General features: G+C 48.4%; 1 protein-coding gene and 1 pseudogene across 1 annotated transcript; both read left to right on the top strand.

The window, feature by feature from the left end:
* Positions 1–20,509: 20,509 nt before the first annotated feature.
* LOC144134119 (glucoside xylosyltransferase 1-like) lies at positions 20,510–42,050 on the top strand (annotated as a pseudogene).
* A 7,903-nt stretch (positions 42,051–49,953) lies between these two features.
* On the top strand, positions 49,954–61,366 carry LOC144134926 (uncharacterized). Its single transcript, XM_077667728.1, has 5 exons — positions 49,954–50,029; positions 52,929–53,033; positions 53,517–53,609; positions 55,314–55,535; positions 61,173–61,366. The coding sequence occupies exons 2-5, from the start codon at positions 53,016–53,018 to the stop codon at positions 61,335–61,337; spliced, it is 498 nt and encodes a 165-aa protein (XP_077523854.1). The 5' UTR covers positions 49,954–50,029; positions 52,929–53,015; the 3' UTR covers positions 61,338–61,366.
* The last annotated feature ends 10,723 nt before the right edge of the window (positions 61,367–72,089 follow it).

Here is a 72,089-nt window from a genome sequence, read left to right as displayed (position 1 = left end):
TACCAAAAGGAGCGGTGCAGGATGACACGAATGAACGCTGAAAACTCGCAGGCTGAGCTATATATTCATATATGTTATGGTTGGCACCTGGCCCCACATGCAGAAAGGAATTCCTGCTGCCTTCTCCCGCACCTGACACCACCTGCTGAGTGAGTGAGTGAAAACATTTATTGATTTCCAAAGGGATTCGTGGATCGAAGGCTCCGTCGTCTTCGTGCTTGCGCCGGCGACTAGTCTTCTTTCAGCAAGGGTGGGCCCCTATTCCAAGGCTCCACTGAGTCGTGCTGCACCGGTCGCGTGCTCTATAAAGGCCCTCTGGGCCGTGAGCTCGCTGCTGGTGAGACGGCTCTCCCATTGCTCCGCACTCGGGTGTTTGTGTTTGTGAAATGCCTCGTTACGTTCGCATTCCCATGTGATGTGGTAGATTGTGGGTATGGCTCCGCACCACGGACAGGTGTCCCTGTATTGCGATGGGTACATTTTGCTTAGTATATATAAATTGGGGAAGGAGTTCGTTTGCAATCTGCGCCAAGCAGTGGCCTCCTCCTTTGTCAGAGCTTTGTGTGGCGGCGGGTATCTAATCCTGACGCCTCTGCATAGGTTTAAAAGTTTTGTGTATCCCCCCTCGCAGGCTTGAAGGTGAAGACCCGGGGCGTGTGACTGCCCTGCTCGGATTGCTTCCCCTCGAGCTAAGCTGTCTGCCCTTTCGTTCCCTTCTATTCCCGCGTGGCCTGGGATCCAAATTAAATTATGTCTGAGTTTTTCCAACCCTGCAGGGGCTACCCCGCCGACTATCCTAAGGGCCGTTTTGCTGACTCTGCCCTTTGTAAAGTTTTTGCACGTTTCTTTCGAATCTGTTAGTATGTTGAGTGGGCGACCGGTTCTGTAGCCTTTTTCTGCCGCCAGCGCGACGGCAATTTCCTCGGCCTCCGCTGCGCCCGCGACTTTTGCTGCGGCGCTCGTTAGCATTCTTCCTTTGCTGTCTACGACTATCTACGACTACCAGTGCGGCTGCGTGTTCTGACCCGCACGGGTAGACGGCAGCGTCCATGTATACTGTGTTTTCTTCCGAGGCTAGCGTTTTCTCTACGTACTCCGCCCTAGCCTTGCGTCGGTTTGCGTGAAGGTTAGGGTCCATATTTCTCGGTATGGGCTTAACGTTAAAGGTTTCTCTAAGGTGGTCTGGCATCTCCGCGTATCTGTCTGTCAGTCCGCGAGTGTCCCGACCCAGCCTTTACAGGAGCGCCCGTCCCGCAGGAGTGCCTCTTAGTCTGACATTTTGTGCTCCCAGCAGCGCTTCCGCGAGTTCGTCGAAGGTGTTGCTGATGCCTAATTGTAGCAGTTTCTCGGTTGACGTGTTTCTGGGTAAGTGGCGAGCCGTCTTGTAAGCCTTCCTCAGGATGGTGTCGGCTTGTTCTCTTTCCGCCTTGGTGGTTGCGTGGTACGGCAGGGAGTACGTAACTCGGCTGACTATGAGGCTGTTTACTAGCTTGAGGGTGTCTTCCTCTCTCATGCCGTATCTCTTTTGAGAGACGCGGTTGATCATGCGGCCCACCTGCTCTGCCGCTTTGCTTAGCAGGCTAATGGTGTGACTGCATTTGCGGCTGCCTTGTAGCCACATGCCCAAGATTCTTATCATGTTCTTTTCGGGTATGAGTTGACCCTCGAGGGTGACTTCCAGGGTTGCTTGGGTGGAATGTCTGCCGATTCTGAGGAGCTCCGATTTCTCTGTCGAGCACCGCAGTCCTCTTTCCTTTGTGTAATTTTCCACGCAGGTGGCAGCTTCTTGGAGCCTTTCTTGTTTTTCGCCTAGGGATCCCCGGGTGGTCCAGACCGTGATGTCGTCGGCGTACATCGCGTGCTGAATTCCCTCGATCTTCTTTAGTTTGTTTGCTAGTCCAATCATTGCCACGTTGAAGAGGACGTGCGAGACGACCGAGCCTTGAGGTGTGCCTTTACACGGGGTGTGGAAGACGTCGCTTCTTAGCTCGCCGAGCCCTACCGTTGCCGTTCTGTTGCTGAGAAAGTCCCTGACGCAGTCGTGGGTTCTCTTTCCGCAGTTGGCGTTGTTCAGGGCCTCCATGATGGCCACGTGGCTCACGTTGTCAAAGGCCCCCTTTATGTCGATGGCCATGACCACATTTTCGCCCGCTTTCGGCATCGTTTCGAGCACTTCTTCCTTGAGTTGGAGTAGCACGTCTTGCGTGGATAGGTTGGCTCTGAACCCAAACATGCTGTCCGGGTACAGTTGCTCCTTTTCTAGATGACTTTGGATTCTTCTGGTTATTTTCTCATAGAGCTTCCCCAGGCACGACGTGAGTGATATAGGCCTGAGGTTCTCTATATGTAGTTTCTTACCTGGTTTCGGGATCAGCACGACGACGGCGTGTTTCCATTCCGCCGGGACTCTTCCTTCCTGCCATAGCGTGTTTAGATATTTGGTCAGTTGGTCTATTGCCTCGTCATTGAGGTTGCAAATTAAGGAGTTTCGGATCTTGTCTGCTCCTGCCGCTGTGTTTTTAGTTGCCGACGCGACCGCTTCCATCACTTCTCTCATGATGGGTCTGTCCATTGTGGGGTTCTCTTCTCCGCGGTAATCTTCTTTATAACTTTCGACTTGGTCTTTGCCGTAGCATTTGACCTTGACTTCCTCTAGTAGTTGCTCGTCTGTTCCTTGGTATTGATGGGTTAGCCGCTGTATCGCTTTGCTGCTTTCCGATTTGTTTTTGCTCGGATCCAAGAGGGCCTTGAGGATCTGCCACGTCCAGCCGTGCTGAGGGTGCCGTTCAGCGAGTTGCTAAACTGTTGCCATCCCTGTCTTGCCAGCTGGTTCGCGTACTCCTCCGCCTGTCTGGTAATGTCCGCAATTTTCTTTTTGAGTTTTCTATTGAGTTTGTCTCTTCCACCGCTTGGTGAGTCCGCGTCTTGCCTCCCATAGCCTTAGTAGCCGCTTGTCCACCTCGGGGGTCTGTTCTGTTCTAACTACCTCTTTGGTGTAGAGGTCCTGGATTTGTATTAGCTGTTGGCTCCAGTTCTCCGCCGATTCGATGGTTCCTCCTTCGAGCTGCTTGCAGTGCGCTCTAAAGGCGTCCCAATCTGTTAGCCGAGCGGTTCCAATCTTCCTCCTGACTTGTTCCGCCGTAAGGCTGATTCTTAGAATGTAGTGATCGCTGCCAAGGTTCTCGAGCAGGTTCTCCCACTCTGCGTTCTTGGCACCCCTTACGAAGCTTAGGTCGGGACACGTGTCTGGACTCACGCTGTTTCCCTGTCTGGTCGGTTGATTTTCGTCGGTTAGAAGTTCACAGCCCACGCTTTCGGCCGCCGTGCATATGCCGCGCCCTTTTTTGTCCTCTTTGGGGTAGCCCCATTTTGGGCTTTTAGCGTTAAAATCGCCCGCAATTACCAGTGCGTTTTGTCCCGCCTTCTTTTTCGCCTCCGAAGAGTCTGATAAAGTCCCCTTTGGTCTGGCTGGGCGGGCTGTATAGGTTTACGATAAAGGTGCTGTTGGCTTTCCTTTTCTTTTTGGGTATTATTTCCGTAATTACGTGTTCTATCTGGGTATCTTTAATTTCGTCGTGCACTATGGCTACTAATTTGTTGCTTATGAGCGTTGCCGTACGGCCGTTTTCCTGACATGTATAGCCCCTTAGTTCGGGGGTGTTAGTTTCCTGCAGGATGATTACGTCTGGTGGGGTTGCTTGGGTGTGGATAAATTGCTGGAGCAGGCCTTGCTTGCGTTTGTACCCCTTGCAGTTCCACTGCCAAATTTCTAATTGCTGTTGTTTGTTTTCTGCCATGATTGGTTAAAGTTGGTTGTACTCTGGGTTTCTATGCCGAACCTTCGTTCGTTAAATAGTCTGTCTCTAGCGTCATTGACTCTTTGGGTGTTTTGATTTTTTTACGTAATTCCTAAAGCTTTGCTCCTGTAGGGCAAAATTTTGTTGAGTTTGTTGAATTTCGTTTTTCATTTGGTTCATTTGCTCCATTATTTGAGCCATGAAATTTTCTATTTTGCTGTCGAGGTTTCCCTCACTGTTGCTTTGTTGCGTCTCCACAGGGGGAGGAGTTGGTGTTCTACGTGGTGAGCGCCCTGTTCTCACCTCCTGTTTCTCTCTAATGAGCTCATTGAGCTGTTTTCTCAGCTCGTTCGACTCTCTACGGCTCTGCTCGAGCTCGCGCTTAAGGTTCTTAATCTCTTCCCTAAATTGGTTGTCTTGTGTGTTTGTGTTTGAGTGCGGAGCATAAAGCGATTTGGGAGGGCCGTCTCTCCAGCTCACCTTAGTGCCGCCGCTCTTTTGCTGTTTCTTCTGGCCCGGCTTGCCGAGGGGCGGGAAGGACTCGTCCCGGCCTTGTGGTCCCCGGCTCCGGCTTCGGCTGCGGCTCCGCAACTCGCTCCGGACCTGGCTCTCGTTCCGGAACCATCGCGGCCGTCTTCCGAGGCTGCGGCTGCGTCCGCGTCGCTGCTGTTGTTTGGGGCCCCATCTCAGCTCGCTCGCCGGCTTGAGGCGTTGTTTGCAGTCCTTGGTGCCCACCGCGTGGTCTCCGCCACACAGCAGGCATTTTGGCGTGCACTGGTGCATGCCCTCCGGGTTTCGGCAACCGCATTGCAGGCAGGTTCTGGATTCCGGGAACGGGCAGACGTCCATTCGGTGCCCCTGTTGGCCGCAGGCGTAGCACACTTGCCTCGTGGGCCGGTACAGGTAACATCACATCTCCCCGCCGTAATACAATACTTGCTTCGGGAGCGTAGGTCCGTCGAAGGTTATGACGGCCGTGCTAGAGTTGCCCAGCATGCGGGCCGCCAGGATCTTTACTCCTTGCGTACGGGTTCTGAGGTTGGTCTTGAGTTCTTTTGGCGAGGTTCCTTGGTCCACGCCGTGGATAACGCCACGCAGCGTGCCTTCCGGTGCCGCCACGTGGGCACTAATGGCGTAGTCCTTGCCTCCAAAGTTCAACTGCGTTATGCTTCTGATCTTCTGGGCCGCTTCTTCGTTACTCGTGCTCACGATGATGATGTTCGAGCCGTTGCGTAGTCGGATGATCAAGTCTTCCACCTTGCATCCGTGCCCGGTGGCCATGACCACCGCCCGCGCCACTTGGTACGTCTGCAGATCCTTGACTGCGAGTCCCCTCGGTCGCAGGACTATTTTGAGGTCTTCTCTCGGCAGCAGCGGAAGTCTCCGCCTAGGTGCCGCTTCCTCTCGTTTCGGGGATTCCCCGGGGGGATTCCCGGGTTTTCCCGCCGGATTTCCGGAATTTCCCGCCAAAACTTGCCGCTCGCCGCGTTGTTGGCGCCTTTTTTGCCGTCTCGACATGGCAGTCTCCCAATCTGCGTTGGTGTCGGTTCTTGTGAAATTTGCGTTGGGGTGCTGCTTTCGAGGGCTTGGTTCCCCGTCGCCATCGCCGCTGCCTCCGGTCCGCCCGGGACTTGCCGCTGCTGCTGCACGGGAGTCGTCTCGATGTCTTCTTCCATTTGAGATTCTGCCGAAAATCTCGTCGGTCCTCCCACCGTGGGTAAGTCGTAGTTGGGGATGTTCGGTCGGGACATCATTCCGGGTCTTCTCGCCTCGGGCCGAGACCGAGGAGGCCACGGGGTCCCGTAGTCGTGCTAGGCCTCATTAGGCTTAGCGTAGTGTCCGCCACTCGGAAAATTCCAAGTCCGATAAAATCCGAAAAATCGGGCCCACCAGCTTGAAATTTGGGTCCTCGTGGTCCTCGTTACTTGCTGCGTCGATTCAAACCAAAGTTTTGGTAGGCCAGTCGAATTATCCGGGTCTCAGGGCCCGAAAACTGCGGAGCGCATGACACACGTCCGCTCGCCTCGGATGCTCGCAGCGCCACCCACCACCTGCTGAAAGGAATTTCACCCAGCCTTTTCTCACCATTCTCTCACACACGTGTGTGTGTGTTGGCGTGTGTGTGTTGGCGTGTGTGTGTTGGCGTGTGTTGGCGTGTGTTGGCGTGTGTTGGCGTGTGTTGGCGTGTGTTGGCGTGTGTTGGCGTGTGTTGGCGCGTGTTGGCGCGTGTTGGCGCGTGTTGGCGCGTGTGTGTTGGCGCGTGTGTGTTGGCGCGTGTGTGTTGGCGCGTGTGTGTTGGCGCGTGTGTGTTGGCGCGTGTGTGTTGGCGCGTGTGTGTGTGTGTCGCTTGACTGACGGCCGAAGAATCCCGGCTGTGTTAAGCGCATCAAGAAGGCATGCGATTCGCACACAACGAGCACGTGGCGCCGCTTGGTCGTGCGCAGCATTCCCACGGCAGTATCCCCGTGCTGCCCAAGCTGTGCGTCTGGGCAAATATGCCAACCAACTCACATTCCGAGTGGGCCTTCTTTTTCTTTCGCTGGTATTCTCGACTTCGCCGAAGCGTCGCGGGCCTCTGCATTCCGTCCTGCGAATAGCCAGCGGATTAGTGGTCCCGCCAATTAGCTTAAGAATTTGTCATCCTTCAAGGGGCGACGGGCAGGTGCGGCGGGGAAGGGAAAGAGAAAGTACCAAGCGATAAGGGCGAGAACTCCTGCGGGGAGAGGGTTTTCAGAATGTTTCTTTGTGTTTCTTTTTCTTCTTCGCCAAGCCCCGGGCTCAGAGTTGGGCCCAACCTTGAGGGGCTCTGGCTACCTCAATTGGTTAATCGAAGCTTAGGGCGGGCCTCGATATATGACCGCCATAAGAGACAGGACTTGACGGACTGAAAAGGGACGCCTTATAAACGGAAAGGGAAGCGTACAACGCTAAGATTTTTTTGGATGCCCCTGAAAAAGCGCAGCCGGCCGTATGCTTCTAGAAACCTGGAGCAGTACCACTACGAAACAGAGGAAATAAGAATGGCAGCACATGTGACACTCGTTCATAACGAGTCTGGAAAATTGCTGACCACAGGCTGTGCTGTACAGGATGCTGGTGGTAAATGTGATGCATTCAGAGCCGAAAGTTTAGCACCAAAACAGCAACAGACAGGCTCCCAGGTCCGAAAGAATATTGGACTGATAGAAGAATATTTCTTCATTTCGTGTGCGGATTCCGTTCTTAGGCTTTTGCCGTTATTAGGCTTTTACAAACATGTATAACGTTATTCGCAAAGCTAAAATGGTGGAAAGCGAAAGTAGTGTGCGATAAGACTTTCAGTGCTGCAGAACCTGAGAGGTTTTCGGAGAAAGCAGACACAGAGGGATACAGCTTGATACAGTTGCAGTTACAGAGTAATACAGGTGCTGTTTCGCATGAATTTTTTTTTTGCTTTTTCTGCACTTTCTTCTTTTCTTTTTGCGTGCTCAACATATCACACGACATATTACAGAAAATGAGAAAATTTACACTCCGGAATTAGTTGAAAACGCGCTGTTTTGTCCGGTCGTTTGTCAACACCTGAGAACATAAAAAGCGGGCGTTCAGAGAAAGTATCCGTTCACTACATAGGCTCGAACACTGCCAACATCCAGCCAGGCACCACTGTCTACAGCGACGAATGGGCCGCCTACAACTGCATCCCCAGCCTGCAAGACAGGAACGGAGCTCCCTTAAACTTAGACTGGCACACAGTCAACCACACCACCAATTTCGTCGACCCGCTCACAGGGGCCAACACTCAGAGGATCGAGAGTGCGTGGCAGAAGGTGAAGCGTAAGCTTGTGTGGAACGGGCAGAAGACCTCCCGGGCCCTGCTGCAGTCGCACCTATCCTGGCAGTGGTGGCAATCCATCAACGGTCGCACCAAGTGCCAGGACCCGTTTCTGCGGCTGATGGAGGCGATTGCACGGCGCTACCCGCTCTAAACCATCGCCACGCAGCCGCCGATCTGCACTCCCCATTGAAGTCGACTCTGCGACGCCGACTTCAGCGACAGCACCCGCTGTCGCTATTTTTTTTACCGGCTCCTCTCGGAGCCACCAAGACCTGTCTAAGCAGAGGCGCTGCTGCCTGCTCCGCCCGAATTCTCTCTCATGCGACAGTGGCAATTTCTTGCCGGTCTCAATTATGCAATCTCACATCAGAGGCGAGTAAAACACAATCATTTTACTCTCAGTGCCTTGCAGGCTCGTTAGAGCGCAGTGGGTATGCACGGACAAAAACATTATAAGATCACCGATTCGTCTAATGTATGCAATCTTTCATAACCATGCACGAAAGAAGCTAGCACATACAAAATTTCCTGCATTTTAAAAAGTGGTTAAAATGCTGTAGTAATTGAGGTTCTGGGAATTGAGCTTCTGAGCGCCAGTCCTGTTGTCTTCTTTCTTTGTCGCTCGTCTCAGCGCTGTTATTCCCAGAAGTGTGCACCAACTAGCTCCAATATCAGTTTTTTTGAAGTAAGCCACACCAGTATGCGGACATCGCCTAGCGGCTCACCGGCTCAGGCTTAAATTGGGAGTTCCCGAGACTGTCGGAAGCTTGCAGGAATTATGCAACGATTGCCGGATTCGTGTGCATGCTGGCTATAGCGGCCGCGCAGAGCGAAAGTTTCGGTCGCGCCAGAGCAGTCGAGCTTAAACTGGGAGTGCTCGAGACCGTTGGAAGCGTGCAGGAATTATGCAACGTCTGCCGGATTCGTGTGCATGCCGGCTATAGCGGTCGCGGCGAGCGAAAGTTTCGGTCGCGCCAGAGCAGTCGAGCTTAAATTGGGAGTTCTCGAGACCGTTGGAAGCGTGCAGGAATTATGCAACGCCTGCCTGATTCGTGTGCATGCCGGCTATAGCGGCCGCGCAGAGCGAAAGTTTCGATCGCGCCAGAGCAGTCGAGCTTAAATTGGGAGTTCTCGAGACCGTCGGAAGCATGCAGGAATTATGCAACGCCTGCCGGATTCGTGTGCATGCCGGCTATAGCGGCCGCGCAGAGCGAAAGTTTCGGTCGCGCCAGAGCAGTCGAGCTTAAATTGGGAGTTCTCGAGACCGTCGGAAGCGTGCAGGAATTATGCAACGCCTGCCCAGAGACCGTCGGAAGCGTGCCGGCTATAGCGACCGCACCCTTCGAGAATGGTGCTAGAATTAACCACGGCATCTGAAAGCCCAGCGGCGAACACGCTACAGCGCGCGCCTTACGTAGCGTGAAATACGGTATCTGAAAGGGGATGGAGAGGGTGGGGGGGGGGGGCGTGTGTATGAGGAGGAGGATGGAGAGAATGTGGCAACACTGTGTCCGTCGAACTCGTCTGTGGACGTCTAGCGTGGAGTCTGGCAACATTGGTACCGCAGCCCGGCCTGGCCGCCATTTAAGTTACGCCAGCCGGATCGCTGCCCGTTCCTTACACGCCTACACGCAATGAACTGACGATCACGCAGCCGTACAACTTTATTTCGCCCCATATGTCACACTTCCCCGTCGTCTTGTATTTAGCAAACAAAAAACGGAAATACACATCCCAAACGTGAACCGAAGAGCATCTTTGGGCCATTGTTGTCATCGATAATAAGCAAATACACACTTACCACATTATGTTGTCTTCGTTGATTTTCCAGCCCAGCGCTCCTTGAAAGTTGATCTCCGCAGGCCCGTAGCATTCACTGCCTTTAGATTTTTCTGCGCACTTCAGACATCGGCAAAGTACCTTGATTTTAGACGACACGCCAAAAATCGGGAACTAGCCGTGGAATCAGCTGTTTTCTTGCAGGCCGCCATGTTCACGCGATACCACAGCCAGCGCCTACTGATGGCGGAAGAAGTTATCCTGCAGTAAAATTATTCGAAATAATGAGAACGCTTCTAATTTTCCTTCCTGTTATTAACTTTACAACACAGTTTTCTACAAAAATAAAACATTACTTGTTTTCTTCATTGCGTTTTTGTTCATTTTCAGACTAATATGTTCACGCTTTACCGCTGACAGCACACCTTCGCGGCAAAAAAAGTGACTGAACCGCAAACTTAATTGCAAAAATGAAAACACTGCTTCTTTCGCTTGCCGCTGTTGGGTTTGAAATACAGTTTCTTTGCAAAATAAAACATTACTCGTTTTTATTCACTGCGTCTTTACAGCAAAACATTAGTCTACGGTGCCTTGTCGTGCGAATAGTGGTTTCGGGGCGGAGCCCTGCTACTAGCCACCGCAACCTTGCTCCGCATTGGCCGATTCGGCGGTCGGCATCACTCGGTGTCGTCATTTTGACGTCACGATCTCAAAATTGAGACAGTTTTTGAGAGCGATCCGTAATCGCGCCCCAGGAAGCGGAACCAAATCCTGGCCGCATATTCACGAAGACGAAGAAAAAAGATGCGTGTCCTCAACTGCAATCGAAAAGTAAGTCTCAGCGTCAACACTCACACCTGATTACGAATCAAAGAATACCCGTCTGCGTCTGGTGCTTAATTTTTCGGCCCTTTATACTATTGAAATGCCATTCCTCGCATGTTTATATTCATGACATGACACAAAACAGTCAAGAATCGTGATGATGAAAATCACAATTTTGCTATTCTGGGGAAGCTTAAAACGAGTTGCTTTGCAGGCACAGTGATAAAATTCAGAGGTCAGCATACAGAGAAGTGACATTCATACTGAACTAAAGTGGAGGGTGTCTGAACCCAACGTAACAGGCTGATAGAAAACTGACGTCTAATTCGAGCAACGACGCAGGCTGGCAGCAACTCAGTTTCCTACGCCCAGCGTGCCCCAGATCCAGCGCATGAAGAACCGGTAGGCTACGTAGTGGTATTGTCTGAAAAGAACAAGTGTTACAGCAGGACATCAAGCCACACTTCGCGTGACGCTTCACCGCTACGTACCTATTCAAATCGCCATCCCTCTCGCCGTCAACAGATTTCAGGAATTCCAAGAACACAGCCCGTAGCACCTGTTGGGTGCAACACAGGCTGTCGAATCGGTTTTGCAGCCGTCTTCCTGCTCGCTAATTGCCTCTGGCATGCCACGGCCGCACAGTCGTTCTCCAAGCGTTGCCGTTTCCTCGCAACGGCCGCAACTGCACCTGCGTAGGCACAATATGACGAGCACCGTTTGCGTTACGCGGACATGAAACAGGTCTTCGTGAAAGAGCTGGGATATCTTATCTGCCTTGGCGCAAGAAATTGGACAAGAAGTTTATGACTGGCGATGAAAATAATCACGCATACGTTACTCACCCCAGGATGTCGTTGTCTCCGCCGCTCCCGGGCGAGTCCGTGAGCCCGCTGAGTCGCAACTGTGGTCGCTGGCATTCAGCCGGTACTGAGTGAACGCATAGGGCTCGATGCCCATCGCGGCCGTAAGAACGAGCAGTCGTGTCTCGAGGTCCGGGCCCATTACTCCTAACTGCAACAGACAAGCATAGAAATCCGACGCGCGCCACGATCCAGGAAGGCGAAAAGAGACCGGATAGACGCTGGCGACGCTGCTTCTGGCATGCTGGGTGCGACAACCGGAAGGCGCTAATCGAACATCAGCGAATGACGTATTCATGGGCGGGACCCCGTCCCAGGGCTGCTTTTATATTTTTTTCTGGTGCCCCGCGTTTACGAGTTGAGGAGGGGGAGTGGAGAAGCGTTATTGATGCTAGCTCAAATACTCTTGCGCTGGGCTGCCGAATGATAGAATGCCCAACTCTCGCCTGCTTCACGTAATCTCAATAACTTCTTTAACACATTGACTGCGTAGCCCCTTATCATAGTTTTGATCTCTGTGCGTCGTGGCCCACCGGTGGGTCACCCGATGCTTTCCGAGGGTGCAGCGTGACACCGGTGGGGCACACTTGTGAGGCTGTTTTTTCCGCCTGCTGAAATATGGCTCTACTGGCATTTTCGGTTGCAGCTTGCGCGGGCTACTGCAATCATGTATGCTAGCGCAAAAAATAACCACGTGCTTCACTTGGCCGGTGCATTTCCAGGAGGTTTTTTCCCCTGGGGCCGCATTTTATAAGAATCCATTGTCCGCTCCATTTCGTGTGACGTAAGCCTGACGGAATAATCAGAAGAAAGCAGCAGTCGACCAATCACAGAAATGAAAGTAGCAGATACCCGCGTTGACTATAGCCTTCGCCATTCGTTGCCCGCGGTAGTTCAATATGGGCTGCAAGGTGCATCCAATAGTGAGGTCCAGTCGCCAATGTGCCAATAAATAGTCAGGTAGCTTCCCACGGACGTTTGAACGGCACGGCTAAGTCATCTAACAATAATGACCTGACGTAAAGGACGAAATGTATCACAAAAACAATATGAATAATGCATCCTTGTAGCATACGGCATCTAGAGAATTGGAGTCATTTAGTACCACGCCTCTGCTCGCTTCATCCCCAGTGAATGTGACTGAAGCGCGTTCTCAAAGATGTCCTTAAAAAACGGCGCCCTTTCTTTCTACAAAATTTCTGCTTTATGTAACTAGAGCGCGGCCAAGAGTTTCGGTCGTTCTGGTCCGAACAAGTGCCAGAGGCGCTTGTTGCTCTCGCACTCTCGAATCTTCGTTCTTTTCCTGGGAATGCACATGTTTCCACAATAAGGAGTTTGCGTTTTGAAGCCGTTGCCTGCTACGTTGACTACCCACCGACCAGCTCATCCCCTTTATGGGCAACGACATTTGACCCTGCGTTTCAGCATTTACTAAGCACCAGGACTCAAGAACAAGACCTTAAACTCGACATTTTATTGAAGTACTTCCAGAATAATTTTCGCAAGAAAAAAACAGTTCAAATCACAGCATTTGCAACTACACGTCTTACGTGCCACCAGCTCACGATGTCTAAAACGTAGTCGATGTTCAGCAGTTATACTCGTGCAGATGATTGAAGCATGGCAAACACATAAATGGCCTTCCTGCGCAATATGCGCAAAATGTAACAACTTTCTTCGCCATTACACTTGTCTGCTCTGGACTTCTTCGAGCTCTCAGCGATGCGGAGCATCTAGTAAATCTCCTTCGGACAGACCGTGCAGGTCCATCGGCCTTTTCCAGCTGTCACCAATTCGCGCACTTTAGCGTGCGCTCCTAGACACCCTTAGAGCGTGTGGGGGCAGCGGTCTCGGACGCAAAGGAGATTCCCTCGACTAAGCGTGGCAAGCTCAGCCGGAGACCAGCTACCAAGTGACAAGGGGGTTGGTCGTTTGGTGCCCAGCTTTTGCCGGTCGCTAGCCAGAGAATAGCTTGGAGAAATGGAGAAAGAGAAAACAAAGCTTATACAACAAAGACGATACAGAGGATTTTACAATCTCTCGTACGAGCCGATACAAAGTGATTTACAAATACAACGCAACCCGTGCGAAGAAACAACAGAGAGATACAATTCAACAAAAACTTTGCACCTATAGTGCACCAACACAGAGAGAGACTAATAATGAAAGCACAATTTGTTCACCGGGCACTGCGACAGTCCGACGACTTGAGCACGACGGGGGTCGATCCGCAGGCTGGCGCACGTTGCCTTGGATGGTCGAGTGGTGTTCTCCCGGGAGTCGAGCGGGCGCGCCTCTCGGAAGCTTAAACGGCGGCTCGGGCTAACAGAAGGATTGAAGCTCCTCATTTATGGGCGCAGACCGCGTCTGGTTGTTCTTCGCGCCAAGGCAGGCCCGCACATACAGGCAGTATCAACTGTAAAAACTCCTCTCGCCGGGCGCGCGACCCCATTGGTCGGGCGCGGAAACCGCCTTCCAGAAATTTCTGGTTCCTTCTCGCATGCGAAGACGCCGGCGCGAGAGCGAAGGGGAGAGGGTATCACTGTAGAGCGGTCAAGGTCAACGATCATGAGTAGGAACCACTCAGACATTCTAGAGCAATCGACGCCGCGCGCGGCCGTGCCTATCGCGGCGCCGCGCCGGCGAGCTGAGTTGCAGTAGTACGCGCAAAGCTACCGCACTCTTTTTTTCGAAAATGCTCCGAATTTTGTAACACCAGCGTATGGGCGCGCTTTGTTCCGCGTGTCCTTTCGTACTCAATCTGAGCTGCGGCGAAGAGTACGCGTGCCAACTCCTCGCGAAATTCGATGATTGGCGACGTTTTACCGTCCACCATTGAACGGACAACCCATTTGTTCACAACTGCAGTTCCAAAGATGAGCTCGACCGCGGCTTTCCTATACCACTTGAGCCCTTTCAGTAGGTAGTAGTAGTAGTAGGACGTCATTTGGTCACTGTAGTCTACGCCCTTTCTCGCCACGTTGTAGTCAAGGACTGTGCGTGGTTTCATGATCGGCTCACCCTTTCGTTTTTTTCCGGTATCAAAGAGGCTGGCGTCATGCTCAGCAACCATTGTCATCATGAGAACGGGACATTTATCCAACCACTTCAGCACCTTTACGCCGTTGTGGGATTCAAGACTAACGACTTCCCCTTTTTTTACTGTAGCTTGTGTAACTTTTTACGGAAGCCCCTTTCGGTTCGATCGGAGAGCGCCACATAAAAATGTGTCATCTTTCAACAGGAGTGACGCAAGCGGTATGCTCGCGTAGAAGTTGTCGACGAAAAGTGTGCAACCACAGCCGGTGAAGCCAGCCATCAAATTTACTACTCCTTCGGCATGCCCCATGCCCGCTATGGCGCCAGGTTTTCCGACATATATTTTCACTTTCAATGTATAGCCCTCCTTCTTGCAGGCCTTGATAGCTTGACTACATGCTTGTGGGCTTTACCAGGAATGCATTGCCTGAAGGCGAAGCGCCCACGCCACGGAGTCATCGTTTCGTCGATGGCAATCTTTTTGCCTGGCACCAACACTGAGCAAAAATTGCGATTCATTTTTTCCATCAAGGGTCGAATACGATAGAGACGATCCAGCTGTGCACTCGGTTCCTCGTTATCTGCGAAATGCCAGAACCTGAGTAGCAGCAGAAACCGGTCGCGGGCCATGTTCTGGTGAATGCAGTTTACGCCGTAGAGATCGCTTCTTGCCCAGTAGTGCTGCATATTAGGAAGCCTTACTAGGCCCATGCAGATCAGTACACGAACGAACCCTTTCATTTCTTGAACGTTTGTCTCAGTCCATTTTTTCACACGCGATTTCTCTTGTAGGACGTTCGAGTCTATGTACTGCTTCCCATACCTATTTGTCTCATGAACCATGATGTCCCAAATGTCATCAGTCAAAAAAAGAAAAGCTGAGAGCATCGTTGCTAGTCGGGAGGCTGATTAGCACAGGCGGGCTCGAATACGACATCGCCCTAACTAGTCGTTATCGCGTTCTAGCTTTCGGCAGGTAATGCAGCCTGAATATCACCATTTTCCGAATCCTCAGATACCGCTTCACCGCAAGCGCTTGACTCACCATCCCACAGTTCAGAAGAACTTTCCAATAACTTTCGAGGGTATCGTCGTCGCTCCTTGAACACTCAACGTTCGCTGGAGCAGAAGTTGTGCCGCACGAAGTGGATGACAACGTAATAGAAAGCACAAGTATGAGGACCACGAGGCTTGGCACTGAGTGAACGAAGTTATTGCGAATAGGACAGACATTCTTCAGCTGAGCTCTTGCACACATTGTGAGTGCTTTTCAAAAGTACGTTGCGCGTGTAGAAAGCGCCCGAACAAAAGGCTGGAGCGGGTAGCTGGAATTTTTTCAGCACCGTTTCCTGATAGCCGTCAGCTTTATCACCAGACGCATTGCAAGCGCCAATGTCAATAAATACAGGCGCGCTTTATATCTCTACCGCCATCTGTGATATTATAGTGGAAACGGTTTTTTATGCATTTGTGGAAACATATCGTCGCCGCACTGCAAGAAACAGCTCGCTGTTCGCGCCACCACGGCTGGACTGCATGGCGCGACCCACCGGTGGGCCACGACGCAGTGAACGTTTTAAGACAAAAGACATCTATGCAATAAAGTCACCTTTTCGTGCTTAGAGGAAACAAACAAAGTATCTTGCCCAAGAATATATATAGGCAACCAGAAATAATGTTTTCCACCGCGACCAGAAACAGGTAAGCAGGCTCCTGGGTGGCATTGCCGTCATAGTGCCAAGCGGCATCAATGCTCGCGACTTAATCTAGGTACCAGGCTTGAGCAGCCAATCTTCTTGATTCGGAGAAAATCCAAAATTTCAACGTTATTCTGGAGAAACTCGACGGGATGGCCGAGAAAATCAAACCAGTATGTACTGGGAGCACAAAGCACACTTTGCAAACCCTGAAACCGTCACCTGGAATATAACGTGCCCACATCCACTACTGTACGCCTCTACTTGACTTGTGTTCGACGTCTCTTGTGGAACACGGAACATTCAGCTGGTTCTATCTTATGTTCTCTCTTCATCAAGCCCCACCTACCTTGACACTTCAGCTGTGTGTTCCGTGTTCCATGTGTGTGTAAATTGATGCGTCCCAAGGTTCATGCTAGCCCAAAGATGGAGTCTTGTGGAACGGGGTCAGGATGACTCAGCTTATTAAAATTCGAGTCATCTACAACCTTATGAAGACCAAAATCTTTTTATACCTTTATATTATGCAACAGAGAAACGAGGCCTCCATAGCTCAGGAGTAAAATTGCATAATTTTCCTTACTGCACAGGACACGACCCAAAATTTGAGGACCGAAAGAAAAGATGCTAAGCTAGTTAAAAAGTGGTTCTAGACGTGTATTATGACATCACCCTCCGTTCGCACCTTCAATCTCTTTTTACTTTCTCTTTCCCCAGTGTGGAGTAGCAGGGCAGGGTCACCTTACTGCCAGCCGACCTCTACATGTTTCCTTTCATTAAATTTTCCGTCTCTCTCTCTCTAGTTCAAAAGGTCATCGGCAACCAAAGCACGGGGGCAACATCACCTCCTTAGGCTGTTATCTTAATTGGCTCTACCGCAAAAGACTATCGAAGATGTAGAGAGCCTTGCCTAGGAATGGGCGCACTAGCAGTTTTGGCACACGTGTTCTTACAACTGCCATTGACATTACCGTGGCAGGGGTTGCATTCTACATAGTGCCGGCTCTGAAATAGCACAGTCCCACATTTATGCACACCGCGAACCTCAAAAAAGCAGCGGATATCATGAACGAGGACATGCCGATTGGGCCGTCATTTCGCCTCCTCTCCCCCACGTAAATTGCGAGCCTCATTTACCCTGAGCGGTCAAGAACACGCTCGTGGCCCCGACTGTTACGCTATTACTGCGATCATTAAAGCACGTGGCGACGGTTCGTACGACAACTGGCTTGCGTTGTCCGTGGTGTTTTGTTTGCTGAGGCGCGACTGAAACAATATACGACGTTTTCCGCTGGTTTACCAGATATCACGGAAGGACAAGCGGCTCATGAAGAAACTGCTATCGTGTGAGCAGTAACCACATGCAAATGTATAGCGAAATTTTTAAAAACAAGATGCAAATGTTTAGCGATGGATACCAATGAGCAATTCCTCCCCTATTACAAATTTACTCTACCTTGGGGGATTCCGCTAAGTATTAGACCGACACTGTTCCCACTTCGGGTTATTGATCAATTCGCCTCGCCCTACCATTAGCTTGCCGTTCCGGTTAGCTCATTTGGTAGAGCCACTGCTCCGGTGAAGTGGCGGTCCCGGGTTCGAACCCCGAAAGCGGACAAATTTTTTCTTGAACTACGAAGTTTCTGAGAAAGCTGTATAGCTTTCCTTTGAAGCCGTATGGCTGCGTTCGGGTGGATGCCAATGAGTAATTACTCCCTTATTACATACCAAGGTACAACGTCCATAACAGGCTGAAGACCAATCCAGACGATCTAAAAAAGGTTGGTCATCACCGGCAAGAATCCTCCTTTGACCCTTGGCGTCAGCAACAAACGACGCCTTGTGCATCGAGGTCCTGAACGCAACAAAATAGCTTCTCTGATATAAATGCGAATATATATACGCCTGTCGGGAACGCCTGGTCTGACCATGCAATTCGGATTTTGTGTCTTTGTAGTCTCACGATTAAAATGGGGCATGGGAGCTTGGGGCTTCAATTCTTTGGGAATGAACTCTTGTTAATACAATAGAGAGCTTCAGGTTTGCCCCATATATACCGAGACAGGATGAAGCTGCTGAAAGGCATAGTACGCAGAATGCATGGGAATATGTGGGATGCCTAACAAACGACAGACATGCTATTCTCATGGTAGACGAGATGAGAATTACAGAATGCCGGCGAGTGAACACACACACAGACCATTGATAAGGTTCATGGTTTGTGGGGTTTTAACGTTCTAAGAAAACTCGGGCTATAAGGGATGCCTCAGTGACGGTATCTAGAACAATTCGACCACCTGGGGTTCATTAACAAGCACCGACATCGCACAGTACACTGGCCTCTAGAATTTCGCCTCCATCGAAATTAGTCCACCGCTGCCGGGAACAAACCCGCGTCCTTTGGGTCAGCAGCCGAACGCAACGTCCACTGAGCCACCGCGGCGGCTACCATGGATAAGGAAACCACGAGCTTCGATGGCCAGCAGCGTATTGCCAATGTCTTGCTATAAAACACATATTTGTGTTTATGTTGGAATGTAATATCACACTATGGAAATAGGCTGTTGCGTGTGGGTTCACTGGTCAATCATCTGAGTTGAAAATGGCTGCCATATAGTTTACATCTGAAATTTTCGGCTCTGGTTAAGGACATGTGCCGTACTATAAAATTGAGAGTCGCTGATATGTTCAAAGTCGAAACAAAAGTTTTTTTTTTTTGCATTGTGCCGGGAGTTCAAATGCTCCCATTAGACATATTGCGTGTGTGAGGCATTAAAACTGGCAAAAGTGTTCTGCGCATGTACAGCAAGTTGAGGCTGAACAGTGGGGGGAAAATGACACAATGGTCGACAGCGATATAGAACCGCTTGCTTTCAGCATATGTGAATTGTGCAACTCCATCTCGCATAGGTCGAGCACCGGGATGAAAGGAGTGATGTTCAGCATTTTCAGGAAACAACTTCACGCACATAACAGATGTGCACGTACACAGATGCGTTGTTCAAGCCTCCTTGTGCTGTATTCATACCAGCTGTTTCACTGGTGTTCCCAAGTTAGCATTCTGTACGTTAAATAATTACACCAAGTGAATACGGCGAAGGGGTCAAGAGAGTACTGCGCTCTTCTGTACTGTGTTGATATCAAGAATAAAGAATTTATATTTGAACATTTTAATTATGAAAAAGTTACGGCAAAGCCCTAGTCAATGTGAGAAGGCGCCTGGCGAAAGAAAAATTCCCGGACAATTTGCAGTACACCATGCGCAGGCTGCGACTATGCGTATACGGGTGGAAGCGGAAACTGCAGAGGTTGAGCAGCACCGTAAAGAGATTAAGAATTAGGAGGTATCGTCAAATGCTTTTGGCCAGCATACTGCTATAGAAAAGCAGGACACGGATTGGGGAAGTGCAAGCATTTTTATAACAAAAATCTTCGAAGCAGTGTATATCTAGAATATGATAATTCAACCAACCGAGAATATACTTAGTTGCAAAGCATTTGCCTTCCTAACGCATATAACCATTGCCTAAGACATATCTTCAAGCACTCACAGAATTACCAGCACTAAGATGTGGGAGCGAAACATCAAGCACGTTGGTAGGCGTTCCCCTTCACATTCATGAAGATCTTAGTTGATTATAAAGTGAGGGCTTAGATAGAAATGAGTATTTAAAGATACTGTTTTTGAGGTAACATTAACTCCAGCCGCACAAAGGGTGGCTTCAAATGAAGCTTTTATTGAGACTGCGAACTCTTCAAAAAGTTCAGTGCTATTTTGTTTGAAAGCTATTTCGGCAAGTTGTTCCACTGGAACCATCCTGATTCCAAGCGCCGAGCTGATCGGCCTAGTGTAACCTTACCTCACTGCCCACAGCCCTGTCGCAATTCGCATAGACTTCTCCAAGCTTGCCTGGCACAGCGCGGACCGCCGCGGATGAGTCGCCCTCCTGGCGGAGCGGGTGATGCAATCGTCGTCAACCACCGAAGGTACAAGAATCAAGCATAGAGAAAGAGGACAGGACAAGCAACAGCGTTCGAGCGAGCCCGCCTCGAAAAGTCATGCTGTCAGTCGTACTGCTGAACACCGTTTTACTGCCATGTAAAAAGTTTATATAATTGTCCCTTCATTTGCTCCTGCGCCGACTTTCTTGTACTAACCTCCCTTGCGTCGATGCGTCGCCGACTGCCGGCAGCACTGCTCCTCTGCTGCGACGATAATGACCTCGCAACAGTGGTGGCAGCATTGGGGATCACCCAGTCGCAACAGCCCGTCAGCAGGACGCCAACATTGCTTGCCAATTCTGAGTCCTGTGCTGCCAACGACACCGCTGTCTTGGGTTCAGAGCAACAGCACTCAACAGCTTCAAGGTTGTTACATTAAATAGTTACCACTCGACCATACTTATAAACAGCTGTCATGAAGGAACATCATTTGCACTACATACCACGTGTTCCTTTAATCTATTTTTTAGAGAGGTGCATTTCCACATTGAGCTTTGACCCAGCTGACAACCATCGTTGTCGTAGGAAAACAATAGCACTGAGAGTACCTGGACTAGGAGCTCAAATTCAAAGAAAAGCTCCTGTTCCAGCTCGAGCAGCGATGATTACTCGCGTTCAAAAACACCTCTGACGAGCTGTTCGCATCACTAAAAAAAGACCGAGGTTGAGTCGTACGTTGAGAAATCATTGATGGCGTACTCTGACGAAGAGGTATGCTGTTGCTCTGAGGTGAGTATAGATAACGGTTATATGGTTGCAATCCAGTTTGACACGTACTTTAGTATTAGCACTTTTCTCGTGTGTTTTAGACTTTTAGTCCGTTTACTCATTGCCTCAGCGGGCGTCTGCAAAAGTACGATATAAATAAATAGGCCCTGGACCCATCCTCGGTACTGTCTCCTCATGAGCAACCGGCCTTCCGTTCTTCGTTTGGTCTCTAATAGGTTGCAGCCTTATTCATGTGAATGAGCAGAGTCTTTGTAAATGAAGTAGGCCTGTACAATTCTGACACGTGCGTCAGCACCCCTTCGGTTATCATTAATTCCTCAAAAACGCATATCTTGAAGAATCTGGTTGTTATGAATGTTTTTATCTGAGAACAGGCGCACTTCGTTGTCTGAGCAACGCATGTATGTACAAAAAATGTTACAATAATCAAGCAGGTGATAGTCGGCGCTTTCCCGTCAACTCGCTTGTCCTTTGTTCGCTGCGCTGTGTTTGAGAATGTTGCACCAACCAGCTCAACTCTCCGTGCTATTATGCTATCAGCCAGGCTGAAGTGTCTAAGGAGAGCCAAGAAAATTTGCAGAGGTAATGAGTGGCCATTGGCGAAAAATGTTTGATGCAAAACTTCACTTCATGCAGGCCTGTTGTGTCTTTTGAATTTGGCATATTTTATTGACGTTTCCACTTTTTTTCCCTCATTCACTGAAATGAACAGAAGTACATGTACTTACATGTTTTTATACATGTAATTCTGGAGTTAATAGTGTACTTGACTCATCATGACATTTGTTTCAAGAAATGCCTGCTACAACTGTAGGTAAGGCTACAGGAGTCAGCGAATATTGTAAACTTTTCCACGACATTATCGTTGGCATGTTTTACTCAGATTCCTCAGCATGTTTCGCCTGCTTGTACAGATGTGTAAAAGAGCATTGCCAGTATCGCACTGTACACTACTACTGCTCCTTATGGCCTTCTGGGTCTTTCAATCACTTTATTAAAACCCCCTTCATGTTTTAGAACCACTGGACATGTAATGTTCAATTTCCAAAAATCATGGGAGGCTGGTTGCTGATCTCAGAAACCAACGAAAAACGCATCAGAGGCAAAAGCTTCTCTCCAAGTGCCCGTGCTGGAAAGCAGCCTTCAATTGACCTTGCTGGAGCACCTGGTAGGTAGCTTTTGAGATGAGGGATGCTCGAACGGCCCTGAAATGCTCGAACGGCTCAAAAGCAGCTAAGTCCATCATAAATCACAGTTAAATATTCGTTCTGGTTAATGAGCAAAGCATTCTTAAATGTGTAGTTTATTTGCTACATTTGGTTTAGAAAGAAAATGCGAAAAAATGTGAAGAATCAAGAAGAGCATTTTCAGCCAAGAGCAGCACTGAGTGAAAAAGAATGTTCTCGATGTGAAATAGCATAAAATATTTTGTTTTAGTTTTGTTAAAAATTCGTGCCTGAGAATAAAATTTGAATGCTAGTTCGTTTCCACAAATGTTACATGAAGGTTTGTCTTGTTTTGTGAGCAAGAAGCTATTGTGAATTATTCTGCACAGTCGAGCTTTGCATTTCAGTCCCTCTTGTCGCTGTTATGACTGCGTGTATTTTTGAAGTGTTCTTTCACTTCTATATAGATTCACGGTTCCTCAAGAGAGGAAGTCTTGTATTACAAGCTTTCTCGGTTTCGTGTACTGTCTTGTGTCTTCTGTTTTGTGTGTGCATTGGTATTTCAGTGCCGTGTGATCTAAAGTTATAAATACCCTGTCTGTGTCCTACCTCCTATCACTGAACACGATGACCGCTGTGGCATCAGTGCCAGCATGTACCTCGGCCTGCTTCGGCTCTACCTTCAATCTTCTGCAGTAAGCTTTGATGGGACCCTTTACAAGCAAAAGGATGGCGTGTGTATAGGGTCTTGCTTAGCACCTGTGCTTAGCGACCTGTTACTGGCTAAATATGAGACGAGATTACTGCCTAATCTAACCAACTACGGGGCCATCAAGATAACGCGGAACATGGATGATTACCTGATCCTATTCAAACCGAACGCCGCCAACAAGCTAGCAACACCGGAACACTTTAACTTCAGTATTTCCGGCAAACAATGAACTTAGGTTCCTTAATATGATCCTCAACATCACACCAGATTACATCTGCTGGTGATACGCGCCACGCTCAATGAAAAGCCTCCTGCCCTAACCTTCAGCACACTCGAAACTTGTGAAGCGCAGCATTGCCACATCAGCGCTCAGGAACGCACTGCAAAGATCTTGCTTTCACTGCATCTCCATCAGTTTCCAGGCGCAAGTCGGACGGTTGGCAGACGGGGGGTTCCCACTCACGCGCCTTGAAAGCTTGGCAGAAAAAATACTTCGAGAGCTTCGCCATTCCCATCGAGCTAACAGCAGCCTGGACCGGTCAAGAGCAGCGGTAATTCCCTATGTACACGAAGCAAGCCACAGACTCACGAAAATAACCGGGAAGCACGGAATACACTTGGCTTTTTCGGCGCCTAAAAAACTAGCAGGCCTATATAGACGAGTCAACTAAGAAGATCTGCCGAAAAGCGCGTGAAAGATTAAGCACAAGACGCCATTTTTAAAACCATGTGTAACTTACTGTGTACGAGATACCGCTATCGTGTGATGCGTCTTACATTGGACAAACAGGAAGATGTATCAATGAGCGTCTGATGGGACACTCGACTTCACTCAAGAGCGGCACAGGCAGCAACTTGCCCATTCACTGGAAGAAATGCTCTTGCGTGCCAGCCCTGGACAAGACAAACATCTTGAAAAGATCACGAAAAGCTCACACGCGAGATACATGAAGCTTAATTCAAATCCGGGACGACACGTGTGTAGTCCATCCATCAACCTGATGTCTAAGGAGACTGCCTATCTAGACGAGTGATTTTGTCTCGCTTTTTAAGTTTCTAACTATTTTACACCAAGTGTTAGCCACGTTCCCGTTTTTAACCTTACCGCATGCCCATCTTCCATCCTTCACCTGCATCTTGTTTGCTTTCTTTCATGTGGCACTTCCCACAGGCATCGTTTCTTGGCAAAACGTTCGTAACTTTTATACCTTTTAAGATTTCATCGCTTTTATCCGGCTCTACACCGCCCCTGACGTTGACTCAGCTGACAGCTTGCCGCGAGAGTATTTATATGTGTGTACACCTTTCGAATAAACTTCAGTTGTAAGTAAGCGCCTGTTTCGTACGTTCCTCTCTTCGTCCTGTGTTCGGGCTGTTCCCTTTTCAGCAAAGTTATACCAACTAGCCCGCAACAACTCCCTCGTAAACGTCATGGCAATGAGTACCGCCTGCTAGAATATTACTGTGCCATACCATGTTTCGCTTTTTCTGTGATTGGCTTTCATCCTGGCAGGGATGTGCCCTGTCTATTTGTTGGCCACTCTCGGTTGGATGGGCCGGACCTGAGGTGTTTAAAGGACGACGTCGAGAGAAAAGTACGTGTTGGGCCTAAGCAAAAAGGCTCATCCTTACGCTCGTCGTAATGTACTCCAAATCTTGACCTCTTGTTCTTCAGACCTAGTCAGTATGTAATTAAGTTTACGTAAAATAGCCGCTGAACCTGCTTTTTCTCGTTTCCCAAATTTATGTTTCAGTACTTCTTCAGCCCAAGGACTCGGACATGCTGCCAAATGGGACCCGGGATCGAGCTCTCCTGAGCTTCATGACAGACTCCAGCACACCTTTCTGCTTATGCTCTCATCTGTGCTGCCATACGCCACGATTTTTTTAGCAGCCAAAGAACTATTCTTCAGCATTAAAAAAAAGATGTTTGAAATCGCAAAGAAATCTTGAGTTCAAATTCCTACAAGTTACGAGTAGAGTTCCAGAGTATGCACCCTGCGTCCACGTACGTTTACTTGCGTACCCCAGCATATTAAGGAGTCTAGTAATAGCAAATGAAAGTGAACAGTGCAGCAGACGGACGCGTATTAGCATCAGGTTTTTGTAGCGATAGCTACATTACGGTATCTTTTAAAGCCTTCAGCGTGGCGGTGTCGTCGCAGCCACAGCGTGACGAGACAGCTGCCACAGCTGTGAGCATGCGCCGTGTCAGTGGTGACGAAGATGAAGGAAAGCCCAGCGAAACGGAGCGACGAAAGACTTACTTTGCAATTAGCCGAAACGTACGCAGTAAGTAGCTCGAAGTTACCGAGTGCCTACATCAGGTGTGCCGACACGCAAGAGTCCGCCCGACGGTATTACGCCGGCCAGCGAGGCGCCGCCGGTTCTTGTGCAATCTTCATGTACAGGTCTGAGCTCATTAAACACCCTTGAAGAGCTCACTGAGGCACACCTGACTTCGCAAGAGCAGCGGCTCAGGCTGACTGATACGGGGCTCTAAAATTTTCGAAGCTTGAGTATACAGGGCGAGGACCCTTAATGCCAGGTAATTATACACAGAGATGCGGGAACGCATTCGGGTCAAACCTACCCCAAAGATCATGCAAGTGGAGCGTCAGGAAAAGCGGAAGACGTTAAGCAAAACGTAAAACGTATTGAGGGGACGATAGTGCCGTGTATGCTGATGCGGAACGTTTTAACATTAAAGGCGACTTTGGAGACCACTTTGTAGACATTCTGGTCGAACACGTCCTAAAGGCTTTCTTTAACCAAATTGCTCAGCAGCTTGGCGTTCCTGAAGGGATCACATCTCACAAGGATCTTAGTTCGGCCATCAAAAAATGGTCAGTTCGATTGAGGAAGAAGCTGGAGGCAAAATATTCCAAAAAAGATCTGTATGCCTTCAAGGGTCAGTTTTCTGCAATCTCATGGTTTTCCTATGACTCAGCTTTGATGAAAAAATGATTATAAGATAAAGGCACTGCGGTTGCCTACCAACCTTTACACAACTAGTACTTTATAAGAGAACCATTCGGAAAATCCTGACGATCGCCTATGCGGGCGCGCTCCTAAAACAGTGTACCATATTTTACAGGAGTGAAGTCCATCTCTCTACCACGGACTGAGCGCCATAATTTCATAGCAAAGAACGTCGAGAGGATGATCTTGGGAAAAGACCCCACTGCAGTTATCGAACGTGGGAAAACGTTCACAGCCCCGAGTGGCTCCCGACTACGCCCGGACACGACTGTTCGGAAGGGCGGGGTTGTCCATGTAGTAGACTTCGCTTTTACCTGGGATACCAATGTGGGTATCCTAAAGAGTATGTGTGCCTAGAAGCTCCGCCCTCGTTTCCCGGGTGAGACGGTCAAGTTCTGGGGGAAGGCCTTCGGGGCCCCGTCAGTGCTCTGCAGGGACACCGCCAAGGTTGGCGAAGTCCTTGGTCTTACAAAGGCCGACCTTGGATGGACTCTGCAAGGACTATAGTAGAAAGCATTAGTATGCTTAGCCGATACCCGCGGCTGGCGACCTGAAGGTCGCTTGACACCTCTTGCGACATTTAGCAATCTTTAGTGATTTTTAGTCATTTTTAGTGATTCTAAGCCAGTAATCTCCTGTTCAGACCCATGCTTTTATTTTTGCGGCCGATTACTGAGCCAGCTTTTACAGTTAGTTTTTAGATTTTTTGTGCTTTTATTGATTTTAGTTCAATTTTAGCCCCTTTATTACTAACTAGTCATGCACTGCTTCGTTTTTTTCATAAGGAATTTCCCCCCAAGGCCCCAACATTCCATGTTTGGCCACGAAGTCGCTTGACGGCGCGGCAAGTCACGCAAAGTGTACCGCAGCGCTCACTAAGAGGTATTCGTGTGCAAACATTTGCGTGACTTGCTGCGCCGTCAGGCGCCTTCGTGGCCAAGTACGGCGAGGCTCGACGCTTATTCTGCTTGGTGACAGCAAGCCACGATAACTAACACTGCCTAGGGGGGCCACCTAACTCCACAATTGCGGGGAAACTATAGTTCTTAGCCAAATGCCTCGTCATCTAATCCTCAGTGATTTGAAAAACGGCCCTTCGCAACTTCGCGAGGCGCCGTACCTCCGCCACTGTATGCAAAATTATTCGTACGATGCCGAAAGATCGAAGGAAGTGGATCTGGTGTTGGTCTCACCCACGCAGGTGTTCCAGGGAACGAGGCCGCTGACCAGTATGCTTGAGGCTTTGTCAGTCGAGCGGGGGGGTCTAGGACCCGGTTGTCCCCAGTGGCGAGACGCTAATTACATATCAGGACATAGCCAACTATTAGAGGGAGCTCAGAGCAAGCCTGCCTCGTCCGCACGTTTAGCTCGGCCGCGAACTGGCAACCACGCGGAGGCGGCTGCAAACACGGTGGCACCTAAAGCCATGGATGTATTCCAATATCTTCCCGATTTGGCACGGCGCGATTGCCTGTTAAGCTATCTCTGGTGCTTGCTCGTCCCGGTGATGTGAGTTCGGCTACATGCACGGCCCCTTTTTTTCCTTTTTTTTCTTCCACACGAGTTCCTGCAGGGGTACCGCAGCGCGCACCGTGTCACCCTGCTGCCCGTGCGATAGTCGCGAGGCAGCCTAGAGCTGAGGTGCTGCTCTTATTCTTTATCCCCATGGCCGTTCGCGGAGTCTGTGCCCTGCCCGGCAATCTATATTCCATTGTAGGCATGTTAATACAAGTTTCACATATTTTTCACTTTTAGCTACCGATGGTGGTGGCTTTTCGGAGTCTCTGTAGGGTGGTACTTCCTCTCCTTGTTCAATGACTAGCAAAGTTTTACAGTGAATTTATCCTACGAAGCCCCACATTTGCAATTTATGCGGCTTTGAGGGCCCTGCTTTCTTTGTCAAAGCACTACCACTCTGACCGCGACTTGTACGCGACGTGGAATTGTCCACTCTGCTCCAAGAACCATCTGCAGGCGTCAAGCCTGGCATCACATTACATACAGTGCGCCAAGCGGTCGGCTAAACATTCTCAAGGCGAGGCATTCGGGTTGGCCCCCGAGTCTGCCAGTTCAAAGGCAAGTTCAGGTCGAAGCGACTTGTCTGTTCCCTCCCCACTCACTACTCGCCCGCCAGCTGCAGGCTTCTCTTCTGCTGACGAGGCGATTAGGTCCTCTCCGGTTTCGGAACATACGAAGGCGCATAATGGACTTTTGCCTCCTCTTCACAGGCATGGGGTAATAGACGTGCTTTACCCACCTTCTGCCGTTGTATGCATGACTTGCAATCACATAAATTTAAGTTGTCAACGCCTGCAGGATCATTACCTACAGGTCCATAACAAGCCAGTCAGATGGGTATGCAGGCGGTTTTTTCTGCGCACGACCAATTGAATTCTGCGTAATGTGTAAGATCTCAGACACCCTTCCCAACTCTGCCCGGGGTGCTTTAGGTGATGCCCAGAAGTCTGTTCCTAAATCGTTATTTTTGCCGGAGAGACAGGGGAGCCTGTCGTCATCGTCTTCCCCGTCATTTCAACTGTCGGGTGTAGATATTACTGGCGCGTCTGCACACTCTGTAAGCACTTGTAGGATCGATCTATATTCTCCGGACGATTCCTTTCACAGTATTCTTTGTAGCCCTTGGGTGGAGGTGGATGGAAACAATTCTCCCTTACCGAATACGGGCCACCCTGAAAAGGACAGCCAGTGCTCGGAACTGAGGACGCCTGAAAACAGCCCCAACCTGGGGAGGCACCCTCCGCACTCCTGTCCTGTGCAGGGGAGGAAAGACCGCTAGCAGCTCGACTTGGGCGGGTGGCTGGTACGGCGCCTGTGTCTAAAATGGTCGAGGAACCAACTATTAATGCTGGGCTTGCGCCACCCAGGATTAAGGCTGCATCACACGCTAATTTTACCGATGCGGCGGTCAACATAATCATTGACTTGGAGTTGGACTTGCCCCCTGGAGAGCGTTTCAAAACATCGCCATTGCTGCTCTCCGCCAGATTCGGTCAGCGGACGTCATTCGTGGCCTGAGGAAAAGCGACAAATATAGGCATAGGCTTGAGGCAGAGCGGGAGCATCGTCGTCGTTCGGGGATTCACCCCTCCGTGGCGGCGCGTCTTCCTATTGCCTCCCTGCCCCCATCACCCGTCCCTCTCCGACACCACCAAGAGGCGAAGAGGAATGCGCCGATTACCCTCCTTCCCTTGATCTTGTGGAGGTCAGACTGCTTGGCTCGATACAATCTCCACAAAACAGGTTTAGCCACCAATCTTTGCTCCGGTCCTCTCGCTGCCTCCGATTTTTCCATCTTATATGATCGTTTTGAAATAAGCCTCAAGCCCTGTAGAACGCTGGAGAAGAAGGTAGAGCCGGTTTTCCGGCGTCCAAATGAGTCGGCTAAAAGTTTCCACCGCCGGCTTTAAAAGTACCATCAACATCTATTTAACAAGGGCAAAAAATTTTACTGGACGAGCTCAAAATGAGCCATGTTGATGGCCATAAAATCTCTTTTGCTGAGATTCACGACCAATATGATCCCCTCTTTCAGACTGAATCTCCGGAGGTCCCTAGGGTGGGGTACAACCTGGCGTGTTGCCATCGGAGGCCCCAATCTTATCCTCCGGTGAGGTGCTTTCTTGCTATCAGGAAATGCGCGAGAACATTGCTCGTGGACCAGACAGCCTCACGGTGGCTCAGCTAGGGGAAATACGTATCTACATAATAACATTAGTTATGAATAACGTCTCAGTACACTGCCTTGCCGAAAACCTCCGCAGGTCCAGGACGGTATTTATTCCGAAACGTGACATCCCAGCGTTGGCGGCATATTTAAGGCGTATAATTATCAGCTCGGTCTGGTTCGTCTTTTTTCAAGGCTACTTTTGGGTCGTTTCACTTCATCTTGTAAATTACGTCCTCTGAAGAGGAAGTTTTCTGATGATCGTTCCAACCAATTAAACCTACTCCTGCTACAGGGCCTAATGAAATGGAGTGAGACGCACAAAAAAGATTTCTATGCCGCCTCTCGTGATCTGCGCAAAGCATTCGATAGCGTTAGTCATGCGCTATTTTCAGCCCTGCAGGAAAGTGTGCATGGCCGACATACCTAAAGGCCGTTAAAGATATGTACTCAATGCAGAGGACAACATTTTTATATGCGGGGGTCACAGATGGGATCCGCGTGTTCATGCAGAGGGGAAGAAGCAGGCGGACCCTTTGTCTCCCTTCCTATTCAATCTAGCGCTTGATACGCTGCTGCATGAGCTGAACGGATCCGGTCTGGGGCTTCACATCAAAGATTCTATCCATCCTGCATTAGCCTATGCTGACCGCATTGTACTTGTCGGCAGCAGCCTCGCCGAGCTCCGGAGAAACTTGCATGTTTCAATTAAGTGCTTCTCTAAGCTAGGTCTTACGCTTAATTCATCTAATACAAAGTATTTTGGGTGGCGTTACGATGCCCACTAGCTGAAGTGGTTTGACTACCGCATTCCCTAGCTTCGGCTCGAGGGTGCGGTGGTCAAACCAAAAGCTTGTAATGAGCCCATCTGCTATCTGGGCGTTGATCGTTTTGTCAACTAGCCACCCTGGGTTTTACCCGATGTCATTAATCACCAATTGGCTGTTTTGAACTCTAAAAAGTTGAAACCATTTCAAAAGCTTTGTTGTCTAACCAGTGTTCTGGTTCCAAAATTGTTATATGCAACATCCAGCATTCTCGCTGCTAAGGCCTGCGGGAGAAATCTGGATCGCCACACCCGTATGGACTTTAAAAGGCTACTGTAGTTGCCAATGTCTTATCCCAACATAGTCCTTCATCTACCATATAACCAGGGGGGTTTGGCGTTTTACAGCTTGGCCGGTTAGGACCGGAGTTCATTTTGAAAGCTTGTGCTAGGCTGCAGAGGTTGGGGTCATATCAGGTGGACACCTTTGTAAAGAAGTGCCTGGGGGACGAGAGGGACCACCTGTACCGTCTAGTGTCCCACACGATGTCTCAGATGTTTCAGATGTGAGATGTAAGAGAAGACTGGGAAGACCGGTATACACATAAGGAAACAAAAGACTCAAACTTGGGTAGAAGATCCTAAAAGACTGATAAGAGGAGATTTGTATCCCACCAGATTCTTATTTAACAAGTCATCAGATCCATCAAGTCGGCTTTGCACATGCTGCAAGTACCAACCTGAAACTGCAGCCCACATCGTCGGCAAATGTATATCCGTTCACCTCCCCAGAATTGCCCATCACTAATGCCATTGCTTCTAAACCGATAGAAATTCATCCCGGTGTACTGGTGTCAACTGAAGAACTAATCACAGACCGTGCGGGGACTCGGCTCAAGCCCGATATCGTTTTTGAGCTGCCCCACTGCACGCACATCCTAGATGTGGTGGTCACCTGAGGTTACGACACCGAGACATTGGAGTGCATGAGCAAGCACTAGCGAGACAAGTATAGGACCCTTCCAGAGGTTGTAGCTAGACCAAACAGGCGCTGCAAGGTCCTTGGCCTCTCGTTTGGTGCACGTGGGCTGCTTTGTACGGGTACTAAGAGGGCAGCAAAAGAAATTGGGTTATCGGACAGGGATTTAATTTGGTTAACTACTCGTGCTATCGTTGGCACATTAATAGTCATCAGCAGATTTGCGTGATTTGTAAAACTTAGCTGCATTTTGTACCCAGCTCATCTTTTTTTCCTTTTCTCTCTCTCAGGTCATGTGGTTGAATGATGTATACATAACCATTTCTCTTCACGCACTCCCCCCCCCCTTTTGTATGAATGATGTGATGTATGCTTGCGACACTTTTCACTCTTTTTGAATGGCATTGGCCATAAGTAGAAGTAATTTCTCAGCAAGCAAAAGCTGCAGTGGGAAAACCAGTGCCTATGTTGATGCTATTTCAGCACCAGGCGCGAAACAAATGAAGTGTTGTATTCGAAAGCCGACCCCTCTGACGTGGTCCATCCTCCTTTTTTTCCCTGCTCTGTTCTATGTTCTTTTGCAATTCCTTAACCCCTTTTATAACTGTTTTAGTGTTTTCTCTTTTTCCCTAGTTTGAGACAATTTTTTCGCTACTTCTGCCAAGGACATATGAAGTGTCCAATTTTTTGAATATGGAAAAAAATTGTGGTCTTCGAGACAAATTTTAATAGACAGCACTTACTGCGCGATTGCCGCAAGTGATACTGGCCGACGGCAGTGTCGCACCGACAGGTTTTTTTTCCAAGAAAAACTTGTTGGAAATATAAACGTTTTAGCAAAATTCCTCGACATCTAATAATCCACGGATCCCTTCGAAACTTCGCGAGGGTCCGTATCTCCGCCGCTGTATACAAAATTATTCGTACGATGCCAAAAGATTGAAGGAAGTAGATCTGGTGTGCGTCCCTCAAACGCGGGTGTTCCATGGAACGAGGCCGCTCACCAGTATGCTTGAGGTTTTATCAGCCCAGCCGGGGAGGGGGTCTCAGACCCGGATGTCCCCAGTGTAGAGACGCTAATTACATATCAGGCCGTAGCCAACAATTAGAGGGAGCTTTCCTTGCCCTTCTAAGTACACTGTAATAGAGCAAATGAAGAGCATTAATTTTGGCCGACCTCTAGATCTGCTTTGCTTTAATAGCTTTGCTTTAACACTCACATGGGCTCTCCAAAACTAAAACCCTATGACGGTGGCCGAAGCCGGTATATTCGCCTTACGATATCAGCCTTATCCAGGATTCTTGAAAGGGGATATTTTACCTTCCATAGAACAACATTCAGTCCGCTCCCTAAATCGATCTTCCCCAAACTCTTCTTAAATCCCTGAACTCCGTGACGCAATAACAAGGTGGTCAAAGATTTAAAGAAAATTCGTCTTGGCGTGTTTTCCAAGTATGACTTGCACATTGGACACCCACCAGCCTGCAAGCTACGCAACATGCTCGTTAACGTTAAGGACCGGCTACCGTATATAAATTTTTCTGGTGTTTACCAGATTCCTTGTGGCTGCTGCAACCAGGTCTACATCGCGAGACGGCCAACTTACCACACGGCGAATCAAGGAAAACCAGCGCGCAGTCAAAAACGAAACTGGTTTGGTTTCGTTTATGGTTTAAAAGCCACTCAGGCCATGGGAGACGCTGTAGTGAAAGGCGCCAGAAATTTCGACCATCCGGGGTTCTTTAACGTGCACGGACATCGCACAGTAAACGGGCCTCTAGAATTTCACCTCCACTGAAATTCGACGGCCGCGGCCAGGATTGAATCCGCGTATTCGGGCCAGCAGCCGAGCGCCGTAACCACTCATCCACCGCGGCAGCCAGAAACAAAACTATCGCATCAAGTGCGCTTGCTGAACACGGACATAAATAAGGACGTCAGAGTGACTGGGACAACGCAACAATTGCAGCCAGAGAACGTAACCTGACAACGCGGCTTCTGGAATCATCTTTCATCCAATGAACAACCGGGACCATGTACAACAATGCAGAAAACATGCACTAATCCTGGAGTAGCATGCCAGGCAGACAACCACGCAGACCTCTCCTTTACCAATAAAGTCCTCCTCCATGCAACTAATCTATTGCCAGTCATTACGTCACAAATTTTCCGCTGAAAATGCGCCTCCTTGATTTGTCCGCCTCATTGTGAACAAGGAGCCCGGACGGGCTCCGAAACGTATTTCATGTTTGCTTGATTCAGTCATTGACTCCAAGTATTTTTCATCGACAACGTGACATCCTCTGCCACGTCTGCGCGGGAGCAACGAAGTGGTGCAGAGCGGGGAGCACTGCAGCACAGGCAGGGCTGAGTGTCGCGCGGTACTTTCGTCACGGAATGCAGAGATTTGATCGAAGCCGCTCTGCGCCCTCCCGCAAAAGCGCGGTTTTCGAATGGTGCATGAAATGACTCAAAATCAGCTGAGCCTCAGCGGCGAGGGTGATAAACGGTTTTTGTGTTTGAGGGAAGAAAATAGCGCAGTAATTGTCACATATCTCGCTGGAAACGCGAAACGTGCCGTAAGGGAAGGGAGGAAGGTGGGAGTGAAAGAAGAAATAGAAAGGTGCTGTTGTGGAGGCGCTCTGGAATACCTGGGGATCTTGAACGTGCACTGACACCACAGAGCACACGGGCGCTTTTGTGTTTCGCCTCTATCAAAATGCGGCCGCCACGGCCGGGTTCGAACTCGGGGAACTCCGCCTGTTGTAGCTGAGCGCGCTAGCCATTTAGCCAACGCCGCGCGTAGTAAGGTAATCGCATTTTCTAAATTCTTAAAGCTGATATGGATATTACTAACGACTTAGTGCGACTCCAAATGAAATGCGCTTACTCGCTGTCCTGCCACGAATCCTTCCACCAATGCATGCATGTTCGATCTATCCGAAGAAACATGTTGCAAGGACTGGTTTTACGGTGTTTAGTGTCCCAAAGCGACTCAGGCTATGTGCGAAGCAATAGTGCGTACATCGGTCTCTTTGGACACAGAGTGAGCAAGCGGTCTAAATCATGACTTAGGTTCTGGGGCGGCACAATAGTCGGATTGTTTGACGCCGCTTTGCCCCTTGGCTCTGCGCAGAGGCTTTATTATTTGACTGAATTTCGTGTGCGATCTGTTCAGACCTGAACTGATAAACAACACGATGTTTCCATTGGAATTCGCTAAAAAAAGCTTTTCTGAAGTTACCTCAACAATTAGAAAGAGGTAGATTCTTCCGCTGTATCACGCGTGCCTGCTATGGTATATCTGCGACTGCGTGAGTTGGTTTTTTAGCGGAAGCTTAGCACCAACTCTCTGGCCATTACAGCTGTGTACCGTGCAGGTAAATTATATTCAAGATACGAAGCCTCACAAAACATTCGCATTAGTGTGGTAGTAAAAATTATTGGCGATTACACACGTGGTAATACGAGAATGGCGAGTGCTAGCCATGGAGGTGCAATCCCGTTTCCATCCCATTTATGCTCCACCGATACCACTAATCCATGGTCAGTAGTTGTAATAGCCGCCTTATGATCCGAGGAGAGATTTGATAAGTTGGTTGCGGTCTTTACATTGCATGATGCAGGCACCTCTATAACGACATGTCGACTATTCTGCACTCGTGTAAAAAAACATAATTGTCTTCTGCCGTGGGATGTACTGACCACTTAAGTTATCACATGAAAATTGTAGTCGCCGATGACAAGAACTGATGACGCTCATCGGGCATATGTTAAAAAAAAATTATGTACTGTATAAACTATTCATAGATTTCTCTATAAAGTATAAATTTTTATCGACAAAGCCTAATGACTAGTCTATACAGAAAAATTGCTATAGACGGTGTATGGATTATGTATCGATGTATGGTCATAAAGTTTTAGTAGACTTGGCTTAGGGTCCGAATTATCAAATGGAAATACCTATAGGAAGGGAACAGTAAGAAATCTACACGAAGTCTACAGACCCTTTTTATAAAGCATACGCTCGAATCTGGGTTAGAAAGGCTATTGCATCTCTCTGGGAGGCGTTAATGGCAACGCACAACAAATCGACAGCTAAGCCTCTCTAAAATGATGCTCCATGTGCCCCTCTGTCAAAAGTGATAGAGAAGCAGGGTTTCGCTTCTTAACCTTGTAGTGGAGTCGGTACGGTGTCCCTATACACCGAAATGTGTGGACAGGTGGGAAAAACAGTCTTCTTACCTCACCCAGGTTCACAGCTTATGGGCTGACCCAAGTGCGCCGCTACAGGGCTAAGAAGCAACACCCCGTTGCTCGGTTAATGTTGACAAAGACGGTGCATCACTGAGGTGGTGCATGCTTTCTCGAATGTAGCTCTGCATCGTCTTGAATGCAGCCAGAACTGATCAGCAAATTCCATTCTCGAAGCAATATTTTCCGGCACAGGAGGAAGGCAAATATGCTTGCAATAAGCTCGTCCTGTAGAAGATCCTGTATGTCTGCATTAATTGTGCCTGGATGAACACTCGTAGGTATTTGGTTTTACTTGGGGGCTTATCAGAATTCAGCGAAAGCCAGCGCCCACGGACAGAAGATATATAGCAGGACAATAGCTAATTTCTGGAGCATAAAACAGAATGTTAAAGCCTTGTGTTCACGGCGTGTAGAGTGCGTGCTGTATCTTTTCGACGGCTTTTCGGACGATTTCATTCTTCAGCTGTATTCCTCTTTGCGCGCACGAGTGGTGCTGATTATATATACATATATATACACATATACACATATACCATAGCCGCGAAGCACTGCCAGCGCACAAGAGGAGTCTTTTACGTGGACCATGGGCTGGAGTGGCTTCCACCTGCACGAGTAATGGCCCCAGATGGCCTGCATCCCAGTTTTGAAGGTGTGGCCATAATAGCGGGTCACCTCCAGCAGATCCTGCTCCGGAAATCTACTAGAAGGGCACAAGCAACGTGGTCTGACCATGCCCACGGCATTCCCAAAACGCCCAGACCGCCACCGACGCAGAATCCATCCACTGGGACACCTGAGCCAAAGCCGCGCTACTCCCTGCGGAGCTACAAGGACGTCGTCGAAAATTCATCCAAGAACTGACTATCTGCTAAAAACCAAGGTGAACTGACTGAAACTTCTGTATCGAAAAAGTTTTTAACATTAAGAAAGGTTGTAGAAAAAAGAGCTAGATACGAACATCTTGTGAAAACCTTAGACCTGTACAGCCATGCAAATATCATTCAGAAAGGCATGAGAATATATTTCGAACCAGCCACATCAGACTTATCACTTCCTCTAAAAACCCATTGGCAGGAAATACTTCGGAAGGCATCAAGAGAACTAATGGATATTGTAATCCAACATGATAAATCTTGTCTGGACGCTATGAGGCTCAAGGAAGCTGAACTACGCAAAGACGTTCATCTGACCGATAAGGAAACTGCACTTTTAGAGCTATTTCTAAACAAGAAACAGCGTTCACTCCTAACTCAAAGAGAGAGGAAGTTCCTTCGGGATGGGGTTCCTCTGCAGCTCCATTCGTCAGAATCAGAAATTTGTCAGCTCCTTTCAACGGGTAGTCCAACCTCTGCATCAGATAAGAATCAGTTCACCCAATTCAGGCGCATGTCAATCAACCTTAAAAGTCACCAAATCTACACCAAACAATGTTGTTAATTTCTCGTCAGTAACTTTGTCACACGATGAGTGCATGGTGCTGTCCAAGGGCCTCAACTTTTGCCCCACTAGCGGTATAATTAATGAACTTCAACTTTACAAAGATCTGGATAATTTCTCCCGAAACCTTAGACTGAAAGAATACTACCACGGTCGCCTCCAAACAATAGATCCTGGTCCAAAACTTCGATCTATTACTCATTGGACACCACCTCCGCAGCGCGATAAGTGTCTAGATTTATACATAAAGGCAGTGCAAAAAGATATCCTTTCCGAATTTCAAAAACGACGCTCTTATCGCCCTAATCTCACAATGATTGAACGCAATGCGTTGCAGGCTCTAAGCAGCCGATCTGACATCGTTATAAAACCAGCGGATAAAGGTGGCGCCATCGTAGTTATGAATGAAAAGGATTACCTTGATGAGGCCCAAAGGCAGTTAAGTGATTCCTCATTTTACAAGGCTCTCCCTACTGATCCTACGCCAGAGTATAATAAGAAAGTTTCAGAATGTATTTTAGGTTTGGCAAAAAAGAAGAAAATTGAGGACAAGATCGCAAAAGCTCTAATTCTGTTACATTCAAGTCCCGGATGTTTTTATCTTCTTCCAAATATTCATAAAGAAAATAATCCGGGAAGACCAATTGTCTCTGGAATTGGGACCGCTACTGAAAACACTCAAGTTATGTCGACAGCCTCATCAGGGATATCCCTTCCTTATATCCTTCCTATGTTAAGGACACCACCCATTTTTTGAGTGAAATTCTCGACTTAGTCATTCCAGATGATTCCCTACTAGTGACCCTGGATGTCGCTTCGCTGTACACCAATATACCGCATGCTGATGGCATCTACGCAGTCGTCTATGCTTATGAGCGCTTAGAATCTAAACAACCGGTTGACGGCAGCACACTTGCAGAGATGTTAAAACTGATGCTTGAGTTAAATAACTTAGAAAAAATAAAAATAAAAATAAGTGGAACGTCAATGGGAACCAAAATTGGACCATATTACGCTTATATATTCATGGCTGTGCTTGAGACGAAATTCCTCAACAACTTTCCCTTTAAACCAATATTTTACAGAAGATTCATCGATGACATATTTATGGTCTGGACACATGGTGAAGAAAAACTCACTAAGTTTATTTCGGACTTCAACTGCACTCATCCTAACACTCGTTTTCCTCGTCGCATTCAGCCTCAACAATGAATTTTATTGACGTCCAGGTGACCATCACGAATAACAAACTTGAGACAACAGTCTACAGAAAACCCACCGACCGTCACCAGTACCTACATTACCAGAGCAGTCACACTCGCCATTGTAAAACATCCATCGCTTACAGTCAGTCCCTTCGTTTCCGTAGGATTTGCTCTAAAGAAGGAGACTTTGAATCAAACTGCGAGCAACTCCGTGTGGACCTAGCACGACAGAGGCACCCATAGTCTGTCATCGACGATTCAGTCAAGAAAGCTTCAAAGCATGACCGGCGCGAACTCATAAATGGCAAAAAGCAGCCACGCCCGGACTATCAAGTCAATCTGGTCCTTACCCATTCGGCTTCAATGCCCAATGTTAGCACAATTCTTAAAAAACACCACAACATCCTTCAACAGAGTGAAAAGATTAAAGAAGTTATCCCTGATCCCCCACGTGTTGTGTATAGGCGCGCAAGGAACATCCGTGATATGATAACATCGTCTACAATCGGCAACCTATCTTCAGAGGATCCGCGCCATGCAATAAACCTAGGTGCAAACTCTGTCCGATGATAACAACAACCAGTGCTAAAAGCACAGCGTCATCCTTCTCATTTAAGATAAAAGGTAACTTTTCATGCGACAGCGCCAATGTTGTCTACCTCCTGGAATGTGGCACCTGTAAAGCTCAGTACGTAGGGCAGACAGTTACACCATTCAGAATTCGCATCAACAACCACAGATCACATGTGCGGACACAGCCAAATCTCCCACTTTCAAAACCCGTCATCAACCTTGCGGACCCATTCGATAACTTTACAGCTATTGTACTCCAATCGGGGTTCAAAACAAATTATGACCGTGAGATCTGTGAATCGTACCTGATTCACAAATTTAACACAGTCTCGAGCGGCATTAACGAAACAGTAGGCCGGCTATCATGCTTACACACTCAATAGATGTAACAAATAGTTATCCCAGACTCCTAGAATAATATTTATCCCAGACTATCACAAATAATTATCCCAGACTCGTAGAACGGGCGGCAGCATGCATAACAAGCATAGCTTCCGACGTGTTTTCATTTTTTCACTTGCATTGTCCCACATTTACTGCTATTTCCTTTCCCCTTTTTATTATTATTGTAATCTTGTATTGTCGCGCATTGTATTATATTGTCACCCATTGGCTGTTATCCCCCCCATATTTTTGCTGTCATGTCGGTCTTCGCTTCATACATTGATGAATTGTTTACTCTGAATGGTCATTTGTATTGCGGTATATTGTACTTCGACTCATTGCAGTTCGTTTCTGGTGTTGGATTCATTGTTAGCCTTGTCTTTTGTCTGTATCTGTATGCGTGTGTACGGAGTGCCCTTCTAAGGATTGATTAGGAATTGTATTTGATTTCTCTCGTGTTGCCACAACCCTTGTCTGAATGGATATTTCCAAGTCTTGTACAATGGCTCTTCTTTCCTTTTTTCCCCTAATTTTCCCCTAGTGTTCTGAACTCATGCTTTGCTGTAAACTTGTAAACTTTGTACCTCGCGCATTCTCTATAAAAACTGCGTGTTTCAAACTCTGTACTACAGTCGAAAAAGGCTGGTCCTCCAGCCGAAACGTCGTGAATTAAATCCTGTTATGTTTCTTCAATTTTTGGTGATTTTATATATATATATATATATATATATATATATATATATATATATATATATATATATATATATATATATAGCGAACTATGACGGCCGCGCCTTATACCGCATAGGCAGATCATTGACCAAGCGCCGATGAAGACGAGGCGCCGGTGAAAGAAGTGTCGCCGCGCTGCACGAGGTCGCTTGGTTCTGTACTGGGCGTCATGAGGAATAGTTCACCGGTCTTGCGCTCCCACGTGCTTTTCCTTTTTATTTACTGCGTTCAGGTGAATAGCACCCGATTCTTGGCCGATCCCCCAGTGTGGGTATATGCCATCCTTTGATAGGCTAACAACAACAACTACTGGGCGTCTGCGCTGGGCGTCGGCGCTGCCCGCCGTCCTGCTCGCCGTTTTGTGCCGCCCGCCGTGAACTCTGTCCCCTGATCTATTTGTGCACAAACCCCCCTTTCACTTGGTGGAGGTGCTGGGTCGAACAGCCCCTACCCAACAGCACCTACCGAGGTCCATACGAATGTGAGTGGCGTTGGCCTCGGAGCTGTCTTGATCAGCGAAAAGATGGGTTTGAAGATGACGTAGTCGTGTATGCGAGTCACGTGCTCATCAAATATGAATCTAACTATTCCGTCCCGGAGAAGGAATGTTCCGGCCTAACGAGACTCCGGCCCTATCTGCACGGTCGCCGGTTTGACGTCTTCACGGACCACCATGCGCTCTGCTGGTTGTCGTCAACTAAAGATCCATCCGGTCACCTCGCTCGATGGGCTCTTCGCCTTCAAGAGTTTGACATCCGCGTCACGTACCGTTCCGGCCGTAAGCACATGGACGCCGATGCTCTGTCTCGGTCTCCCATTCCCAGCGACGCTGCCTGCTCCTCGGCGACAGATCCCGTGCTTTCGCCTCTTACCATCGCTGATATACTTGCGGAGCAACGGAAAGACCCGTGGCTTTCTTCGCTAATAGACGCCGTGTCTTCGTCACAAAACGCAGCGGCTTCAAGGACATTACGATGTCAAGATCCGCACTTTGCCCTCCCGGACGGCCTTCTATACCGCCGCATCTATATGCCTGATGGTCGGCGGTGGCTTCTCGCGATTCCCCGCCATTTACGTTCTCAAATTTGCGCCTCTTACTATACCGACCCTCAGTGTGCGCACGCTGGTGTGCTGAAACATTCACAAGACTTTCTCAGCGTTACTATTGTCGCAACATGTAGGCCTATGTACGTAAATACGTCCGATCTTGCATCGACTGTCAGCAGCGGAAGACATCCGCTCCTCGTGTGACTGGCCCATTGCAACCACTCCCTTGCCCGACACGTCCTTTCGATGGCGTTGGCATTGACCTTTACGGCCCGCTTCCCTGTACAGTTTATGGGAACCGTTGGATTATCGTCGGCGTCGACCACCTCACCCGGTATGCCGAGACAGCCGCCCTTCCTGCAGCTACTGCCCGCGAAGTTGCGATGTTCCTGCTGCATAATTTTGTTCTTCGCCACGGCGCGCCGCGGGAGCTCCTAATTGATAGAGGTTGCTGGGGCGGAGTCAAGCTTTTCGCGGTCGGCACGAGCGGCCACGATGTAGTACACGGACGACGGGACGACACGTTACCACGAAGACGGAAGATGGAAGCGGCGTTTTCGATGATGGAGTAGCTGTTGGCAGAGACCATCAAGCTAGTGGTGGTCACATGTAACAGCCTGCTCAACATGGCTCTTGTCAACCTCAAGTCTGCGGTGGCTTTCACGACGGTTCCTATTGAGCTCTTGCTGTTTGCCGATGATGAGAACAGGGAGATTCTATTGAAAGCGATCTCTTCATGGCCCCCAAGCGTCTTGATGCGTTTCGATACTAGGTACAACCTGTGCAATTTCCTGAGCCGGATGCCAAAAACTGGCGGACCCTCTTCAAGCCATGTGCATCTCAGCGTCTGTTTCTCCCCAGTATGCTCCCAGAAGTGGATGCAGTCATCTGTGTGGATGCCGATGTCCTCTTCTTGAGCCCCATTGAGAAGCTGCGGGGGCATTTTGCACTCACGAATGGTTCGCACTTGGCAGCGCTGGCACCAGAAAGTGAAGACTATGCCACCAACTGGTACCGGCGCTTTGCCCGGCCCCCCTTCTACCAGTCACTCGGTGTCAACTCTGGTGTGATGCTGATGAACCTGACGCGCATGCGTGACTTTGGCTGGGAGAGCCGCCTGGTGACGCTGCTGCACAACTATAGCCATGCCATCTCCTGGGGTGACCAGGACCTTCTCAACATTCTGTTCAGCGCACACCCCGAGCGACTACTCTTATTTTCATGCCGGTGGAACTACCGGCCCGACCACTGTATGTACGGAGCCCACTGCACTCGCGGACCTCCTGCTGTGGTTCACGGGTCACGCAGGGCCTTTATCAAGGACTCGGAGGCGGCATTCCGAGCCCTTTACCAAGCAATGGGCCAGTGTGAGCTCGGGGAAAACTTGGAGGAAGGCTTGCCACGCTCAGGCTGGGCCTGGAGGGAAGCCGCGACACGCGCTGTAGGTCTGAGTTCCTCACTGGGAGGTGGCAGCGCGCACCGTCGATTACTTCGCAAACAGACCCAGACTGTTGCGGCTGCCAGCAAAGTGACCAAGCAGTTTTGTGGCTGTCCACTGAACACTTTATTGCGTTGACAAAGCCTGATGTCTTTAGGGGCAAGAACCATCCATGTTAGGCCAACACAGCCAATGGTGTCGCAGGCTAGGTGCATTTTGCTTTGTGATAGATCTGGTGAGAATGTGTTCTGACCCGGGGTGAACTTTTGTGACGTTATGCCCAAGAATCCGCGTCAACCTGTAATGTAAGAGTAGGTATACTCCGTTGCTTTCAACTTGCTGTGTAGAGGGTGAGGCATATGTACATCGTTTTTTCATTGTCATCGTGCTGTATTGTGCTTGCCAGCTTAAACTGAAACAGATCAGTGTCCAGCTAGCGATATCTTGCTAGGCTATTTATCAGTGGTGGCACGTTCCACCTGTGATGCTACGTGCAAGCACCTTAGAACCTTCACTGCTGCATTTCTTCGCATTATGGAATATCACCTTGGCGCACTTGGCACATTCCTCTCCATTAACGCTGCACATATTGAGGACGTATTAGCTAGCACATCAGCAGTAATGCTTTTCTTGATGCTATCGTCATGATTGAAAGCTGAAACGATATTTCGAACAAATTTATTCACGTTAATTGCAAATGTAAATTGCTATTGACGTTCTCCGTTAGTATACGAGAATGCAAGGGACATTTTTTATGTGGCCCACGTCGTTGAAGCTGCTTACCGAATGCCGCATCGTAAATCGGACCACCACTGCATACCATCCCCAAACTAACCGGCAGACTGAACGACTCAATCGTACTCTCGGAGACATGCTCACGATGTACGTCGCAGCGGATCAGACCAACTGGGACGCTGTCCTTCCTTTCGCGACGTACGCCTACAGCACCGCCACCCAGTCAACCACCGGTTTTACCCCCTTCTTCCTGCTGTATGGGCGTGAGCCGTCGTCCACGATGGATACCATCCCACCATATACTCCTGACACCTCCGAGTGGACGCCCCTCTCCGAAATCCCAAAGTATGCGGAGGAATGCCGCCAGTTGGCGCGCTCTTTCACCTCGGCCTCCCAAGGACACCAAAAGCATCGTCACGATAACGATAACAGGCAACACGTTTTTCCGATAGGATCCCTGGTTTGGCTCTGGGTTCCAGACACAGCACCAAGATTGTCGTCAAAATTCCGTACAGAATACTACGGCCCTTATCGCGTCGTCCAGCGAACGTCGCCTGTGAATTACATCGTCGAGCCGCTCATCCTCTCTTCGGACTTGCGCCATCGCGGACGAGAAACCGTACACGTCAGCCGCCTGAAGACCTACTACGACCCGCTCCTCTTGTCCTCGCAGTAGGTCGCCAGGGTGGCTCCTCTTCGTTCCCGGGGCAATTGCAGCGAACTGTGATGGCCGCGCCTGATGCCGCATAGGCAGATAATTGACCAAGCGCCGATGAAGACGAGGCGCCGATGAAAGACGAAGTGTCGCCGCGCTGCACGAGATCGCTTGGTTTTAGACTGGCAGTCGGCGCTGCCCGCCGTCCTGTTCGCCGTTTTGTGTCGCCCGCCTTGACCTCTGTCCCCTGACTTATTTGTGCAGAAACCCCCCTTTTAATGTATATTGCCACGTGCTCAACGCGCCGCGCGGCCTCCACGCTTAGTCGAAACGATGAAGCGGTGGTTGGCCTTCGAGGTGCTCTGGCTCTGTGACCTGGACTCTCAGTCTTGGGTTCTCTCTGACGCCTACGTGCACGGCTCCTCGGGTCGTGACATATATATTTCTCTCGTCTTCGTATTTCAGACCGGAGTCCATTCATACCACGAAACAACACACCGAAATCGCTGTGGACGGAGGAAGCCCGATGCTTGTGCTCGGGAGTGTCAACATCACTGCCCATTTCAGATGCCTTGACTAAATAAACTATACAGGGGAAACAAGTTTCTGCAAGTCAGGTCAAGCGTGAAGTAGAACAGGGGATCATGCCTACAAAGTTTGAAGTGGAGTGGGTAATAACGCCTCCTATGCGTGATATATGTAAGCGCGGAGAAACATCAAGCTGAGAATAAGCGTGTAAAAAAATAGTCACGCTTCCTAAGCGTGGACTACTTGGAGTTTACTCGTCTATTCGGCAAAGTTCCGCACAAACTTAGCTTAAATGAGCTTAGATTGGTAGGAGTATTTCTTTTTACAATACTCCTATTGCACATTTTCTACACCATCCTACTTACACCTGTGCACACGCAAATAAAGCTCAGCGAAGATTCTTGCAAATTACATCAATAAAACCTGTTCTTGCGGAAGGAAAAAGTACCCATCATTATTTTCTTCCCCCCCCCCCCCCCCCCCGAAAAAAAAACTTCTGGCGCGTACATTGAATCCTTGTCCTCGTGTCGAAAATTAACACGGTGGTGGATGTCGTACTCACCCATGCGTTTTCTAAGGCAGTTTTAAAGTGAAAACTGGAGGCTGGAGAAACACTTAAGAAAAAGCTGCTGCTTAAATAGAACTATATGAACATAGTGAGAGTCATAAATTTGAGTTTATTTGAATTTGCAGGTTTCGGCGTAAATTCGTTTACTATCTGTGGCTTAGAGTAAATTACAACAGGCCAAGTCGGAAGGTATTGCATGCATCAAACAAAACAAAGGAAAAACAAGGTTGCTTAGAAAACTCGCCTATAGTGTAAAATTTTTTAACCCGTTCGAACCCGTCTGAACTGGCTCGAACTGGAACATAATGTTGCTCTGCACCTCAACCAGGAACAGTACACAGATTACGCGAATCCAAACCCGAACCGAACCCGAAAACATTTCGATTCGACGCCACGGTGATAGTGTCTGTGAGCTACATAGCTACCAAGAACGGGCAAAGTTGTCTGGCTCGTTTATTTACTCTATAAACCTGGGTAGCGCGGGGAAAGTTGCCTTGATTCGGATGAAATGCAATGTTTCATCTATGCGCCTTATTTTGAGAGGACGGTCAGGCTTTTTGGAATGGCCTGAGAAAGCATATGACACGCTCACTTCAACTCTTGAGTCAGAAAGGATTCGAACGACAGAGGAACTGGAACGGTGGTTGTACTAAGGCTCATAACTACACACATGCACGATGGTGAAAGCGGTACACTGGACGCTGTACTAACATTCCTGTTTTCAGCTCGGCTACCATTCGAAATATCCGAAAAATGGAGATCGCATACGTGCGCTCCACCTCCGAACTAACGTGCACCCAACGAGCACCCTAAGCAGTACACACTGGATCCAGCCTCCCGCCTTTCATATCTCAATCTAAATAGCTCGCTTAACCACGGAACGCGATAGTGCTGCCTCAGTGATAGAAAAATCCGTATACACGACAAAAAAAGAACGCTGCTCAGGCAGATGTCGTAGTAGAGACTTCGCCGACTTCGAGAACAGCGACGCGAGTAGTCTGGAAGGCAAACTAGTTACTGTAGAACCATTGGACTTATATTACCACAGATGTCGTCGCTTGGCTATGTCCTAGGACTTTCAGGCATCCTCGTACGCTTCGTTTAGAGTTAAAAAGTTCTCAAGGGGAGTTATTCTATTTTGACTTCACGTTGCGTGGAATTAATTTTTTGTCGGTGCCATTACAGCATGGGTTTCCAAATTTCAGTCCATCCTCGCAGATCGGAACAAGTAAATGTTTTATGCACAAATAAAGATTGATATATTTATTCTCTTAATACTAGGGTATCTTATTTGTCATCGCCTGCTACCATTTTCCCTAAGTTAGGCTAACCGCAACCAAGGGAGTCAGAGCAAGCTTCGCAACCACAAAAGGTATGGCTTCCAACCTGCTTGCTCCAGTGTTTTTTGAATGGCTCCTCTACGAAAATTCACGGTTTCAGTCCTTGCCGTGAAAGAGGAAGAAACAAGTATTTAGGAAGGCAGAAAAGTTGTACGGAAGAATAGAATGCCGTGTTAATTTCACTTCTCATTTCATTTTCTTTTTTGTGCTTTTCCAAAATCTGTCCTCAAATATGTTAGGCGTTAAATTCTTCCTTGTGTGACCAATCCCTCCACAAGTATATAAATTTTTCGAGATCAAACCAAAGTATAGCGGCCTTAGGATTCTCCCCGCGGCCAAAGCCGGAAGCTCTATCTGGCCATAAGTGGTGTCTAGTATATATGTTCGATTCATCGACAGTTGTTGAAGCTGCCGCGGTGAAAATAAGACGTGTTTAATCGAACAAGCTGGGAAAAGCTGGACAGGAACTCACTGGCACAGGGCGGGTGTATCCTGTTCACGTTGTCCCTTTCCAAGGTACAGTATCGGTCAAACGTTTAGAGCCCAGGGTTGTTTCTGAGTCACACCGTGTGGCTGGTAGTGCACTCCGTGTTCAAAATCTCAATGTAAGAAGGTATCGTCCTTTCTCCTCCAATGGGAAAAACTTCTACGCATGCTACTGGAGACTCAATATACCGCATATAAGCAAATCCCTTGGGCTCAAAATTCTTGACAAAGGCTGTGCCTTTTCAGCTCAGCAGCTTCCACAATGAGACCCACTAGCCCATCTTCGAGGGGCCATAAAGGTCCTAACCCTCAGCGTCGGCTTGAGCACAGATTCATTTTCCTTCTATCGGGCACTGCAGTTCCTGGTAGGGAGGAGCTAAGTGGGGTAAACCGATGCGTTAACGCGTACGCAGTATCACAACCCTCCAGACAGTTTCACCGTTCCGATGCCCCTGGAGGGGGTGACGTAGTGTAGGTATTCCTGTGTATGGGGGTTTAACGACCGAAGTGACTGTAGCTACGAGATGCTACGATGAACGGCGGAGTGGAGGGCTCCGATTAATTTCGAGAACTTATGTTCTATAACGTGCACTAACCTCGCACAGTACACATGTCTTTAGCAATCTGCCTCCGTAGAAATAGGACTGCCACGGTCTGAATGGGTAGGCAGGTAGGCAACAAACAAAGCTGGCACATACCCCCACGGGTGAGTGGCCAAGGACAATGGCTTAATGTGCATAATAGTATACAATGCCTGTAATGTTTCAACGTCGTACTGACTGAGAGCGGGAAGAAGAAATTAGAATGGGAGTCGCTGCGTTTCTTGAAGGAAATTTCGCACAGCATAGCGCACGCTCCTGTAGCTTCGTCCTAGCAAAGAAGCGCCAATGTCATGAAACACCGCAGAGGACACAGACAAACCCAGTTGAAATTAAATTTGCAAAAGACGCTTCCTCAAATGGGAGAAGCGGCGGCAGAACAGCAGGAAGCGATTATTGTCTCAGGTTCGGCAGAAAAAGGTCACAATGGGGAAACCGCCAGGCCAAATCTGTGAAGGTAGAAATTTAGAAAGGGAACCCGGCAACACAAACGCGTGAAAGATACCTCTAGTCTGCGCGAGCGCCAGCCTTTGATGCTATAAAGATGCAGAAGATGCTGATATTTGGGATATGATGTAAGAGCCGAGGCAGCAAATTCCTGAAATATTTTGCCGCTGCGAAACCTCACCGCAGCTCTATATGCACAGGTTGGCAAGATAGCAATAATTCGGCCGCAGAGAGGCGCTTGCTAAGGAATCTGCAACCTCATTTAAGTGAAAGCCCATGTGACCAGGTACCCAAAGCGGCCTTACCGAATTTAGATGGAGCGGGGTCAGGAACTTAAAGAGGCGTAATGCCCGAGACGCAGTCAGTGAGGATAATGAAGAGCAAATGGCCAGAGAGTCCTCATAATCACGACCTGCGAAACGGTAGTTCCTAATTTTCGTAAGGCTAAGATTACTGCTAATAATTTGGCCAGAAAAACTGGAGTGAAGCCAGGAAGACGGAGAGAAAAAGACCAACCCAGTGAAGGTGAAAAAATTCCCGCACCTCCCTTCTCACGATCCAGCGAGGCATCGGCAGCAATAAGAATATGAGAGGTAAAGGACCATAGGTGGTCATGCAACAAACCCTGAAGAAGAGGAAAAGGCTGCAGCTCTGCATTCGATAGGAAAATGTCATCGAATTCAATCTGGACAGGTGATGAGTTGTTATACAATTGGCGGACATCTGTGAAATGAATATTTATGGGATCAAGGAGGGACTGCACGTAACATATCTGCGGGGTATGAAAACGAGACCAGGCAGCACTAAAATAGGCGGAAGGTTGACTAAGAAATATTATGCTGGAAGCGTGAAGAGGTGAGTCGCACAATTTTAAAAATGTTTGAACTGTTAAAAGGCGAAACCTAGCAGATAACGATGGCATTCGTGCCTCAAGGTGCAGAACAGCATTGGCGACATATTTTGGAAGCCCAAGACAAAGGCGCAACGCCTCACGCTCCAACAGCACAAGAAGGCGGAGTTTATAGGCAGGAGCTCCCGAGAATAAAACACACCCGAACTACAAAATTGGGCGGACGTACATTTTATAAATCAGAAGTGTATGCCTTCTCATGCCTGAGCTAGCACAAAGCCTACGCATGGTGCCAATGGTCCGAAGTCCTTTTGCAGTAACTTGCTCAATGTGTGGCCGCCAGGATAGAGTAGTGTCGTATACTACTCCGAGATACTTCACCGTCTGAACTTGAGGAATTATGTTATTTCGATAGACCAGGCAGATATTTATAGGAACAGATATTGGAAATACTAACAACGCGCATTTCTTCACATTTAGAGAAGATAAATTCTTCCTATACAGTTGTCAAGAGCATTGAGGTAAGTTTGCAGGGTTCAATAAAGAGTGTTAATGTCACCTGCTGATGCAAAAAATGCAATATCGTCGGCGTACACATAAGTTTTCACATTTTGCATGCACGGAATTGAGCTTAGAAAAATGTTGAAAAGAACGTGTGAGAGAACTGCTCCTTGCGGTACACATCTTGTCTGTTGAAACCTCTTTAAGGATACACTATTTTGGCAGCAATAATATTCTCCATTTTACAAAAAAGCAGGAATTCAGGCTGCAAATTAGCTTGGGAAGTTGAGTTCCTGTAATCTAACAGGCTCGAGTGTTCAACGCTTTACTGACATCCAAAGTGACAAGCGCATCAAACTGTTTTCTATTGCGAGCTAATTTAATACGCCTCTCTAGATAAGTATGAGCACACCAAATTTAAAAGCATGGCCTGAAACCAATTTGACAGGGATTCGAAAGAGCATTTTCAGAAATGGAAGGCATGGCGCGTCTGAGAAAAACCCTTTCCACGAATTTCACAAGGTTCGATGTTAATGAAATAGGGCATATGTTGTCTAAAGTAAAAACCTTGCCTTGGTTTTTAAGCAATGGAACTATTTAAGCACGACGCCACTCATGAGGCATCCAAAGGCATTTGTTGGAATGGTCAACTTGAGCCAATAGGTCTTCAGGAGATTTATTTAACAAAATTTTGATTATAGATGAAGTGACCTCATCGGGACCAGGAGCCGCCGGGGATAAGCGCAAGATAATTTGCGACAGCTCAGGGATAGAGACCTCAGTGAAATCAATTGAGGTGCATATGTGAATATAGCTGGAGAAGATAGCGCAGATGCAAAGCGAAGCTCTAGGCCACACGCAATGTTCTATAAGGCCTTTGCGATGTCAGCAGGGGACTGAACGAGGGATGCAATGTTGACAGCCGGTGGAATCACCTTCTTGCGCCTCACGAAATTAAACAAAGCTCGTTTATTTCCTGATTGCGAAAGGGAGTCAATGATTTGTATTATACTCCTCCTTTGCAAGTGAGACAGTGCGCTTATATGTTGCTGCAACATACTTATGCAACCAAATTTTAGGGCCTTTAAGTCAGCACGCGAGCGCGAAAACCATGTTATGCCACCGTGGTGGCTACGTGCATTTTCTGAGAGATTTTACACAAGGACAAGCGCCATGCGGTATACGAAAAAAACACGCAAATGCGGCTTTGTCATCGATTCGAGAAGGGATTTGGGAGAGCTCTTAGGCTAAAAAAAATACGAATGAGATTTCGTTGTCTTGCAGCGTGATCACACTCGCGCGCTGGCGCGGGACCCAGCAGTGAGAAAGACAACGACAAGCATACAGCGCGTGGGCTCGAGCTCCCTCGGATCCGCCATTGCGACAGCGTCGGCTCTGCCTCCTGCCTGTGAGTAACCTCTCTCTGCTTGCGTTTGCGCTCCACCCGCCTTCGCCGACTTTGCCTCTGCTGACTGCTCGCAAGCGCTGTCTCGGTGGCAGCAGCGCATATCTTGAGGGCGGCTCAGCGAGTTCTGTTAGCCAGTACGGCGGCACGAGAGCGGCGCTCGCGGTGCAGCCGAGCGGCCTCCCGTGCCTCGCAGTGCGGCGTAGCTTCAGGTTGCAGGACGAAACGGAGGAGTATGCGAATTTTGCAGCCCCTCTTCCCATTAGCCAGGGCGAAGAATTTGCGAATGTTATACCGGCCCGTTCCCCCTAAGCATATTTAAGCGGTGAAAGGGACGTAGGCCTAGGAGGTCTAGGCCTGCCCCAGGCCCACACCAGGCTGCCACTTACCACAGTGGTAGATTTTCGGGAGTATCAACTACGAGCCTCGAATTTTAGGGAGAGAAGTCTCGTTGTGGGACCAACGTGCATTTGCGAGCGGCTTGGGCGGTAATTGCGTGACGTCACCCGCCCCCACTTGCAAGGCCGGTTAACTTACAAGCGACTCAGCGAATTTCGCGGTTCAGCGACGCGTCGTACCGTAAATTTCCCAACTTGTGGGAACCTCGTCGCCCTCGACGCTCGAGCTGCCGGGACGGCTCAAATTGTTTTTTCATCCTCAGCGGCAGCAGCCAGGGACGCTATCGCTTGCATGTTAAACAGGCTTGAGTGTAATCTGGTATAGAGCGCGGCGCTGTTTGTCGTGATTGCTGCAGCAAACGCCGGAGTGTTTGCGCGGCATGAGGGCTCATTAAATAGCCCTTCAGAGATTTCTGATGCTCGTTGATTTCAATATCCCTTCATTTGAAAGCAGTTATATGATTTCTAAGGCACGGTACTCAAAAGTTGGCGGAAACCCCGTGCCCAAGTATAGCTTTATCGGGGCAAATAGGCCCTGAACCTACGCGGCTGTTAGCACACCGCGGTCACTGCGCGAATATTGTCAATGCGGATACCGTTAGTTCCTTATGAGGAAACATTGCAGGGGGCACTTCAGTTCTGCCTTAGGGTATGAAGCGATACCGTAATTGGTTCCCAGATGTGCAGAATGTGTTCTCTACTTTAATCAAATCCCTTGGGACCCTAGGACATACCCCTCCTGACGCCTCAGTGCAGCGATTAAGCGATGCGCCACTGCCCTGCGGTGGCAAATTCTCCCAGCGATTGGCCTTGTTTTTCCCGAGCGACCAATCATTAATTTAACTACCACGCGCCACAGTGGGCAGTTTGCTCTATCTGGTGGGTAGGTGATGACTCCGCAAGGTCACGTGACCTAGGTGGCCCCTCAGCATCCTAGGTTGCTCTGTGGGTACCATTGCTAGTGTTTTCACGCTTTTTCAATGTGCATTAAGAATGTGGCTGCTGCAACAAGATATGCCCAGATGTTGTCCTTAAACGGTGGCACGGTTACGAGTCGCACCATGGATGCCATACAGGGTGTTTCACCTAACGTTAACTGAATTTATAAAAATAGGCTTTTTGAGTCAAAAGAGCGCTTTTTTCGGGAACATTGTCAGTGGTGTAGTACATCAGAATATGGCTAAGACGTTAACCAGCAGGCTGGTTCACATATGTTGAATAGGTTACTTTTTATTATTGCTGGCAGGCTCCTTAATTATTCAAGGGCGTGTAGCCCAGCGTAAATAATATCGATATTTGTTTTGACGAGTTCTCAAACGCGGTGACCTTCGCCGCTGTCGGACAACTTTTGGCTACAACGCGCTAAAACACATACGCTTGAAATAGCAAAAATGTGCTGGACCAGAGCGCTGAGGGTAAAAGCGTTTTCAAAAACAAAAGTGAGGAGCTCGACAGTAATAATTAAAAAGTTACTGTTCAATTCTGTTTAACCAGTCGGCTTGTTAGCAGGTCTGGTCTGTATTCTGATGTACCACACCGCTGTCATTGCTATGCCGAATAAAGCGCTCTTCTAACTCAAAAAGACTATTTTTAAATATTGTGTAAAACCTAATGTGAAACACGGTATAGTATAAATTTGAGTTGTGTGTGCTCGAGAACGCTAGCTGGCGACACAGCCAGTTTAACTCCTCAATTGGGTCATTCCACACAAAACGCCCCAGAGGGCCAAACGAACAAGGCTGAAAAAGTCGTTTATTAGCGTTTTTTTAGGTTTCCGCGAAGAAGCAAAAGTTGGTTGGAGTTAAGATATTTCAAAAACAAGCTCTAAACAGGATACAATAATGAATCTTATCTTTGAACACTTCACTTACGTAGCTCTTTATTGTGACTATGAATGAAGCCATTCAAGAATTTTCTGCGTTTTCTTTGTTCAGTTAAAAGCAAGCAATGCTTCGTTTTAACGAATTTATTTTTTGCATAAAGGTCGTTAACATTTGGGCATCAACTTTTTTCTGCTTTCCCCGTTTTGTATAGCTTATGCAAAAATAAATTAAAATCCGTAAACCAAGTTCTTGTTAAGAAAATTACTTCCAAAGTTCGCTAAAGGTAAATTTGCAGTTATTCAGACCTAAATTAAGGATCAAGGCTCTTCTGAGAAAAACACGTGAGATGGCTCATAATACACGCCAACTTCACGCTCGCAATCTAGAAAATTTAATTTTAGTAATTTTAGTTCGACGCGAGAAAAGAATTCTTCAAGACTACAGCTAGCCTGCTCGGTAGACACCTTTAAACTGGACTCACTGCAATGTAACTGAAATGTAGCAGCATGTAGCAGTTTTTCGTGTCGCTTTCTTACAAACAAGCGTACCCTCATTATTGCACTGCGGACATTTTGGAGGTGAGCAGAGCCGAGCAATACTTTCAGACGTTACTCGCTACGCTGCTGCAAGTCTTAGCCAGCATCCTGACTAGCGGCCGGCTTACATGGTTCAAAATTTCAGATTTGTACGGACGGTGAAGTCGGCTCCTCAGAAGCCCGCGGAAGTTGTGAACAACGGAACAGTCGGCTGCAGAACTAACGTAGCACTATGCGAGTTTTCATCAAGGTAAGCAACACCCGTTCTAAACCAGCATGTGTTAACTTGGCTTCGTGCATTTATTGGTGCGCGTTCGCTTAGAGAAACTTCAAGATGTACCAAGATTTATCAAGCCTATACTTATCTCTATTTAAGAAAGCGAAGTGATACCAGTTTGTTCCCTGCTATGAGTTATTCTTCAGCCTTACTTTCAACTCCCAACGCCTAGTAGTTTGCTATCAACTGCAAATGTTATTCATGCGAAACCTCGCTCGGAGTTTTATTACTTGCAACGTATCGTCACCGCAGATGTGAGCACAGGCCGAGAAGCAGCAGGCATCCCACACCACGCATGCTGCATGAATAATTTTCCGTCTGTGCTCCTAGGTTGTTAAGTTAACTTTGATGACTCAATCGCGTCTAGATTTTCTGGCCAATAATGCGGCATGCACGAACTAGGCTTCGTTTAAAAATGATTGATTATATGATTTCCGCTCTCTCCCTTTTCCCCAGTGCACACAATGCGATGCATCACTCCGCTGTTTTGTTGAGGACGGGATTCACAACTACAACTTTGATCCCAGCACCATAACTGGCGATTACATCGTACGTGGCAAGTATTTCCTCATTAGAAAATTACTGCATAGAGCCAACAGCTAAGAGAAGAGACACCCCGATTTGATAACTGCTGAGCTGCATGACTATAGCATAAAGACGCTGAGTGCCCGTCCTAGCTGGCTGCAAAACATGACAGTCACGCTATCACTAGTGCTGGTCTTTGATACTACTTCGTGCCCGTATTACGTTGGGCGAAAAGTTAGTTCTGCACTGAAAGTTCCCTACTCGCGCATCGTCCTTAGGGTATTCGTGTAATGTCACCGTTTTTTCTTTCGGGTACGCATTTTTCGTCTACAACTGGTTTATATACGTTAAAAATGTTGGGAACCGTATCCTGCGTGCTCTGTAATTCAGGAAGAAAACAATGGCGAACGGTGCCGGTCGGCTTGTGCCTAATGAGCGATCCTATAGGGCCTAACCGCTGAGTCAGTTCGGTATTCTTGGCTCATTCTGATATGCCTGGACAACTTACTGGTGAATCGACGCTTTGTAAAGGCGCCGATTTGCTGGTTGCACTAAAAACCTGCCGCAGTGGAAAACAGTCTGGTTACCAGAGTTCATAGCTAGGCTGCGTTGATTGCGTCGGACGCGACAGGCTTTGGTGACATCATCCATTATGACTCCACATTTTACTTCGCTGCCTTTGCCTTTAGGGTGCCACCTCACTGAGAAGGTAGATGCCCGCAACTTTAACGGCAGTAAATGTATTTAGCCTGTCACCCGAACGGCATATTTCACACTGGTGGTCTCTATACATCTCGAAAACTACGAAACGGTTGAGTGAAAAAAAATACTACCTAGGCCAGAGGCCTGCACTGTACGGTTACGATGAAAGCTCCGGATAAAGAAAATTTTGCGCGCGCCCTTTGTGCTGAAAACAAAGGTCCATAAAGAGAATGGATACGTGTTAAAGATATCAAGCGCACTGCTTTAGCGTTTTCCATTCGTGTAGGCACCTTTCGTTAAACGCCCCCATCACTGCCGGCGGCGCTGGATTTAACGGTGGTCGAATAAGCTTACGCGCAATGCGTGATTTGTCACGACGCAAGTGAGAGACGGGTATGCCGTGCCACCTATTTAGACCGTAGCTTACAGAGTGCATCCGTTGCATCTGGCTACGATAGAATTGTGGTGAAAAAAAAAAATAGGTTACTCGGCTAGGAAACAAGACCGCGCTCCGCGCGCACGGTCAGAAAGACTGAGCAATTATAAAACCCGGGAAACGCTACCGGCAATAGATGACGCCATGTGCCAGTGAGCCGAGTGCGCTCCTTTTGAGTTGGCCAATAGGCGCGTGCGTTCGCAGTGGTGCCTATTGGTTAAATAGCCGACATTGGTCCAATTGGACCAATAGGCGCGGACCACGGTAGCCGATCGCGGATCGCATGCTGTAACTCTACTATCCAGAACGCACAGCCTCACGGCAGGTGTGGCTGACTCAGTGCGAGGGAGGATGCCGGAATCGTGCCGACAAGTGTATGGGCTTCTGTATAGCCATCATATGTGGGCGCAGCAGGCTCCGTTCTAATGAATGCCTCTCTTAATTATTCTTTGCTATCCGGACCCCACTCCGCTTACCGGTATGGAGTAAAAATTCACCTTCCCTCTCAATCGGCGCTTTTGAAGATTACCACCCATTAGCGATACTGGGGCTTAATAATTCGCCCTCCTACCTTTGGGTCTCTTTCGCAGTGCTCCACACTGAATCCAAGAGCGCCCGAGTTCGTTCCGGGTGCATACCTGAACGGGACCAGGTTCCAGGGCAGCGCCGAGCGCCACAGGAATGGGGGGTACCAGAACGGCGGTGTGCAGCTAGCCAGAGCCGGTTTCCACAGTGACGGCGGTTTGCCAAGCAGTCGCGCACTGCACACCGACCAACCAGTGCGTCACGAACAACTTGGAGCCTCGCTGCAGGTGCGATATAATGCTTTTCTGCTTGACAGTCACGCTTGATTTCAGAGCTTGTTTTTATATGTACACAACTTAATGTAATGTTCAGTAGCAAACATAGATTGTATACCTCATCCATGGCCGTGTTCCCGTTTGTTCGGTAGAATAATATGTACTTGTTGCTTAAAAATAATTTTACAGGGCCTTCACTGAACTCAAACGTGTGACGTCACGGCCAAAGAGGGCTCCGTGGTCTGTGCTTGGAAGTAACTCGCGGTCTACCCATACTCAGGGGATATGCGCCCGTGTAGAAAGTACTTAGGTCACTGCAGCTTGCGGAGCCGAATGGTGCCACGACGTCCGTATTTTATTTTTCTGCCCTTTTGTAGCTTAAAAAGACAGCGTGTTCTTATAAAGTAGCCTACTTACTGAAACGCATTAATATGTTGTCAAGAGAAGCGTCAGGTTTTCGTCGGTGTTTCATTACGGAATACGAAAAAGAACCGACCCACCGGCCAACGAATGATTGGGGCAGATTCAACTCTAGCTGCCCCACAACGGCTTCCACACAGGTTTACATCGATCACGTGACCAGACGTGGCACATTTTCTATCGCGCTGGCTCCTGCGCGGAGATCCACCACCGAGGGCGGAACTAAACGGACCAAGCAAGTGGATCCGCCACACTCATTTCTTGAAACCTCTGATTTCAACGAAATTTCACTAGTTAGGTGAATTTTCAGCTCAGTCGACTGCGCTTACTACTACAGAGAGAGCAGTCTTAACTTCTCGTCAAACCAACTCGTTGGCGTGCCCCACTTCGCCGCCCACGGCACCTTATGACTCGCACGCACGTGCATTGTGTTGTCTGCAGTTAGAAACTGGAGCAGAGCCCTAGTGGCTTGAGCATCCGCCTATAGTATGTGGACCTGCGAGGTTTAATTCCGGAATGCCTTCGGGTAGGCACTACTGGGTACAACATTTCCCCTGGCCAGAGTATGTTCTTTGTGTGGAGCGAAAAGGCACGTTCGGCGAGGCCCGGTACCCGCTGGACGAACCTACGACCTACCTACCTACCTTCATTACCGTGCCGCCTCTTCGTTCTGTTGACTTTTCTGATTTAATGGTGATCCGTCGGGCGAGGAAAATTCGTTTCGTGTGAGGGAAAACAAGCACTCGCAGAGAGCACAGAGGAAAGATGAGGGTAAAAAGAGGTGTTCTGGCACCCCTAAGTGCCTTGTTGACAATGAGACGTGCTTTTATATCTCGGACATTTTGCCTCGCGTCCGATTGGTCGCTTCGTAAGGGACTGCATGAGCATGCGCGTAGATAGAGTATTCGTCAAGTGCGCGCGAGAACGCGAGGAAATGCTGTGAAGTGCGCAGGTGAGACGTTCGGTTTAAGAAAACGCCGACATATCGTGAAAAATGAAAACGTAGCTTCTAACGCTCTGGCAGAGGACAAACCGTGATTGTTATTATTCCGCTCGTATAGATAAAAAACCTCATCTTACGGCCAGCTCATGCAGTCCCTTCACATACATTCGACGACCGGAGCGGTAAACCGGACGAGGGGCCGTATGCCCAAGATATTGCATGTGGTCTAACCTGATCCCAAGCAAACGCAAAATTGTTTTCCTCTCAATGTGCACAAGGCGCTCATAACGGTGTCGAAGCGGCTGCGAGTAAACCTTAAATTTTCGTTCACGTACTTGACGGGTGCTTGTTTTGTTTTTACATGCAGAATGTCTTCTTCCAAACTGACCCTTAGACGTAAAATTAAAGGTCTCCATCTCCTTCAGAGAGCCTAGTCTTTCATGACTCAGGCGCAAGCAATTTTACTACAGTTCATTTTCTGATTTTGATTTCTCTTTGTTGGAGTACAAAACTCAACCAGATGCTTGGAAAGGGTTTTCGCGACACATTGGTAAGGCCAAACCGCTTATGTTACGCCGCTATTTAGCATAGCTGCTTTTACAACGTTAAATGGTCAGTGAACACCAATTGAAGTTGGCATGTATCGACAGATTGCCCCCATTGTGACAACAGAGAACTCCACTGGAAACGTAGTTTGCCACCACCGGCTGATTTTGCACCCAAATAGCAGTGCGTCTGCTATTTTGTGCGCGCTGATCTTGGAGGCTAGGCGCACAGTCACTAAACTTCAAAGCGGTGATCGTCGATACATTCTCGCTGTTGGCGTAACGAGTTTTTAATCAAATGGCTGGGAAGTTTTAAGGCGGGAGCCTTTATGGCGCATACTCACGGCAATGACCCTTTCCCTCCGTCCGTTACGCTCTTGCGCCTTTGGTAGTTCACTGCGGATGCGCGAGGTGGCGCCACCGGCGCGCTCGCTGCGCCCGCGCCAGACGCCTCGCAGGTGTCCACGGAGCCGGGTCCGCGCAACCTCCCTTCTAGTGCATGCTCGCTTCAATGGAGTCGAGGAATGCAGGCAAACGCAAGCGTACTACTTACCCAGCTACACAGCGACCGAAGCCCAATGAACGAATGAGTCGGCATCGACTTAATGCTTCGTTCCGTCCATACGTTCGCGAAATCCGACACTATACCTGTCAATCAAATGACGTCAACTCGATACGAAAAGAATCCTTGCGCACGGTGGAATTCGAGCCACCATACTTCTGTACCGCAGCGAAGCGTGCTAACGACTACGCTATTTCCTGCCAATGCATATGTAGTGACAGTTGTGTACTTAATTTACATCTTAACCACACATCAGTGACAAGCAGCAACACCTCGCTAAAGGTTTTCGCCTCGCCGCAGTTTAGGTCAACAAAGTGTACCCCTGAATTTCTTTTTAACGCAGTTTTATCAATAGTGAATACGCCTTTTGCTGCGGACATGCATAGGCACAGCCAGCAACAACGAAAAGTTTTTATTACGGAAAAAAATCATACCGAGATGCACTCAGACTTTTCCTGAGAAAGCTAAAGTGCCAACGCCGTCTCTCCCGAAAAAAGTACCAATAAAATTCAAATATTGCACTTTTACGCCGTAAACGCCTGCACTTTCGAGCAACAAAGACAGTTGAATTGTTTCAGCTCTATAGGTTACATTCATCGTAACGTTTGGAGTAGTCAAAGTGAGTGTGTGCGGAGGGAATATCTGCGCCGCAACAGATAGATCTCCCCTGCAGCCGTCACGTGTTTGTCTCGTCTTATATAAAACCCGGACAGCAGTGAATGTCCGTGTACAGCTGCACGAATGCCCATTTTGGGCTGCACAATCTCCGCACGCGGGTAGCCAACAGCACTGGGAACGCAGGAATTATTGCGAGATAAATGAGGGACTGCAAATCGCACTCGCTTACGTGCAAGACATTTTTGAAGCATGATGTGCACGCTCGAAGAGAATTCAACTGAAATAGGGACGTTATCAACGACACTGGTTTGTAGATGGCGTAAAGCCTCGATTTAAGGTGTACTGATCTTGAACGGTGTTTTTTTTTAACCAGCTATGAATCGTTTTTTCACTTGTATACTGAGTAGTAGTGTACAAAAACGCGTACCTCTAGTGATTGCGTTATCACTTCGGGAAGTTACTACAACGAGGACGATGCGGGAAATAGCGTGGGACCGAAGGCTTCCTGCAGGGAAGCCAGTCATTAATAAACCCCTTTAACGATTTTCCGTCCTTTGCCTCATTGAGTGTTATACCGGGATATTTAAAGCTCAGATTTTAGAAGACCAACAATCACTCCTTATAAAGTACTGTCAATAAGCGGTTCAGTTCAGCATCATACCTTTAAATATGTCACAAGACAGCATAACGAAAAGCTACGAGCATGGAATTAGAATACGCGATTATTTATTTAGTCATGTTAAAATGTTGCGGGCTGTTACAGAATGGGTAAAAGTACAACAGTTCAAATACGTTTAAAGCAAAGCATTTTCAGCTTCTGCTGAAACCTTTCAGCAGAGCAGCATCCTGAGAACGCACTGGTATCCAGTCTGTTGCAGTCAACAATTATTTGGACGAGACATAATTACCGGAATTATAAACTTTTTGTGTATAAGGCTGTATGGCATTAGGGTTACATTTACGTGCAGATACTCGTAGTGGACGTTGTAGATATGCATCCGGATCTCAGTGAAGGCCTTGTGATAAGCTAGTAAAGGAATTTGAGCCGTGCTATCTTTCTTATCAGGGACAAAGGTGGCAGCCCGGCCCTGCCAAGGAGCGCAGTCACCGATTGCTTTGTCGTTGCTCGAAAAACGATGGGACTGCTAACCTGTGAACCCTCTCTAATTAGCTTATTCCGGTTAGGCTGTGAGGGTCCCAATGGATTCCTGCATGTTCTAGTGCTTGTCTTACCAGTTTTACATGCCGCAAATTTGACACTGGGAGTGCCATTCCGTAGTCTCCCTATAAGAAAGCCAAGCTTACGTTGGGAGGGTCCACAAATTTTTTCAATATGCTTGTCCCACTTCAAATTATCAGAAAATGTGACACTGGGTGAATTAATATGCTTAGAACGCCTGCAATTATGCAAGTAGGCTCGAATTTTTCTGAGAACCAACTCAAATTTGACATTTTTCAATCATCTTCACATGGCACACCCTGCAGAAAGCCTTTAAAAGGTATATTGCAATTTTATTTAGTTGCTGCCGGGGGTTAATTGCAGTTGCAAAGCTATTTAGTGTTTCGAAAAGCTGAATAAGTTTACTAACGTTTCTTAAATCCGTGTTTCCTGTAAAATTCTCGAGCACTTAGTAGAATGTATAGAAATTAATAACCTAAGTGCTCGAGAATTTTACACGGCGTGCAAGTAATTGAAATGGAACGGTAGTTATCCACAAGAAGCCTATTACCTTCTTTAAAGACTGGCACCAGTCTTGCCAGCAGCCAGTCGTATGGTAACCTTCCTTTCGCAGTGACAAATGAAAAATAACAGCCAGAAAATTTGAAGCCTGGTCACAGTATGTCAGGAATTTTTCAGGTATTTCAGGACCTGGCAATTTCTTGGCGTCTTATTTGAGTAGTAGTGTCATCACACCTTCTTTTGCAACATTAAGGCTGCTTTTAGCATTTTACTGATCAGTTAACTCTGAAACATTTGTTCGTGGCAGAAAAACAGACGTGAAAAATTGATCAAATGTTTCCGCTACATGTTGAGACTCGCTGCACGTGTTTTCTTTCGAGAGTACACTTTTCACTACGGTTTTAGAACCACTCATGTATCGGGAAAATGTGTGCGGTGAAGTTGCCATGCAATCGGTTAGAGTATGTCATAAAAGAAGCGCGAGTTTTTACTTGACATGAGCGTTCGTGCTGAGCTGAAACCGAATGAGCACCTTTCGCTCCCTGCTTGAAAGGGAAATATTCGCGAGGTTTGTTGCAACATGTACGCTGTTTAACTGTTCAGCTCCCTACCGCCTTGCCCAGGGCGTGACGTTTTTGTACTTAAGAAGCGCCTTTCGAAGTTGCAACTCTGTCTATAGGTGCAACTGCTTGGTATAGAGCTCACGCTTCAACGCTCAACTTGAGTGATCTTCCTTTAATTATAATAATTGGTTTTTGGGGAAAGGAAATGGCGCAGTATCTGTCTCCTATATCGTTGGACACCAGAACCGCGCCGTAAGAGAAGGGATAACGGAGGGACTTCAATACTTTCAAAGTTGCGATTCGTGTTAATCCTATAGGAGCCGGCATGGGCCTCATGGAATGAGCTGGGGACGTTTGACCTGAGTGCCTGGCACCACAGCCTGGCCATGACCATTGCCGAAGGCAACACTCCTGGTCTTCCACCTACGCAGCCCACTCCTGACCCAACTGCTGGCCGCGGCGCTTTTGGACGTCAGCACTGAATGGTGGGGTGCCTTGCGCGGCTGGAAAAAAAAAATAAAGCTCCTGCCGAAACTCCTTTGGCGGTGTTGTCTTTTTGTATCGGTGGAGGCAGCCGCCATTAGGCAGAACATGCACCACACTGTCCCGAGTAAAACATTAGCACAGAAGACGGATCACAGGAGCGCCGAAAAGACAAACCGTGGCGCTGCCGGTGACCAGGACGCTGATAACGAGTGTCGACCCGTTCCCATTGTTCCGTATTAGGGGGTACAGGGGACTGCCACTGCCCAGCAAATATATTTTGTCCGGCGCTCTCTCCTTTTTTTAATACTGCTTCCGTAGGCGACCGGTGAAGATTGGGATAGTTTCTTTTTGCTCCTTGGTAGTTACTTTTTCAGGTCAGCCTCAGCAGAGCGGCGGAAGGAGGAGTGTGAAGGAATAGGGAATAATTGCCTGAAATAGGCCGTTTTATTAAATGTTGTCTAAGCGATAGAGCAGGCTAATAAAAGCGGGGATATCGCTCCCCTTGTTCCCGATTGGCGATAGCGCAGAAAATCGACGCACACCCTGCGAATCTCGCCAGAAGGAAAGGAAGGCCACGCGTCGACTTCGCTGCAGAAGTAGAAATCCTGAAACTAGTCCAGGAAGGCAGGTCCCGGAGAAACATTGCTCCCTAGGTAGGGCGCGCAGTAGGGACCGTGACCCGCATTGTGCGTGCCCGCCTAGAAGAAGAGGATTGGCGACACGGAGCTCTCACTGAAGAGGAAGATCGCTTGATCATAGCCTGCTGTCATGTCCTTTGCGCTGTTCCGTAAGATGAACCCCCACCAACTAGTTCAAATGTCCACTCTTCTGTTATCGTCGTTACTTTTCCTGAATTGACGGGACTGTGCTCTTGTTAATTTTGTTACTACACCTACCTAGCAAGCTGGCGTGTGAGTTAGTTGCATTGAAATAGTGAACTATGTCGCTGTCGAGTTCGTCTAACACTGGCTAAAAGCAGCGCTATCATGTATCGCTCCCGCGAGTTCCTTCCGACGAGGCATCACGTGCCGAAAAAGAAACAGTAACAGATGCAATCGTTACTGTTGGTAACCTAGCCGAGAAGAAGTGCCCCATGCAAAATTACTTAAGGCCGGCACTTGGATGTCCGGGTGGTGGCACGCCAGATAAAAGTTGCTTCCTCGCCTACCCTCCTGTCCTGCAAGCAAGAGTACGGCCCTATAGGTAGTTCCGCGAACCGCAGCGCCGCGTGGTAAGATATCATTGCTCTGGTTGCCAGTCATCAACGTTTTCAGATAAGGAGAGTTGGAAAACGTGCCTATAATTTTCCCCCGAGAATCGGCCCACTTTCGTTGGCGCTTTCACCTCAGAGACACGTGCGCCATTTACACGGTTTTGACAGTGCCACGTTAGTTTTCTTTCTTTTATCCAACGTTATCTATAAACTTTGCTGAACATTTTTAGATAAGGGCAGCCGGGCGCAGAGCGGACCAGAACGGTCACCGCCTAGGTGGTGGCGCTGCGGTAGGCTTGGGATGGGCGCGCCGTATGCTACTTTCAGCTTGAGGAGCGTCAGCAGACAGTGACTCCCGTGCGTACAGAAACGTATTCAATAAATGAATACAAACGTATGTTGCGCCTTCGTCTCTTTTCTACTAATGAAACAAGACGACTTATTAGCATTTATAACCATTACCTTAGCCGGGCACGTTGAAGACGCGTTGGCAAACAGCTTATCACATGCGTATAAGATACGCACTCAAGAAGTAAGGCTACCGTGCTGCCAGTATCAATGACTTATAAAAATTCCTCAACCACAATGGCGATTGTATTTTCATCCAGTCACAAAATTCAGCGCATATTAGAAAGGAAGGGCGCAGCGCGTAAGCAACCGCGCCCGCGCGCTGTAAAATAAAACAAATAACAAAAAGCGGGGAATGACCCCCGGAGAGTGCGTAGCTTTGCGCGTACTGCTGCCACTCAGCTCGCCGGCGCGGCATCAAGGGAGGCATGGCCGCACGCGGCGTCGATTTCTCTAGAATGTCGGAGAAGTTCCTGCTCGTCGTCGACGGAGAGGGCAGGACTTTGACCGCACTAAAGAGATATCCTCTCCCCTTCGCTCTTGCGTCGATGACTCCGCGCGGCGAGAATTACCTAGATTTTTCTGGACGGTGATTTCCGCGCTCGACCAATGGGGTCGCGCGCCCGGCGCGAGAAGGAGGAGCTTATGCAGTTGAAGCTGCGTGTATGTGCGAGCCTGCTTTGGCGCAAACAAACAGACGCGGTCTGCTCTTATAAATGAGGGGCTGCAACCGCTGTCTGTTAGCACGAGCCGCCGTTTAAGCTTCCTAGGAGCGCGCCCGCTCGACTCCCGGGAGAACACCGCTCGACCTGGCCGGAACAGCGAGGCAACCTGCGCCAACCTGCTGGACGGCCCCGTCGAGCTCCTCAGGTCGTCGGACTGTCGCAGTGCCCGGTGAACAAACTGTTTTGTTTGTCTCTGTGCTAGTGCAGTTTCGGTCCAAAGGTTCTGTTAAATTGCAATCTCTCTCGATTGTTACATTGCATGAGTTGCTTTGTATTTGCAAATCACTTTGTATCTGCTCGTACGAGTGATAGTGAAACCCTTTGTATTGTCTCTTCGCTGTATCAACTTTTTTTTGTCTTGTGAGCCTTCGGCTGCGACGCATTCTTTGGCTTGCGACCGGCGAAAGCTGGGCACCAAACGACCAACCCCCTTGTCACTTGGTAGCTGGTCTCCGGCTGAGCTTGCCAGTCCGAGTTGAGGGCATCTCCTTTGTGACAGAGACCGCTACCCCCACACGCTCTAAGAGTGTCTGGGAGCGCACGCGAAAGTGCGCGAAGTGGTGACACATCCCGACGCATTAAAACAAATTGGCTGAAGAGAAAATTTTAGTGCGTATGCCGTAAAACAAAGAGAAAGCGTTTACTGTCTTTGTAACCTTTTCCCAGCTCTTTATTTACAGTCAACTTTTAGTAATTAATCAATAGAGGAACATTTACAGTCCACTTTTCACAACCGCATATTACACACGCGAGGAACCCAAACTAGGAGGGGTAAGCGGCACGTCGTGTTTGTCTGATTTTACCAGAGGTCTCGGCCTGAGCTCTACAGACAACTCAACCCCGAGCATCCTGGCCTCTTGTGCCGCAGGCGTAGAACGCATGCGAACTTTGCAATATGTAGACGAGCGCGGCACAGAGGATGCGAAGTGGAAGCCGCAGCAAGTTGTCCACGCGAGCAAGCGCAGCCAATGGCCGTAGCGGCGGCGAAGAGAAAACCAAGAAAACTACGTACCGTCAAAACCCTAGAGATGGCGCTCGCGTCTCAGATGAAAGCGGCAACGGAAGCGGGGACGAAACCCCAGGGGCAAGTTTTCCAACTGTCATTATCTAAAAACGTCAGTAATAATTTTTTTAGCCTATCAGCGTCAAATGAAATGCCAACAGCGAAACGGGTGGCGAACGGTCCAGCTTAGGCAGTCTGCCTGTCGCTAGCAGCGATAGGCGCTCGCGTCCGATTATCGACACTTGCTTGTTTTCTCTTGAGTTCGTTTTCTCGCTTTGCCACTTGAGCGGTATTGGCGCAGAGCAGTTCCTCTGGAAGCAGCCGCTGTCGCCCGCGTATGTAAATTGAGCGCTGATAGAGCCCTGGCTTGCAACATTTCTATTTTTCTTCCAGCATCATGGTTCTATAAGCGCCTTTTGCGAAAAACGGACTATTGACCAGTTCAGGAAAAGAGGTTTCGTCGTTTATGATCGTGCAATGACAGTACTGTCCGCAGTATTTATAGGTGAATCCAAACGTGCGCTCAAGTCCGTACGTTCTTCGTGCGGAGAAAAATGACTGTTCACTACAACGGCAGCGATATTGCGAACACAAAGCACCACAATTTTCAGACACTCACGGAGGCATTGCCGGTGGTGGGGCGCATTAGGCGAGAAATTTGAAGCTGCCTGACAAAGCATCATAGGGGGCTTTAGAGCTACTTACAACTCGCCCTTTACAGCGTGCCGTTAAACCAGAGAGATAGAACCGCTCGCTTTACTCGCTGCCACGCGCGGAAACCATGTTGTGCTAGTTGTGATCGGTAAAAAGCATGAATTCGCAATCCAGCGGCAAAGCGAAGATGCGAAAGTAAAAAAGCAAAAACTATCGCAAACCGGAAGAATGCGCCTGTAACTAATAACAAAAGGCAGACGGCCTAAGCTGGATTTTTTGCCACGCGCTCCGCTGTTCGCATTTCCTTTGACGCCGATAGGACATTAGGTATCAGAGCGGCACCAAAACCAATGACAAACTGATAGCCGCAGCATCTCAGAACGTAACGCACAACCATTCACTGCAGGACCAAAAACCTGAAACAGCATTATGAAACAGACCATGGATGACATGAGAACGTCACTACACGAGGTCTATTTCAAAAGACCAAACACGAAAGTGACCCTTAAAACCGTGCACCCTACGGAAGCCAATACCACATGCAAATTTCACAATGCAGACTTCTCGCAGGACATAGAACACTATCAAAAAGGCATCGAAATCGTCCACCACGCCGACATTCATCATGGCCCTGAGGCACGCTGGTCCAGCAATGGACTGTATCCTAATTCCAGAGGTATCTTAGTAATGACAAGCAACATTAATTAAAGGAAAACATTTAAGCGAACGCTACAGTCAACGCTTACTCCCTATGCCGCTCTGGCCAGTGCTGAACAACGGACCACTCACAAAATGCGTTAACACCCAGACACGCCCACGAACAGCCTCCTGGTAGGACTCATGACACCTCCATACAGACGGAGGTAGTGGATCCAACACCAGCGCAACAGCACGTAGGAACACAACAGACAACAGCCACTAAGTCACAGCGCCCTATTTTTACAACGACACCAACGCGTTTACAGGCACACACTACCTCCCAGGCACACGCCGACGTGACCTTGCCACCGACACCAGCCCTGAACAGAAGTACCCTCAACACGTAACACCCACAGGGGGTCTTCTCGGAGCAAGCACAAAATATTCAAAACGGCTTGCACTAACCGCTTCTAACCCAACAAGAATAGTTTTCTAGGCTGCCAGAAAACTAGCCCCGAAATCAATTTCTTCTAGAGACAAATCCTACTCGCAGAACGGAAATGCCCAAAAGATAGTCAGGTGATCCCCTGGTGCAATTCGGCCTTAATTATATTCACTCGATAGAAAAAAGTTTCTGATGATGAAGTGCGTCATCAGAAACCTCTTCAAGCCAACAGTTACGTGGTCTGAAGGCGAAGGCTTATTTTACAAGCCACGAAACCTTAGCAAGAGAGCCCCAGGCCGGGCTATAGCATGTACCCAATTTGAGAAAACCGGTAGGCACCCGGCCGGCACCGGGACTCGATCCAACCACCTCCCGAAGGCGAGGCGGGTGCGTGTGCTAGGACCAGAAGTGGGCTTTAACCGCACGGTGCGGAATTAGGGTTGCTTGACGGCGGAACGAATCACTAGCCCGTGAACACAACATTCTGGTCCAGGACGTTTTTCTCAAGCATCTCATCCCAGAAGAGCCGAGCACTAGGCCGGTTGAAATCTTGTACCCATTACAGAACCGATGGGTACCCGGCGGCACTGGGGATCGAACCTTGCACATCTACCAAATTTCGCGGCGAATTCGTTGCCAGAAGGCCACCGTACCGGTGGTGCAAAAAAAAGTTCACACACCGCGACAGCCTGGGGCTGGGCTACTGTGGCTACGTCTCAAGAGGATTCGCTGCAGGGAAATCCCCGCTGACTAAAGTCGACGAAGGTAATCCGAGCCCATGGACCACTCGGGAGCGCTGTTTGGGGCTCTCCTCGTTCCCCTCCAGGAACCGAGGGCCATCTAGGCGAAACGCTGAGGCCTGCGGGCATCTCAGTAGGCTAAGAGAACGAGGACGAAGCGAAAGCAGAACTGACGCTTGCGTCTCTTGAGAGTCTGCAAGTAGTACCGCCTTGATATCATGGGGGTGTGGGATGAAGCCCACTCGCGCTTCCGCGGCGTAGGCAGTAGATCCTGACTTAGTGCACGACGGCCGGCGTCAAATCCAAGACGCTTAAGAAAAGTTGGAAAAATCGGGCACTCGCTTGGAGAAAGTACCATGTTGCGACTTTGAGGTGGTCCCGTAAAGCTCGCCACCCGTTTTGTGACAGAGCGTCCCCAGCTCTCTAGTCGGTAGCGAAGTCTCCGAGTCAGGCGTCGGTGAGAACAACAAAAGGGATTTTATACATTATGTACAGAGCATTATACAGGACAAAGATCGGCACGAGAGCCGAGAACTAACAGCAAACGCGACTGTTCTCGCACGGTGACGTCCGGCGAGGCTCCAACGCGTCACACATCACACTCCACTCGGAAGCGGCACACTTAGAACGGGCTCGGTAGAACGGAGTGACGAAGTCCCCTCCAGGCGGCAGCGTTGGGGCTCAAATAGCCCCGAGAAACAGTGGTCACTGAAACGGACCAATAAAAAGCCAGCACTTGACAGCCGTCCGAGAGGTCCAAGCAGCGACCGCGCTGGTCACCCGCTTCAAGTTTTCCGCGCGCGGTGACACTTAGGGGGAAAGGGGAACCGGCGGCTGGCTGTCTAGCAATTCGCTGCATGTTTGAACATGTCGCTCGCGGATGCTTCTCCACAGGACGCTACTGTCTGACGGCGGAGCATCTTTGCTTGTCAAGGGAGCGTTACGGCGCTGTAGCCTTGCGGCGCAGCACTGGGCATGTCCAAGGGCGTTCACAGTAGAAATTGTTCATCTTGTACACGTGGAATCCGGGCTGGTTGTCCGTGCCCAACAACCCAAAGTCCAGGGTGCGCAGCACGGAAGCGCACCGCGGGGAGTAGAGACCTCATTATTTTCACTTATCTCTCTCTCTATCTCTCCTAATTATTCATGTTACGTTTTTTTTCAATGTGATTATGTGTATCGATGGATATCTTCCTCGTTCCTAATTAAATGGCGCCGCGAGGAATCACAATTAATCTAGAGCCTCCACTCTGTACGCAAGGGTAACCGGCCGGTATTTTCAGGTCAGAGCATTATTACCCCTGGCATCAAAGGCACTTTATCATATCACGAATTTTGGTGGCTACCTTTCACCTAAAATTGGCCCCTGGGTCTACTTTTTGTGTCTTGTGTAATTATTTATTTTACTGTTATTTTTCTTCGCATCCCGGCCGCTCACCTCGCCGCTGACAATGACATAACGCGTACCATTTATACGTTGTATTTTTTACATGTTGTGAAAAAGGTATGAAAGGCTGTTTCCACCCTGAACTATTTTAGCTTTTTGGCACTAAGCTTTCATTGGGAAAGGAGACATCTAGAAAGTTCAAGAACCGCATTAGCTCGATGATACGGCGTTGACACTGCAGGATCGTGATGGCCGTGAGTCGATATGTGTGAATACGTGTATGATACTGATATCACATTTTGACCAAATTTTTAAGAGTATGAAGAAAGTCGGAATCTCAAATTTTTTGGGGGTATTTCACCGAAACAAACCTTTATTCCCAATTTACCTACCGCCTCTAACACGTGGTCAACCCGTGTTCACGGAGCCGAAGTGGCGGCAGCCTTAGTTCCATCGCTCTAAAAGCCCTGAGAACTTCGACCCCAGATGCGGGACAAACTCCTGAAATAGGCGTGCATAATACATCTGTCTCCAGAGAAAATATATAAAAAATAATCAAGCACGAAAACGAAGAAATTTTGCCGCCAGAACAGCGTACTCTAAAGGAGTTATCTTCTAGAATCGGTACTGTCATAAAGCCAGCAGAAGAAGTTGGTAGCACAATTATCCGGCCAGAACGAAAAATACTAAAGAGGCCAGCAGGCGATCATAACCTTTGCAATTATAATAAACTAAATTCTAATCGCACTTCACGGTTCTGCCAAGTAATTCCGAGCAAACTGGCAGACCGATTCTCCAGAGAACTAATAACGTAATAAGACAACCTAAATCCGTCAAACAAGCAAATAAGAGGCTTATACTTCCTAATATCCATAAGGTTGCGCGTAAGATTTGTTTACAGCAGATATCCCACGCTTCGCTATCCTTTCGGACAGTAATACGCTTATAAAAAACTACAATTTCTCTAAACAGCTACACTGCAAAAATAAGACGGCTTCCTTCCTGTGGGGCACACAAAGCACACTTTCTTCGCGTTGCATAACGACACAGCCATTATCCCAGCGGATAGAATACTGGTTACACTTGACGTGTCCACATTGTAGACTACGTATTCTCGTAAATGAAGGCATAGACGCTCACTATCCCAAACGCTCCAAATCAAAATCCCCACCCGCATGAAACTGAAGTGTATATCTGTATTTGAATTTGGTTTCCGTCAGCTGGTAACCAAGGCTGTGTTGGCCGTGCTGTCGGCTGAGACAGCTAAGTCGCTGCGTTGACTTACGCGCTTGCGTGATTGCATCGTTTCGTAACTTTCCAGCTGAGCTCTGCCGCTGTCAGTGCTCTCAGTCGGGTAACTGGTTATTTGAGAAGTTCAGATATTCTAAAGATTTAGTGATGTCTTTCACACAAGGCAAGGCCCTCAGTCTTCCATTTAACCAGGATCGTTCTTTCTCGTGTTGCATGGACATGGGCTTGCGGATTTACAACGTGGAACCACTAGGTGAGAAAGAACACTTGGACATGTCGCAGGTGGGTGGCCTCGCTATCTGCCAAGGGCTACCGAGTCACGTATGTATTGGTACTCTGACAGACAGGAGAAACTCCCTTGTAGGGCTGGAGAGTGATTATGAATGCAAAACATTGTTTCTTTTGAGAGGTGAGGCGCCCTCTCTCAAACAAAATTGTGAATGGACGTAAGAAACAGTATCAAAACATGCGCGAAGGATTTCTTAACATGTTCAGAATTCTCCTCCAAACCGGAAACGCCTTCACCATCGGCTGCTGCGTACAAACGGTTCTGCGCCAACTATTTGTGGAATTCAGAAAATGCACAAATGAGTGCGCCCTCTTCGGGTGAGTTTGGACCTCACATTCACCACTGTAACTGCTTTCCGGGTATTTGAACAAAATGCCAAGTCCGCTAGACGGCAAGACCTCTTTATACATTGCCAAGGCGTAAGTTTTCGCTGCCAAGGTGCGAAGCCTTGCTCTTTCCACGGTGGGCGTAATCGCTACGTGTTACAACCCCTCAACCGCACACCTGCTGACATCGCCATATTAATATGGGAATAATATTTACGACGGGACGGCTCACTTCCTGGATGAACGCTTGTCGACGTTTCGGAGTTATGCAAGCTCCTTGGGTACTGGTTGAGCAATACATATTTCTCATACCTGTCCATTTTTTATAAACAGACCCATGGAAGAACCATGGAAGCCCCACTATTTGCATGTCTATCTGCAGAAACACTGAACGCGCAAGTGTTACGTACTGTACTACATTGGAAGGACTTTCAGTCATGGACAAAAGTACGTGGGATGGTAATGCTTACACGGGAAAAAATATTCCTGCTTTTTCTCACCAGCCATTTACCTAGTATTGCAGTCAACAGTTGGAACGCGTATGTTACTTCAAGAATGCATGGTTTTCATTTACTTGTTTTGCTCGACCCCGCAGAAACAACTTTATTTGCGAACTCCTGTCCCGCAGATTTTCGCTCATTGCTCTACAACCATTCTATGACATATTAAATAGCCAAGCCCATGCTTCAAAATCACCAGCAAAATAGACGAGGACCACATACTACCGTTATCGAACGCATTGTACGCCACAAAACAAGCCTTTCGTTTTCAGTTTACCAAAAGAAGAGAACACGGGTGGTATCTCGATTTCGCTTCATACTACGCTACAGCCAAGAACATCCGTTGTATATTCATCGATGGCACATGCCGGACGCGTCTGTTCTGAGAAGCAAGAGGAGAAAAACAGATCTATACCGTACAGTGAGAGTTGCGAGCCAGCGGCTACCTCTGGCATTTCGCTGCCTCAGAGAAAAGCAGTGTCCAGCTCTGCAGAACATTTTGTTACCGTGCAGGCATTCCCTACGTGGGAGGTGTCAACGAATCGCAGGCTGTGTTAGCCGACTATGACCATCTTGCTGTTCACGTGCCATCAAGCAAGATTCGAAATAAGGTAGTGAGCGGTAAAGAAACCATCTGATGCAACTTTCCTCGCCATACTGCACACGGCCCAGTATGCCGATTGCAGTACGTCAACACCTGCTAAACGAGAAGAAAAATCACATAGGAATGAAAGAAAACTAACGTGTACTGAAAAAAAACACCAGTCAAATGCGACTGCGCATCGCGATTATCTCTACAATAATTACATGGACTGGAATCACGCAGCGATTGTCACGAAGGAAATGTACTTAATGTCTGGTTTCTCGAAATCGCTGCTAATCCAAACGACGACGGGAATTATGCTATCGGCATATCCGAAAACTTTACTCCATGTTTTGCCATGTTTGGTATAAATAAGGACTGTCTGAACAGGCCATATCTGGAAAAAGAACCTGTGGGGGTTCTGAAACGCCAATATCTCTTATTACCTGGTCAATGCTGTTTCCCTTAATTCTTGAAAGACAAAGACACGCACGCAAGCAAGGTCAATTATGACAGTGTGTACATAACGATGATTTTTGTATTGCGTCGGCACTTTTCAGCTGCCTTTAGAGGAAATGTGCAGGATGCATTTGGCGATATGCGGATGCTGGCGGTTTTTTGCTACGTTGATGATTTTCTAGTTCT

Source organism: Amblyomma americanum, chromosome 5, assembly GCF_052857255.1.
Source record: "Amblyomma americanum isolate KBUSLIRL-KWMA chromosome 5, ASM5285725v1, whole genome shotgun sequence".
NCBI classification, from domain to species: Eukaryota; Metazoa; Arthropoda; class Arachnida; order Ixodida; family Ixodidae; genus Amblyomma; species Amblyomma americanum.
This window is presented reverse-complemented; position numbering and strand designations above follow the sequence as displayed.

Excerpts from the sequence above, each read along its gene's own strand:
- LOC144134926 (XM_077667728.1), top strand. Across the intron at positions 53,610-55,313 it reads CCATAACTGGCGATTACATC|TGCTCCACACTGAATCCAAG; the intron begins GTACGTGGCAAG and ends TCTCTTTCGCAG. Across the intron at positions 55,536-61,172 it reads AACTTGGAGCCTCGCTGCAG|GAGCCGGCATGGGCCTCATG; the intron begins GTGCGATATAAT and ends TTAATCCTATAG.